This window comes from Littorina saxatilis, linkage group LG17 (genome assembly GCF_037325665.1).
Source record: "Littorina saxatilis isolate snail1 linkage group LG17, US_GU_Lsax_2.0, whole genome shotgun sequence".
NCBI lineage: Eukaryota > Metazoa > Mollusca > Gastropoda > Littorinimorpha > Littorinidae > Littorina > Littorina saxatilis.
The window spans coordinates 46267844-46339932 of record NC_090261.1 but is presented as its reverse complement, the minus strand read 5'-3'; the positions used below and the strand labels follow the sequence as shown (position 1 = coordinate 46339932).

Here is a 72089-nt window from a genome sequence, read left to right as displayed (position 1 = left end):
ACACACACACACACACACACACACACACACACAGTGACACAAACACACACACACAAACACACACACACACACACATACACACAGTGACACACACACACACACACGCCGCGATTCCCTTACCGTGTGGATCAATCTGCTAAGTGCGGATTTATCGTACCTAGCAGCAGTACTTGTGATCGGCATTCTGTAGTGTTGGCATGCCTTCCTGCTTGTCGACCTGTAAAAAATATAAATCCAAGGTTCGGAATAAAGTATTAGCATTTTCCGGCGCAGATCCTGGATAGCTTGTCGCATGTGCAATCAGGATTGCTTTGCTGCATACTCCCCTGTCACAATCCACAGGCAGTGTTGCAAAGGTGCGATGAATGCGAAAAGTATCAAGACCAGTTAGTGGAATCGCAGTTGTAAATCACTAAATGAAAACGCATGTGCAGTACGTGACCAGGAAGGGAGGGAAATCGTGATGCAAAGAAGCAAGACAAGGGAGAGTACCTATTTGTCAACCGTTGCCGAACTAATAATTATAGTCACTTTTAATTAGTTCCCCTGATAAATATGTGAATTAAATTACCGGTGTACCGATGGAATAACTGCCATTTAGATGGAAAAAATAATCTGGCTGTGTTACTTATACTTCCCCGATGATGCGAGGTGTTTGTCGAGTTGTCTGTACATCTGCTGCTGCATGAAACCAACATCAAATCAGAGACCATTTGTTTACTAGCATCTCTCTCTGTTCCTCTCCGCTGCCCTGCCCCCCCCCCCCCCCCCCCCCCTTCACCTCGCAGTAATGGACAACAAGTGTATTTAACAAATAAACCACTTTGAGTCTCAATTCTTGAGTGTGTGTGTGTGTGTGTGTGTGTGTGTGTGTGTGTGTGTGTGTGTGTGTGCGTGCGTGTGCGCGTACATGTGCATGTGCGTGTGTACGTGTGTGTGTGTGTGTGTGTCTGTGTGTGTGTGTGCGCTTCGATATAACTTTTGCAAATTAAAGATTTTATAGAGCATTTCAACTTTAATCGTATTTTGGAATGTTTTCTTCTAATTCTCCTTGTCTTGAGCACACTTCACGTCACTTGTGTCAACCTACAAAATTAATTCAGCAACAACAACAAAACAAAACAAAACAAACTACAACAAATCCCAGTATGCCGCACAGAAAGTAACCAAGTTGTTATTTATGGTGTGTGCCCGAATGAATGGACACTTATCGTAGGTCAGTGCCTGGACAAATCTGGTGTATTTGATCGTTTACAATAAAAAGAAAGTGGCTGTAACATGTCAACTCCCCCCCACCCTACCCCACCACCCCCAACCCCCCCCCCCTCACACACACACACACCCCACACACCCAACCCCACAATAAATTCTGTCAAACGAAGAGAAACAAGCATGCAACCATTCCACACAGTATGCACAAACTCAAGTTGTTTATTTTAATCAGCTCCGTCAGATTTTATCTCCGACAATTCCGAGAGGAATGGGTCACGTGAGATAGAACGCGGGAATACGTCACTGAACGAATGGTTTTCGTCCTGTGAAGACGTGTTGGTGCACTGTCTCTCTTTGCTTTGCTTTCATTTTTCTCTAACCTTTCTCTGTACAACTACAAGCTTTAGTTGTAGGTTAGTTGAAGTGTATTGACTATTTCATTGTTTATCATTGTGTCAACTTGCAAGGTAAGGAAACACTTTGGAGTTTTCGGTGTTTGTTTGTCTTTGAACCGGGAACGCGTCGTTTCGCGTGTGAATTTTATTCGTCGAAGCTAACACATGGAAATGTTACTGGCGTCAGTCGGCTCGTTACTTGTTTTTGCAGGTGTGACCTAAGGTCAGTCGGGATCGGTACTTGTTTTGGTACGATGACATATTATTTTGGCTACGGAAATGTAGGACACGGTTTGCTGACACAGTCAGTCACGATTTGCTGACAAAGTCAGTCACGATTTGCTGAAGCAGCCTTTTTGTTTTTTCAGCAGCTGTCTCGATTACAGCAATATTACTATCGCCTAAGGCGAACTATGGGCCACAGAAGGCCCGCTGTGCTAAGGCTGGGCACTAGTCCATTGAAGATTTGAAAATCTTTGGAGTGGATTTTGAAATGTTTCATACTGCAACGGGGGCGCTTGTTCGTCTGCAGGAATCAATATAACTTTTTCGTGTGGTTTTTGTTCGGTAATATGGCGGACTCGGGAGGTGGTGAATGTGCTGCTGGCGGGAAGAAAACCGGCAAGAAATCGGCGAAGGCACAACCTTCTGAAGTGATACTGTCAGAAAAGGCGGGAGTTGATAAGTCTCTTTCGATAGAGAAGAGCTCGTCTGGCCCACGTGATTGTGAAGTTGCTCTGAAAATGGACAACATTTTAGAGACAATGACTGCCTTGTCTGGCAGACTATCTGATTTGGAGAAAGTTGGTAAGCTTAATGCGACGCCTGTTGCTTCAACATCGCGTGCAACCGAGTCACATGGAACCGAAAGCAGTTCGGCGCAAGAGTCGCAAGCGGATGGAGAAGACGGTGCTTCGGTTAGATTTGCTCATGAGCAGTTCGAAAATGAAGACACGGATGTTGCTTCGGACAATGATTTTGACGCAGGCATAGTAGTGGATACAGTTTGCGAGGGGATTCATCCATCTCTGGCAGATCGTTTTGAGGAAGGACTTCTTCTTCCATCAGATCGGGCACGTGTGCGAGACACTCTTCAGAACTATCCGCGGCCCAAAAATGTCACGTCGCTTCGAACGCCGACTCTAAATCGTGAATTAGATGGCAAACTGTTAGACAAGTTTGCAAAGAAAAGAGACTCGAACCTGTCCTTTGTTCAGGAACAAGTAGCTGTTGTGCGCTGAAAATTATCGCTCAGCTTATGTCCGACCTCAAAGAAAAACCAGCAAGTCGGAAGATGAGTGAGCGTGACAGCTTTAGCAAACTGGCCGATGCGGCTCGCCTTCTTATGGCTTCACACAAGGACCTGTCACAAGTGCGGCGCGAAGCACTCAGGCCGACACTTAGCCAAGACTGCAGGGCTTTATGCAATGCGCAGCTAAATTTCAAACTGACGTCTAACGAGTTTTTGTTTGGGGAGGATCTAGCGAAAAGGGTCGACGATGCAGTGAAGAACAGAAAATTATCATCCACACTGTCACAGTCCCTTTCAAAAAAAAAAAAAAAAAAAAACGCCACCAGAACAGAGCGTGATTCCCTCCAAGAAAACAAAACGGGATTAGAATCTGATATTTGTGCGCCAGCTGTTTCTATTTTAAGGGAACAGGTTAGTTCAAAATTTGTGAATACTCCTGAGAACTTTCATAGTGGAAAAGTTGCTGATCATTTAAATACATGTAGTTGGAGACAGTTAACTTCTGATAGATGGATCCTTCAGCAAGTCGCAGGAATTGAAATTGAATTTATGATCACTGGTGAACACATTCCAGACAGGAAAGAAATTAGATTTTCTTCTTCCGAGGATGAGCTAGTGGCTAATGAAGTAGCGAAGCTAGTGGAGAAACAGATTGTTCAAGAGGTGGATCAACGGCCAGATCAACTTTTATAAAGTATTTTCTTGCGTCAGAAAAAAGATGGTAGTCAAAGGGTGATTTTAAACCTAAAAAATTTGAATCAGACAATTGAAAAAATTCACTTCAAGATGGATACATTAAAAAACGCAGTGTCATTAATGAAAAAAAGATTGCTTTTTTGCCTCAGTTGATCTAAAAGATGCATATTTCTCCATACGCATCGCTCACAAGTTCAGAAAATATTTCAGATTTCAGTTTCATGGCAAAACTTTTGAGTTCCTGGCTCTTCCACAGGGATATCGTGATTCTCCCCGCATTTTCACGAAACTACTGAAGCCTGTATTGGCCCACTTACGTTTATCTGGCCATACCCTTCTGATATACATTGATGATACCCTTTTGCAAGGAGACACTTTTGAAGAATGCCAGGCAGCAGTGTTTGATACATGTGCTTTGTTGGATCGTTTGGGCTTTACTGTGCATCCTGTGAAGTCAGTATTTACACCTACTCAATGCATTGAGTTTTTAGGGTTTCAGCTTGATTCTCAGAACATGTTAGTTTCTCTGACCCCCCGGACAGTTGATAAAATTCGCACTAAGTGCGCTGATTTAGCTGGAAGAACGAAGTGTACAATTAGGCAGTTGGCTGAAGTTATCGGATATTTAGTGGCTGCCCAACCGGGTGTTTGGGTTGCACCTCTCTTTTTTTTAAACGATTAGAGATCGCAAAAAATGAAGCCCTTGCTGTTAGGAAAGGTGACTTTGATGCAGAACTTGTGGTTTCAGAACAAGTTCGTTCAGACCTTCTCTGGTGGATTGATAATGTAAAGCAATATCCTTCCCCTGTTAGCAGAGGCATACCTACTGTAATAGTAAAATCAGATGCTTCGAAAATAGGGTGGGGGGCGGAGTGTCAGGGTAGCACCACAGGGGGAATGTGGACTAAGGAAGAAGCTTTTGAACATATTAACTGTTTGGAACTTAAAGCAGCCTATTTTGCCCTGAAATCCCTTTGCAGGGGATTATGTCACTCTTACATTCAGTTACTTACAGACAATAGCACCACTGTTGCTTGTATCAATAACATGGGCAGCACAAAAGTTTTGTGCAACGACATTGCCAGAGACATTTGGTTGTGGTGCTTATCACATAGTAATTGTGTAACAGCAACACACTTACCGGGTTGCCTAAATATAGAGGCAGATGCAGAATCCCGTGTGGATAGACACAACATTGAATGGCATTTGGACACACAAGTGTTTGCAGAAGTCATCAATCGGTTTGGTCTCTGTGATGTAGACTTATTTGCTTCTCGTGTTAACGCACAGTTAAGAAAGTATGTTTCATGGAAACCTGACCCAGATGCATTTGCCATTGATGCATTTTCCTTAGACTGGTCATTGTTCAAAGCGTTTTGTTTTCCGCCTTTCAGTCTCATTTCAAGAGTGCTCCAAAGGATAGAAGTCTTAGAGGCGGAGTGTGTGCTGGTGGTGCCATTATGGACAACGCAAGTGTGGTTCACGAAACTGTTGCGTCTACTAGTAGAACTGCCGGTCCTGTTGCCCCGAAAAGAAAACTTACTCATTCATCCACTGACAGGGGAGCACCACCCACTACTGAAGAAGATGAAACTAGTAGCATGTTCCTTGTCCGGAAAGCCCTTCAGAAACAGGGAATTCAGGATGAAGCAACAGACATTATCATGTCAGCCTGGAGAGAGGGTACGAAGCGTAACTACGAGTCATATTTCAAACGCTGGCTTCAGCATTGCCTTGAACGGGATAGAGATCCCTTTTGTGCCTCTCCACATGAGTTGATAAGGTTTTTAACGAAACTGTTCCAAGAAGGCAAAGGATACAGCAGTTTGAACATGGCACGAAGCGCTGTTTCCGCATTGTCCCTTCAGGATAATTGTTCAGTGGGTTGTCATCCATTGGTGAAGAAGTTTTTGAAAGGAGCTTTCAACAGACGGCCAGCTTTGCCTCGTAATTGTGTGACCTGGGACGCTAATCTAGTGCTAAAATTTTTAAAAGAATGGTCACTGGCAAAATTTTTATCGCTGGCGCAATTGACGCTTAAAACTGTGCTGTTGTGCTTGTTGGTCTCTAGTCAAAGGGGACAGGCGATTTGGTTGATGGACTTGCGTAACATGAGTTGGACAAAGGATGATGTACGATGTAGGTTTGGGGATTTGCTCAAAACTTCTGGCCCAAACAAACATCAAAATGAAGTGGTATTTTGTGCCTTTCCGTCTGATTTGGCACTTTGTGTTGTACATTATTTGAAACAATATGTCAAAAGAACTCGTGCATTTAGAGGAACGGAAACGAGACTCTTTATCAGTTGTACAGCCCCTCACAAAGCGGTGTCGAGAGATACTATCCGTCGATGGACAAAGATTGGATTACAAAAAGGGGGTATTGACATGACAATATTTACGCCGCATTCAACTCGTTCCGCTGCATCTAGTAAAGCTGCAAGTAAAATTCCTCTGGCAACCATTCTGAAGAATGTTGGTTGGCGTCGGGCTAACACCTTCACAACTTTTTACAAGAAACCAGTGGACAGTGGGAGGAGTTTTGGACAGGCTGTTCTGTCATGAAGAATTGGGGTAGGTTTATATGTATTTCAATTCATCGGCAGTGATAGGGTGTAAATGCTGCAGACTTTAAAGTCTCACGTGACCCATTCCTCTCGGAATTGTGGGAGATAAAATTACATAATTATGACGAGCTTACCTGAGTAAGTGAAGTCTAATTGTGGTTTTATCGACCACAATGTAGAGAGGAAAGGGATTACGTGCCTCGCCCTAAGTTGTCTTCAGAGTTATACCGATAACCGTTTTCCCTCCCTATCCCTTTCCTCTCTCTTTCTCTTTTTTCTGCACCATTTACACGTCGTTAAACAGTGACGTATTCCCGCGTTCTATCTCACGTAATCCCTTTCCTCTCTACATTGTGGTCGATAAAACCACAATTAGACTTCACTTACTCAGGTAAGCTCGTCATAATTATGTAATCATTGTGATGAACTTGTGCGTTCCCAGCTATGATAACAACACAACATTGACCAAAAACACCGAGACCTGGTCGCTGAAAATATAAACCTACACACACGCGCACAAAATTAACGTTGAGATCAATCACATGTTCCTGACCGGCACTTAATAACCGCTTTTTCTGTTTGAATGCACAAACTGATTGTAAACTCGGTTATAATAACATTTTGGTTACAGTGAATTGAGCAAACATCTGTCAACCACAAACATTCACAACTTTGTAATTTATATTGGCTTCTTTTTGTAGTCTGTTGACAGTGAACTTCAAACATTTTCCCCACATCATCATTATCATCGTCGTCGTCGTCATCGTCGTCGTTATTATGATCGAATTAAGTGTCAGAGGGACATGTACACAGTTCGACTCAATAAACTCTTCACTGCAAATATTTTATGAGATTCTTTGTAATTGAAAATCGTGCAGCTATCTATACATTCCTGTATGTATTCGTACTTTGCCGGGTTTTCCCATGTAAGATGCCCCTAATGGCTTTGCCGTGAGGGCGTAAAACCGGTAGTCCGGCCCTGACCGGTAAGTATCGACTGAGGGAGAAACCGAAAGTAGCATCTCCCAAACGATTAAGACCTGACACTGACGAGGGCCCCAAAGGGGGGGTATCATCACGATCACGGGAAGGGAAATTTTAGCTTTCACGATCACAGTTACCTTGATTTTTGTTTTCACGATCACGAACACCAGTGGCAAATCACGGTCACGGTAAAAGTTGCATGTACAAAAAGCACGTGTCAAAGTAAACACAACCACACAGTAATTCGCTCCTCTGGATCTATTGTTTATTCCACACAAAGTGAGAACTGTTGCACTTTTTTATTATTATTTTTTTAGTTCTCTTTCATACACACATAGAAATTCATATCATGGTTTGTAATCAGTAACAAGAATGTTGTTTTCATTGTTTTCTCTCTCTCTCTCTCTCTCTTTCTCTCTCTCTCTCTCTCTCTCTCTCTCTCTCTCTCTCTCTCTCTCTCTCTCTCTCTCTCTCTCTCTCTCTTTCTCTCTTTTTCTCTCTCTCTCTTTCTGTCTCTCTCTCTCTCTCTCTCTCTCTCTCTCTCTCTCTCTCTCTCTCTCTCTCTCTCTCGCTCTCTCTACACTCATGCACATTCAACTCCCACACCCTCACTCACACACATGAATATATACTAACACAATGTCACGTACATTTCCAGAGCTAAATCTTGTAAACCCATTTTCTCAAAAACTATTGGGTGGATTGAAATGAAAGTACATGTATGTGTGATGGGTTCTTTATTTTCAACTTTGCCATACAATTTGAGGTACACCATCGCCTGGTTTCATGGGCTTGAAAAACAAACAGGAATGCCACAGGCCAAAAATGGTTTTACCTGAAAGAAGCGCGCAGTGCCAGTGGCGAATCCACAAGCCTGAGCCTGCGAAGCAGGCGAGCCAACTAAGGGGGTCCGGGGGCATGCCCCCCCCCCCCCCCCCCGGAATTTTTTTCAAAAAACGGTAAAAATCTGTGCAATCTGGTGCATTCTGGGCATCATTTTCAGGGCTGTAATAGTGTTGTGATCTTGTTAAAAATCCCATTTTAGCCTCCCCCCACCACCATTCAACACACCTCCAAACTGGTGAAAACAACACTACTGTGCGCTGGCTTCATTGAGACCGGCGCCCGGTCGCGTTGCGCAATATTCACACTGATCGTTTTTGCGGAAATGTTTCAACTTCACCGGAATAAATTTGACTTTACCGGATTTTGGAAACGGCTTTATCGGATTTCCGGAAAAGTAGCATGCCTGACAAAATCCCCAACGAACATGACTTTGATCGTCTTTGACATGAGGATCAAGTGACCCAAACTGCCATTGTTTCTGAATTTAACCCATTGTTGATATTAAAGTTTACAGGCGCTAAAATAAATCCAAGCTTAATGCAAAGAAGCGACAATTAGAATCTATGCCAAGCGTGTCCACGTTGCTGGGATGAAAAACACATTTCTAGTTTCGGTTTTGGCTACACGCAGACTCGATCTCGAGCCAGTCGAGGTCACACTGAGCGAGTGACAGCCGGACGTGGCAATGTCGACAATGTCAATGATCTCACTCAAACTCAAAGATCTTGAACAAATTTCAAGATATTTGCCTACATTCAGAACAGTCATAGAGCAACATAGATCAACATATCTTGATATTTCGACTTCGGAAAGACCGACCCGTAGCCTGACTTTTCCACCAATGAAGGCATTCTCGCCGCCTGCTTTGGTCTGGCTTGAATCCACAAAATATAACAGAAGTTCGATGACAGTACTGCTGCACGCCATTTTTGATCTTCGAATTCGAATTTGACTGAATGCACTCAAAACTTTTGCACGAAGCCCTTCCATTGGATGAAGTTTGGCAGACTTTAGCAATTTGCCTTCTGATTGGATCTCTTTTTTTGTGTGATTGGTTCTCTTAAAGGGAAGCAATCGCTGTCAAAATCATATTTCTGAATGTGTTGTTGCTTCCCTTCAATCGGGATTGCCTCCTTGACGAATAGAGGATCATAGAGTGATACAGCTGTGAAAAATGTACGTTGAAAATAAAATGCTTTGCAATAATGCCCATCACGATCACGAAAGCAAATGACGATCACGATCACGAGACTTGATTTTGTTGTCATCACGGATCACGGGCAAAGTCCCATCACGATCACAGAAATGGAAATTTCGGCAATCACGGTCACAGAAAGGTCAAAAAACGCCAATCACGATCACGATTTTAAACCCTTTGGGGCCCTCACTGACACCTATGATGTCGCATGTTCTGGGAAAAACTCAAACGTGCCTTGAATCGTGTCCACTTTGAGAAGGATGAATAGACGTCTGAACCTACTGAATGAAAAAGGGAAAGTATAAGCATAGACCTATAAGCATTATACTTGTCTCATCTAAATATCGGGCCCTATTGCTACGCTGAAAACATAATAGCTGTTAATATAGCACATTTCGATGCATGTACTGAAGTACTGTATGCATTACACTAGATGTTGCATAGCAGGTACACTTTACATTTAAACTTTCATTTTCAAATCACTCATTTTAAAAACAATATCAATATGATGTATACACGTAGTACATGTAAAACTAAAACTGTACGAATTAATTATCATTCAATCATTGTCTATAGATCGAGTCCATCACAACGAGCCATGCAGTGACCGTGTGATAATATTTGCATCTGGGACCACATAACAGTGACAACATGGTATTGGTAATGTTCAAGAACAGTGTCCCAAATTAAAGGAACCTGTTGAAAGGTATCACCAGCTGAGGTGAGTGAAAAGCAACAATTTTGACTTCATAACTTGTTTAAACTTTATTCTGACGTTGATGGGACAAAACATAATGGCATACTATTTAAGGAGAGTTCATTTCGGCCACTATCCTTGAATTTTACCAGCAAATTCCTCATCATGCCTTGAAAAGGTAAACAATTTTTAATATTCTCATCACTGACGAAAACAAATGAACTGAGGCAGAACAGAAACGAAGAATGGAGAGGCAGGACTGGAAAAGAGCGTAGGAGGAGAATGCGATAAACAATACACAGGTCCCGTAAACTGAATATGTTCATGCACTATCAGACATGCAAAATAAGGACATAGGCCAAGCAAGGCTACATACCAACACCATTAGAAAGCACAGATCCCCCTTCCCCATCCATTTTGCAATCGCGAATGCGCACTTCGTCACAAAACATGTGCACACAAACCCAAGAACGACAACTCGTACTTTCACTTTCGAACAGCCTCATCTCAGTCGTATCGAGTACCACTCGACACGAGGTGGGCGGGGCTTATGTCTTGGATGTCACAAGAGTTTCTTGAGATTTTACTATTATTTGTTGTTTGCAGTAAAAACTCGGGGTCAACACTGCTAACACTGATGTAACAATACAGTCCAATATCAGCGGTAGGCCTATAGCCGAAATTGTGTGTAATAACAACTTTGGCTGTGGACAGAAATTAGTCCGTTTTAAGCGTCAAATTTAGAGTAAACGCTTCCAAAAGAAAAAGAAAAAGAAAGAGAGAAAAAGATTTGTGTTTCTGCAACTGTTTTGACATGTGCAAGTTATTCGGCAGAGATGGTAAATACAGCGAATCATCAAGTTGTTTTAAGCGCTCCAGCACCGCCGTTTGTTTGTCAGACTGACTTACGGGAGGTGGTCCATATTAGGAGCCGGTCCATATTAGGCAACCTTCTACTATTCAGATTCAACGCGAGTGAAACTCCAACAGAATACCGGTCGGGGTGGGTGGAGGGCTAAAATAAACTGAGGAGAATAAAAACACCATTCACGGTAGCAAGACTGTCTTCCTCTATTTTCCCAATTTTCAATTTAGTTGCTCAATACGATCATGTAGGTGAAGCTAGGTTGTCTCATTTATTTTCTCTCTGTTTTTGATAAATGTCTTTAGTTTCCTGTTGTGTTTCAAATAACGTTCTCGTCAAACCGAAACTGACAGACAAACATGATCTAAAGCATATTTGAATTAGTCTGACTTGCACATTTAGTTGTATCATGTTATTTTGAAGTATAGGGGTCTTTTTGCAGTGATTCGTGAAGGCCTCTTCACTGGTCCATATTAGGCGCCCAGGCTCCTAATATGGACCCGTTGTGCATTTTTGACTCACATGCGAAGCAAAAGTGAGTCTATGTACTCACCCGAGTCGTCCGTCCGTCCGTCCCCCCGTCCGTCCGGACGTCCGTCCGGAAAACTTTAACGTTGGATATTTCTTGGACACTATTCAGTCTATCAGTACCAAATTTGGCAAGATGGTGTATGATGACAAGGCCCCAAAAAACATACATAGCATCTTGACCTTGCTTCAAGGTCAAGGTCGCAGGGGCCATAAATGTTGTCTAAAAAACAGCTATTTTTCACATTTTTCCCATTTTCTCTGAAGTTTTTGAGATTCAATACCTCACCTATATATGATATATAGGGCAAAGTAAGCCTCATCTTTTGATACCAGTTTGGTTTACCTTGCTTCAAGGTCAAGGTCACAGGAGCTCTTCAAAGTTGGATTGTATACATATTTTGAAGTGACCTTGACCCTGAACTATGGAAGATAACTGTTTCAAACTTAAAAATTATGTGGGGCACATGTTATGCTTTCATCATGAGACACATTTGGTCACATATGATCAAGGTCAAGGTCACTTTGACCCTTATGAAATGTGACCAAAATAAGGTAGTGAACCACTAAAAGTGACCATATCTCATGGTAGAAAGAGCCAATAAGCACCATTGTACTTCCTATGTCTTGAATTAACAGCTTTGTGTTGCATGACCTTGGATGACCTTGACCTTGGGTCAAGGTCACATGTATTTTGGTAGGAAAAATGTGTAAAGCAGTTCTTAGTGTATGATGTCATTGCTAGGTTTAGTTATTTGACCTTGACCCTGAAGGTCAAGGTCATGTCAAGGTCAAGCATGTGAGTCGTATGGGCTTTGCCCTTCTTGTTTTGTATTTAATTTTTGCTGAATGTCTATCAAAGCTAATTCGCCCTAATAAGGTTAACTAAAGAGAGAAGGACTACCAAACACAAAATGACAATTTTTTGCAAGAAATCAAGCTAGTTATTCAGCATGAAACAAAAACTGGTCCCTGTACATTAGGCAACCTTCCCCTACTTTCAGTTCCTGTGCCAGTGTAAAGAGCGGCTGGTACCTAGCTGTTTGCATCTTCAAGAGTCAAGAAGATATCCACAATTTAAATTGAGTTACCCTACACCTGCTATTTTCAATTTATCTTGACAAAATGTCAGACCAACAAACTTTCATGACATGTTGTTCCTGACTTATAAGAATTTAGGAATTTCAGTCATTCACTAAAATTGAGTAGTTCTGTTTTCCTGCTGTTTCTGTGAGTCAGGCAGTCCGGGTACTGAGGCTATATCCCGCAGAACTTATTCTAATGAACTCAGTCGTAAGCAGTAATTAACTTGTCGATTCTCCTATGATGAGAAAGCTTGGGACACATTGATGTCACCTTTTTACAAGTGGTGAAACATTAAAAAGTTATAAGGTTGGTCACGCCGGAATCTCTGCATGGCGGCCCCAAATGTTGAAATGGTCTGAATTATTTTTATGTATTTAAATATTTGTTGAATTTATTGTGTGTGTGTGTGTGTGTGTGTGTGTGTGTGTGTGTGTGTGTGTGTGTGTGTGTGTGTGTGTGTGTGTGTGTGTGTGTGTGTGTGTGTGTGTGTGTGTGTGTGTGTGTGTGTGTGTGTGTGTGTGTGTGTGTGTGCCGTTGTGCGTGTGTGTGTGTGTGTGTGTGTAAGTGTGTATGTGTGCTTGTGTGAGATTGGGTGTGTGTCAAAATGTGTTGTGCAATATGGCATGAACATCTTATTAGATTTGTTGTCAAAAATTACAGCTTTGTATTCCATGTTTATTATCTTTTACGAAGTAATTATAGTTAAATAATCTTTTATGTTTTTTATTTGTTCGACCTTCTTAGGATTATGGAGTTTTATGCACTGCCTTTTATCGTTAACTAAATTTTTGTATTTGAAATAGTCCATTGTATTCGGTGTAGGCCTTAAAGCTTATTTTAATCGTTTGTCCAGTACTTAATTTAATTCTCTATTTTTGTATGAACTCAAATGTTTAGTGTTCTTGGTATGTCTTGTTGGGCTAAGTTCTATTTAATCAGAGTATGTTTGCGTGTGCTTATACCTAGTGATATTGTAAAGCGCATAGTGCTTTTAGTTATGCGCTATAGAAATCTCCTTAATAAATAAATAAATAAATAAATTCAGCCACGGTATTTTGATCATTTGCAAGATTTCAGAGATGTTGTTAAATGGCACATGCCACAACCGCCATGTATGACCTCGTTAAAACTTGTTGAATCAAATCGGTTTTTTTAAGAATCACCGAATGACTCGAGGCCTGTAATCTATGTTCTGATGAAGTATCTTGGTTTTGAATTAGAGGGAGTGGAAGTTATACAAATCTACTGTTAGCGGCCACTTTTTTGTTATTTGTCCTATTTTACCCTCGACCAAATGATAGCTAAATCCCTTAACAGGACACGGTATTTCTAGACGCGCGCGCACACGCACACACATAGACACACACACACACACACACACACGCACGCACGAACGCACGCTCGCTCGCTCGCACGCATGCACGTACGTACGCACACAAGCACGCACGCACACACACACACACACACACGCACGCACGCATACGCGCACGCGTGCACACACACACACACACACACATGCGTCACACACACACACACACACACACACACACACACACACACACATGCGTGACTAATCCTTTCTTTTAGAAAGCACCAGTACAAAGTCCACGAAAGGCAAGTTCTACTGCACTCTTATCGCTAAGTTCGACAAAATCATCAACATAACATAAAGTATCAAATAATGACAAGAAAGGAGTGCCTTGCAAGCTCAGAGGATTTGGTGAGAAACTGACAAGTAATCCTGTTTGTCAACTGCACTGCGCATACGCTTTGGAGTGCAGGGCCTACCAAGAATAACATCTTCCATGTACGGTACCGTAAACTACCTTGTGTACGCCCAGTATGGAGTAAACGCCCACCCCCTACTTTGGGCCGAAAGCTGTGCATAGGGCATACTACCTAGTAAACGCCCACCCCCCCATTTCTTGATTAATAATGTCACGAACAAAAAATTGGAACATTTGTTTATTAGTGTTTGTAAACTTCCGCATGCGGTACAGAGTATTCATCCAAGATGCTGTTATAAAGGCATACTGTTTATTGATACTCTCACGTGCAGCTTAGTAATAAAAGAGAGTTGAAGTTCTCAAAGCTCTTCTGAAGTTGGAAAGACCGGGTTTTGATCACGATATTTGTTTCAAGAGATTGTCCCGCAAGTTTGATGGCTTGAATCAGTGCAACTGCAGATCTAGATTAATCTTTTCCAGATAGCATTATCCGTGAAGTTATAAACTTGTTAACAGACAATCAAGCTAAACGTTTTCCTTCGTGGTTCGCTTGGAAGTTCCTTGTGTGTGTGTGTGTGTGTGTGTGTGTGTATGTGTGTGTGTGTGTGTGTGTGTGTGTGTGTGTGTGTGTGTGTGTGTGTGTGTATGTGTGTGTGTGTGAGTGTGCGTGTGTGCGTGTGTGTGAGTGTGAGAGAGAGAAAGAGAAACTGATAGAGAGAGAGAGACAGAGAGAGAGAGAGAGAGAGAGAGAGAGAGAGAGAGAGAGAGAGAGAGAGAGAGAGGAACGTTTTGTGCTATAACGCATTCTTTGAACACTTCCCTGCCAAGTGACCAAAATATCGTTATTCTAGCAAAGGAACCGCTTCTGCAAAGGGTATAGTATCTAGTAAACGCCCACCCCCAACACTTGGGCAAAATTGGTGCATAAGGGGGGTGGGCGTATACATGGTAGTTTACGGTACAGCTCAGCTTGTTCCGGGTAGCCAAATAAAAAAGGCACGCGGCAGTGTTTTGAAAATCATTGATTCATGGCTTGATGCAATCAGAGTCACACATTTGTATGTACTTTGGACTTTGGATCGGCAATAAGGACCAAAGAAAAGATCAAGAGAAACTGAACAGTACTTTTTTTCAGTGTACACAAAATCCACACAAAAAGAAATAGAAGGAAAATGCATTACAGTGATACGAAAGAAAAGCGCGCATGCACTGTGTAACAGGGAAGTGTCTTTAGTCTACTTGTTCAGCTCCCTGGAAACAGTAAGGTGCATAATTATATAAATAGCTGTGTCTGAACTGAACACACAACCGTGTGCACTTGAACAAGCTGAACAGATCTGCGGCTGCTGTGTCACTCTTTGATGATGCGAGCGACTGATTCTCAGGTATTTCGGTTTTTTTAATTTTGTTTTTGGATACATGTCGTAAAGTCAGGTGGTTTTTTTTGTGCATAGTAACTTGTGACTGGGCTTGACGGAAGCTTATTTCTTAATGTTTTTCTTAATTTATTTCTTTGTTTCTGTGTTTCTTTGTTTGTTTCTTTGTTTCTTTCTTTCTTTATTTATTCGTTCAGCCTCTGTGAATGAGCGTTTCACACGTTCGTGCATGCGTGCATGTGGGTGCGTGCGTGCATCGAGGTGTGTGTGAGTGTCAGTCCGTATGTCTGTTTGTCTTTCCCTCTGAGTCTTTGTTTGTTTATTGTTTTTCTGTCTCGAGGTTGGACACAGCGCTGTATCAATTAGCATGGTTTGTTGCAATTAGTTTTAATTTGTTACTGTCGCAATTTATTGCAAAATCCGCCTTTCGTTTGGCAAACGACGGGATAAATTGTGCACTCATTGACCACTTTATCTGGATGACATTAATTACTGTTAAGAAATGTTGTAGGCTAAGTCTCTTGTTCTATTATTCTAAAGTAAAGATTTGTGAATAAGAGATTAATTTCCATAGTAACTTATTTATTGATTATTGTGTTAGAATGTGCCAAGACGATATTGTTACAAAGTTCATGTTGTGCTGTCGTAAGTGTGGTGTTCTATAGGTTCTTATGTTATTGTTTATATGCATTCAAGGTAAAACTAGTGTGTTTTATTCATTGTTAATTTGTAAAGCGCGGAGAGCACGAGTCTTCGTGGTTCGCGCTATATAAGCTCTCATTATCATTATTATCATTATTATTAATACTATTATTATTATTTAATTTATTGAGACATCACATTGCGCCAAGAGATTTATAGAGCAAATCGAGAAAATGAATTATTGAACGAAGCGCATTTAGGGTCAAGCATCATTTGGTAATGTGGAGAAGATAAGCTACATGTCACTAACACGGAGGATGAGAAGAATCTTCTCAAATCAAAAGGAAGGGCAGAAGAATTCGCTCTCTGGAAAAGTTAGCGCACTCCAAGAGTGCGGTAACAGTTTTAAGCGCATTGCCATTAGCCAATCAACTGTTTTTCATCAGTCATGTGACACCAGTACTTATACTGACAATTATTATTATTATTATTATTTAAGTTATTGAGACATCCCAGTGCACTAAGGGATTTATAGAGCAAATCGAGAAAATTCATTATTGAACGAAGCGCATAGCGCTGAGTTCAATAATTATTTTCGAGATTTGCTCTATAAACCCCTTAGTGCACTGGGATTGTTTCAATAACGATATTGTCAGTACCGCCATAGAAAAAAGAAGATTCCAAACGCACATTTTGCAAGGCGCATTTGAATAGGCATAACTGTGTGGTCAGGTCGTGTACAGCAAAGATCTACTTTTGTGTGGGGTGTCTCAAGTGTGTCGTGCTTTCGTCACACGCATTTTAATTTCTGTTGGTAAATTCCAGTGTAGCGTAAATCTGAACAGTGATGATCTTTCAGAGAGACCTCATTTGAACTCGGAGAAAGGACTGTGCTCTTCATTATTTGCGATTCGAAACCTCCAGTCGAGCTTCGACGGATTGACTGTGCGGAGTGACTCCCCTTGAATTGACTCGAAGCGGGACTCGACGGTTCGCACATTTTCAAAACAAATGTGGCATATTTCTCGTGTTGTATCTTCACTCATCGGGGAGTCTGACACTAAATATGAACAGTAAGAATGCTCTGAACCCTACACGTATTATATCCCCATCGTTTTTTCGTTCACATTTGCCCAACATGTTAATTTGCTGAGCGGGGTTTAATGTCGTCTGCTAGGCTACCTAGCTGGGCAATCGAACCACTGCAGTCTGCACTGAGTCTGCACGCATGAGGCAGGCTGGTAATAAGTCTTATATATGGTAAGAACGTTCTGAACCTTACACGTTTTCGATTACGATTGTTCTTATCTTGAAATAATAATTCGGAAACCATTCATTTACTGAACTGATGTAGTCGTATTTCTGTGTAGTCTGCTACAGAGTCGATCGAGTCAGTCTTCCAAACTGGTACGTTATCGGAATAACACTTGTGTTTTTTGTTAGCCGCTGGGAATTGTATACTAACTCATCATTTGGTAATGTGGATGATAAGCTACATGCCACTAACACGGCATATGAGAAGAATCTATGCAAGTCGGCGAAAATTAGATGAAACACAGCGGCTTCTATTTTTAGATCACTGGCACTGGCACAGGCACATGCAATCTGTCAGAAAAAAACCCACTTCTGCTTTAATTGAGAAGCAGGGAATTTATGGTCATTTGGTATTGTGGAGAATATAAGCTACATGTCATTACTTAATTCTGAGGATGAGAGCACAGTCTCGCTTAGGCAAAGGGCGGAAGAATACGCTCTGTGGAAAAGTTAGCACACTCCAAGAGTGCGCTAACAGTTTTAGCGCATCGCCATTAGCCAATCAACTGGTTCACATCAGTCATGTGACACCAGTACTTACTGACAATTATTATTATTATTATTATTATTATTATTATTGGCTCACGTAAGTGTAGCCTATGCGATCGTAACTTTGTCTGTCTGTGCGTGTGTGTGTGTGTGTGTGTGTGCGTGTGTGCGTGTGTATGTCTGTGGTAGAAACTTTAACATTTGACTCGAGGTTTGCTCTATAAATCCCTTAGTGCACTGGGATTGTTTTAATAACGATATTGTCAGTACCGCCAGAGAAAAAAGAAGATTCAAAACGCACATTTTGCAACGCGCATTTGGATAGGCGTAACTGTGTGATCAGGTTTGTGTCAGATCTACTTTTGTGTGGGCTGTCTCAAGTGTGTCGTGCTTTCGTCACACGCAAACTCTTGTTTTAATTTCTGTTGGTAAATTCCAGTGTAGCGTTAAGCTAAAAAGTGATGATCTTTCAAAGGACTGTGCTCTTAGTTATTTGCGATTCGAAACCTTCATCGAGCTTCGACAGATTGACTGTGCAGAGTTTTGCCCCTTGCCAAGGTCGACGGTAAGCACATTTTCAAAATAAATGTGGCATGTTTCTCGTGTGGTATCTTCACTCATGGTACTAAATATGAACGGTAAGAATGCTCTGAACCCTACACGTATTATATCCCCATCGTTTTATCGTTCACATTTGCCCAACATGTTAATTTGCTGAGCGGGATTTATGTCGTCTGCTATAGGCTATGGCAGTATCGAACCACTGCACTGAGTCTCATTTCAAAAACAAAAATTGCTCGTCACGTTGCACTGAGTCTGCACGCATGAGGCAGGCTGGTAATAAGTCTTATATATGGTAAGAATGTTCTAAACCCTACACGTTTTCGATTCCGATTGTTCTTGCCTTGAAATAATAATTCGGAAAACATTCATTTACTGAACAGATGCAGTCGTATGTCAGTGTAGTCTGCTACGTGCTGATCTAGCTGCTACCGTTATCGGAATAACACTTGTGTTTTCTGTTAGCTGCTGGGAATTGTATACTAACTCATCATTTGGTAATGTGGATAATAAGCTACATGCCACTAACATGGCATAATTATGAGAGGAATCTTCGCAAGTCGAAACTGAAAAGACACAGCGGGTTCTATTTTTAGATCAGTGGCAACTGTGGCACAGGCACATGCAATCTGTCAGAAAAAACCCCACTTCTGCTTTAATTGAGAAGCAGGAAATTTATGGTCATAATCATTGGTATTGTGTAGAATATAAGCTACATGTCATTAAAGGCACAGTAAGCCTCCCGTAAACCATCACAGAGCTCCCCGAGCGTCTACATACAGTACAAGCATACTTCCATTTAAACGCTCACCGAACGGGAACATCCTGGCTGCTTTCTGTCGAGCGTGAGAAATTTTCAAAGAATTTATGTTCGTGGACTTGGCCCTTTACAACAATGGCGCCTCGTTTTGGTGCTGGACGGCTGTTATGAATATCCCGGAAATCACGCCCGGACAGAAAGCCTCCCGTAAACCATCACAGATACTGTCAGGCTTTTACACACAGTACAAACACCCTTCCATTTGAACGCTCACCAAACGGGAACATCCTAGGTGCCCTACGTAAAGAGCGAGCAATTTTTAAAGAATTAATTTTGCAGATTGTCTCGAACACTTTTTGGACCCATCCTGAACTCAGGTCAAAAATGAGTTACTTCCCTTAAACTGGCGATAGCCGTGGATCGATGATTATCAGAATGTTTTTGGACCGTGGTGCGTTTTTGCGCTAGACCTAACTTTTAAAATCTAAATAATAAATTGACAGCTTGTTACACAAACATTCTTTAATCATAAAAGAATTCTTTTTTCATCAAGACAAGATCAGTGCAATTCGAAGTTGTGAAAGTTTGAAAAAAGAAAAGCCCGGAAGCAGGGTCACGCAAGGGTCGTAGCAGACGACGGTTTATGCGGCATATCGCCGTTCCTCTCAACAGTCAAAAGCCATCGCTAGAGTTCTTGTGAACCACAGCCGTTTGTTTCGTGCATAAAAACGTGCTATTGTAGATAAGCTCACATCGAGTCGCATTCAAATGACTAACTGACGACTACATTGTGAAAAAGGGAAACTGGATCACACGGGTTCACGATGGCTCAGGGGTAAGATAAAAAACGCAAAAATAAATTCTTTGAAAATTGTTCGCTCTTTACTGAGGGCACCTAGGATGTTCTCAATCGGGGAGTGTTTAAATGAAAGGGTGTTTGTACTGTGTGTAAAAGCCTGACCGTATCTGTGATGGTTTACGGGAGGCTTACTGTGCCTTTAATTAATTCTGAGGATGAGAGTACAGTCTCGCTTTGGCAAAGGGCGTAAGAATACGCTCTGTGGAAAAGTTAGCGCATCGCCATTAGCCAATCAACTGGTTCACATCAGTCATGTGACACCAGTACTTACTGACAATTATTATTATTATTCTTATTATTATTATGAATGCAACATGTGTCGAACACTGTGTTTCTGTCTGTCTGTGTATGGGCCTCACTGCGGATTTATTTTTTCTCATTTTTATTTCTTTTAGATGTGTTAATACTTGTGAATATGCAGCAAGAATACTGTCCTAACCTAATTAACTGTACCCCTAGCCCTAAGCCCGGCGAGTGGAAGAAAAATAGCGGGGTTGTGTGCATGTTGCCACGCAAGGTAAACCCTTCTTGTTTACCTTTTTTCAAAGGAACGCCAGATTTTCCCCTAGAACTGAAGGAGTTTCTGTCGCCAAAACTCTGTAGAGAGAGAGAGAATTGAATTGAATTGAACTTTATTTAACAAGGATTAAGATTTAAGGCTACGCCTTTTCTTACAATCAGTCCTTGAGGGAGAGAGAGAGAGAGAGAGAGAGAGAGAGAGAGAGAGAGAGAGAGAGAGAGAGAGAGAGAGACACAGACACAGACACAGAGACACAGAGACAGAGACAGAGACAGAGTGATACAGAGACAGAGACAGACAGAAAGAGAGAGAAGGGAGAGATTGAGAGAGAGAGAGAGAGAGAGAGAGAGAGAGAGAGAGAATGACAATGACAATGAAAGAGAGAGAGAGAGAGACAGAGAGAGAGAAAGAGAAAGAGAGAGAGGAATTAGAAGGAGAAAGTAGAGAGAGAGAGACAGACAGACAGACAGACAGACAGACAGACAGACAGACAGAGACAGACAGACAGACAGAGACAGACACAAACACAGACACAGGCGCAGAGAGAGATTTATTTAACAAAGTATCAAGGGAAGTAGTTCGTGACTGGCGCGCGGCATTATGTGTTTATTTTCTGCAGGCCTGCAGCAAGAATGTTTGCTTAATCAATACAAGTACAATAGAAACAAGAAAATTTGCTGATTCAAATCAGCAGGTTCCCAGACGTTCCTTCATGTAATTTTTAGGTGAATGGTCAAAGTGGTTTCTTGCACACACTCAGTCATCTTGCACAACAATGCAACACAAAGGAACTTAGTCGATAAATATCGACAGGGGGCCGACAAATGGTTTAAATGTGAAATGTGTGTATATGGGTGTGGGTCTGAAACAAACAAACAAACAAACAAACCATGTGAACCCCAAAGTCATGCGCCCACACGAACACACACACACACACCCACGCGCGGGCGCTGTAGAACACACACATAATATAGTAAATACTTCAACACAGTGTGCGTATAATGTTGTATTAATTTTGTTTAGTTTCACTTTCAAAGAAACCACAAAAAAGAAACCAACATGAACAACTTCAGAGCTCTTACTTTGATTACAAACTGCATGATTTGGATAATAGTTGATCGGTTTGATCTAATGCTGATCTTTTGCAGGCTTTAGTTTTTTTTTCAGCGGCATAATTCAGTGCTTCGTCTCGTATCGAAAACAAAAGCAGACGACAAATTTAGTCAGATGGAGTTGTCTCCCGTACTCCTGAAGCATGCACTGATCTAAAAATAATCCACTATTCAGTTTAGATCAGTGCGCTGCACCCAAACGGTTCGGGAATTCCCAACAAAAGAAAAGATCCGCACGCGGCACTTGCTGAACACGAGAGCGTTCGGTCTTTTAGAAGATTTGTATCTTGAAATGAAAATTAACGAATATCGCGCTGTCCGAAGGAATGGAGTACATATCGGACAATGACCACGCTCAGGCCGGCTAAAACGATAGGACGTCTGACCGACATGCGGCAATGTGAATCGGACATTTGGGGAAGTTTTCATCGTTATATGTCCGATGTCCGACGCCTAACGACATCCCTGCCTACATTATTCTGATTGATCACAACCAAACCTACTATCATTGGACACATCCAAATGCAAGCGCCTGTTCTTGACAATTTCCCTGTGACCTAAAAATAAAACCAGTGCAATTTCCTCGGTCGGGCTTTGCCACAGAAACTCACGGTTTGGCCTGTAGGTAAAATGTACAATGTATTTTCTGATTTGTGCACAAAAGCTATTTTTCTTTTTTCTTTTTTTTAACATAACAATGTTTAATGTCACTGTTTGTTTAAAAGAACATGGTCACATATGTAAAAAAAAATGTTAAATTAGAAAATAAATAACATTTTGGTTCATGATTTTTCCTACACCTGTGCTGAAAATAAGAAATAAAAATGTCGGTATATAAGTCACTCAAATACAACTAAGTATGAATGGCTCGGTTTGAGTTTGTTATGGTTGACCCTGCACAATTCGTCCTCTGATGTTTTTGTTGAACAATTTTGCCTGTGGGAGGGGTGACGTATTTCACAACTTCCTGTGTTACACAAACTCAGTGATGACCAATTTTGCCTTCACCCCTCCCATAGGGTGACGGATTTCACAACTTTCTACAGATGAACAACAATGTTGCCTTCACGCCTCCCATAGGGTGACGGATGTCACAACTTTCTGTGTACACAAACTGATGACGTATTTCACAAAAAATGGCGCTGCCCATGGTCAACCTCGAAACTAGTTCCGGTTCCGGAATGTCACCGTTCACACAGGCAAATGCCTCCGCATAACCCAGACCTCCGGGTCTGGGAAAAAACGTATTTTGTGGATTCCTTTCAATTACACCCACACATGATAACGATTTCCTGCCGTTTTCATTCTTCAAACAGAATATTTAAATCCAAAACAGACAGACTGCTAACGTTCCGAGGGGGAAAACATAGGGTTACATCACTCTGTGGGTTACATTCAGTATTGGAATGTTTAATTTAGGACAAAACGAAAAAATCACAAAAACTTCGGCCTATGTGCCTTTAAAGGTGACAAACAAGACACACAACAGCCAAAAATCGATGATAACTGATGCTGTGACTTATCTTAGAATCTAAAAACCAAAATAATCTAGATAAACAATGAAAAACCTTCTTTTTTTTAAAGAGATCTTTGGTCACGTACAGTACAGAACTGGTGTCAAATGTTCACCTCTGGAGGCTTATTCAGAAAAAGTGTTTGCTCCCAAAATGGACGATGCAAAGGACGATAAGTCGACGTTCTTGTGAATATTTTGTTTCGTCCTAAATTAAATGTTCAAACAATTTATCCTTTTTTTGGTTTTTGATTCTCAGTTATAACTCGATTAAAAAGTACATCTATCTTAGTCCTTCCCGAGTGAACTATTGCGTAAACAACCACGTATTTAACGAGACTTTAATATTTTTCGAGCACCCGTCTATTTGAATACAAAACAACGACTCCATTATATGCCTAGCAATAATTAAAAAAACACGTGACAGCTTTTTGTGTTGTTTTTATTCAAATTAATTATATCAAACTTTGTAATAAGACATAAGACATACGATTTTATTTCAACCACGTGCATTACACAGGAATATATCTTGGTTTGAGTTCATTCAATACATAGTACATTCAAACACAACAACCAAAATCGATAATTCGTCAGCTTTGCATGAAGCGCCCAGGATCTTTTCTTTTCTTCTTGACGTGAACGAAATGTCGCACATGCGTATTTTCCTTCGGACAGTTTTTTTTTTATATATATTTAATGAAATAAATTGTTCCTCGAAAGAGAGCAGGACATTTTGCTCCGGGGCATGTCGCTCCTGGAGCAAAAGGTCATGCTGCCAAATGTTTGTTGGAGGACCTTGTCCTATCATGCTACACTTGGTACTACTATAGTGTGTGTGTGTGTGTGTGTGTGTGTGTGTGTGTGTGTGTGTGTGTGTGTGTGTGTGTGCGTGTGTGTGTGCGTGCGTGTGTGTGTATATATATCAGTGTGTGTGTGTGTGTGTGTGTACGTGCGTGAACGTGCGTGAGTGTGAGGAGGACGTGTGTGTGTGTGTATCCATCTGTCTGTCTGTCCATCTGTATCGGTTGGTGTGTCCGTGTGTCTGTCTGTCTGCCTTTATGTTAGTCTATCTGTGTGTTTTTCTGCTACTGGCAAACTGTTAATTTTAAAACGAGAACCAGCACGAAATATAATCATAGCATGTTATTTCCGCAAAGCAACGAACGTGAACCCGCATCGATTCATGAATATTTCATTCGCGTTTTGTTGAGCTTTCATCTGTAGTTACCATGGCGACGTGTGATAGGTGTTTTGAGTGCAAAGAAAGAATTGTGTTCTGATCGTGTACTTGTTTTATCCTATTAATGGCACAACATTGGGAGAGAGAGAGAGAGCAATGAAATCAGACATTTTAATGGCGGATCTCGACGACAATGAAGATGGCGATGATAACGAAAAACGTCAAGGTGATTTTTTTGTTTAAGGTCCCTTTAACCATTATGGCAATGCGAAACCGTGGACGACAAGGAAATCAGCTATGTTGCTAGCAGTTTCAATGGCTTTGATGCTGAGGGCACTAACGATGACGACTACGATGATGTTACTGAGACGACTTTGATGATGATGATGATGATGATGATGATGATGATGATGATGATGATGATGATGATGATGATGATGACGATGACGAAGACGACAACGATGATGATGATGATGATTATAAGGAGGAGGAGGAGGAAGAGGAGGAGGAGGAGGAGGAGGACGACGACGACGATGACGATGACGATGACGATGATGATGATGATGTCTATTGTGTCATGATTACTATCTCCATGAGCTATAGCCCACATAAAACTCATGCAAACTCCCGCCCGGCCTTCAACTAAACGATCGAACGAGCCTGATCAAACACAAGAGCTTGCTAATCACGACCGAACATAGCTGAGTAAATATCATGATCGCCAGACCCGTGTTATCACCAGGAAATTTGTCAACGAGAAAATAAACTTCTTTTTTTCAAGCATGCATACCCTTTCGATATGCAGCGAAGATGTTCAGTGCTCAACGGTTGCCATGCTACAGTGTGACTACCACCCTCTCCCCCCTCCCACCATTTCGTAACACAAAAATCTGAGAGTCTTACGCTAGAACTCCTAAAACTGATAGACTGCCAACGTTCCAAAGTCAAGAACCCAAAGCATTTCCGTTTTTAAGCCCTAATATCTCATTAAAAAAAAAAAAGCTGATTCCCAAAAAAGAAAAACAAGTCGCGTAAGGCGAAAATACAACATTTAGTCAAGTAGCTGTCGAACTCACAGAATGAAACTGAACGCAATGCAACGCAGCAAGACCGTATACTCGTAGCATCGTCAGTCCACCGCTCATGGCAAAGGCAGTGAAATTGACAAGAAGAGCGGGGTAGTAGTTGCGCTGAGAAGGATAACACGCTTTTCTGTACATCTCTTCGTTTTAACTTTCTGAGCGTGTTTTCAATCCAAACATATCATATCTATATGTATTTGGAATCAGGAACCGACAAGGAATAAATTTAAATTGATTTCGAAAATTTAATTTTGATCATAATTTTTATATTTTTAATTTTCAGAGCCTGTTTTTAATCCAAATATAACATATTTATATGTTTTTGGAATCAGAAAATGTTGGAGAATAAGATGAACGTAAATTTGGATCGTTTTATAATTTTTTTTTTTTTTTTTACAATTTTCAGATTTTTAATGACCAAAGTCATTAATTAATTTTTAAGCCACCAAGCTGAAATGCAATACCGAAGTCCGGGCTTTGTCGGAGATTACTTGACCAAAATTTCAACCAATTTGGTTCAAAATTGAGAGCGTGACAGTGCCGCCTCAACTTTCACGAAAAGCCGGATATGACGTCATCAAAGACATTTATCAAAAAAATGAAAAAAAGGTCTGAGGATATCATACCCAGGAACTCTCATGTCAAATTTCATAAAGATCGGTCCAGTAGTTTAGTCTGAATCGCTCTACACACACACACAGACAGACAGACACACACACATACACCACGACCCTCGTCTCGATTCCCCCCTCTATGTTAAAACATTTAGTCAAAACTTGACTAAATGTAAAAAAGAAAAAAACAACAACAACAACCCAAAACAAGAATGGCAAGATACTGGAACGTTTAATACAAAAAAACCACTTGGTTTTTTCCGTCACCAGAACTTGTGTCTATTTGGGACATGACGTGGTTATATGGTAGGGCAAGTACATCAACCGACAGGTCTTTTTATAGGACACGTGTAACATGGACAAATAAATGACGTGACAACTTCTATGGGAAAGCGTTGGTCGCAACCAGTCTATCTGCCAAGAGCCACAAAGAATGCTTGCAAACGGCTTATTCCTTACGGATCTGACCACCTTGCCAGAGACTGATTACAACCAACGCTTTCTGAGATTTTCGCTTCATTTATTTGTCTTACGCTAGAGGAGGTATACAATTTACAGAGTTTATGAAATGAGCATCTGTAAAAGTGAACTATAACAACGGGGAGGAGGGGTAATCTTAATTAATATGGGTTTTTTTTAAAGGAGAGGGGTACATGGATGAGGGGGGGGGGATGGGGGGGGGGGGGCAGTGTACCATGTGGCGGGTACAATGGCGATATTTGAATTCAAAAGCCACAAAGACTTCTCGTCAAGTAACTCCTCTTGCAGTGTGTATAGTAAGCTGATATGTCCTCATATTACATTATTTTGTCTATTGGGCTTGAACACTTTATGCCTCTGCGTGTGTGTCTGTGTGTGTGCGTGAGTGTGTGTGTGAGTGCGTGCGTGTGTGTGTGTGTGTGTGTGTGTGTGTGCGCGCTCGTGCGCGCGCGTCCGCGCGTTTGTATCTTTCTTCTTTTTAATCCGAATTTGTCGACTTCCTTTGAAAAAAGCAACCAACCACAAGTACTCCCTGACCCGTAGTCTCACAAAGTTTCAAAAGTTGTACACGTCAGGGTAAAAAAAAAAAACCACACAATTAAAAAGACCAAAGAGAACCGATCAACAGAAGGAGGAAATTGATGAAGTCACGCCAGGGTTGGACTTTGACACCGCCGGGATAGGCGTCTTATCAGAAGGCACATGTTAGGACAGTCACACCCCTGCACGTTCACTTCCCTATAGTGTGCAGCTAAAGGGGGGATTCGCTTTTAACACACCCTGGGTGATTTCACAATAAGAACAGATAAGAGAAGAGTGGATATGTATACACATGCACTTTGGCATGTACTGTAGGCAGGCAGGCACCAGATGAAAAGGTAGGCACGCACTAAGACTCAGATACACAAACACGTATAAGCTCATGGAAAATGACACATTCAGACACACGCAGACACAGCCATACAACCACCCACCTACACATCCACACACACATCCACCTACACACACACACACACACACACACACACACACACACACACACACACACACACACACACACACACACACACACACACACACACACACATACACACACACACATAGTCGTAACGAAATGACACTTTCAAATACTGCCAAAGGTTCAAGGTAAATTCAACCGATATCATATGCACCATTATGAATGGAAGATATCAACCACTCTTCCCTTATGTACTCACAATCAACCACCCACCCTATTGAGAATGACGAGTATGTCGTAGTTGCCATGTTAGAAAACAAACTCATAACGAAACGAGGCTTTTCCCCTGATAAGAGAGCTCGGAATTCTTAAATACTGCCAAATCACGAGCTACATGCAATCGATATCAGGCGACTCTATCGAACAGTAATATTATGTGCAGTTTAGGCTCCTGAGTTTTCGCATGGATTACCGGTTCAACTGGTTATGTTTTAGTGATTTTCCCTTGAGATTGTCCTCGCTGCTATGGCTGTGATTTAGTGATTTTTAGACTGTTGGGATTTTCCACATGGAAGCAGCGCGTGCACAGATCTGTTGTATAAGCACATCGGAGAGAAGATTTGCTTTGTGAGAGCATCAGAGAAAATATCTGTTTTGTGAGCACAACAGAAAAAGGATCAGTTTTGTGAGCAGATCATAGGAACGATCTGATTTGTGAGCACATCAGTGAAATGATCTGTTTAATAAGCACATCAGAAAAGCGATCTGATTTGTGAGAACATCAGAGACAACATTTCTTTTGTGAGCACATCAGAGACAACATCCGATTTGTGAGCGCAACGAAGGGAAGGAGGAAATTCAAAATGTCGGGAAAGGTAAAGCTGTTGATGACTGACGCACGCACGCACGCACTCACGCACGCACGAACACACACACACACACACACACACACACTCACACACAAACACACCCACACACAAACACACACACACACACACACACACACACGCACTCACACACACACACACACACACACACACACGCACACAGTGTTGGGGGATAGCAATGCGAACAATTACAGAGAAGACCATCTCGTCGCCTCGTTAGTTTTGAACAATGCGATGCGTCTCGTAAAACAACTGGCATTCCTTTTGCAGCAAACTCCGCGTTCTGATAATTATGATGAGGCTTCGTTCATATTTTATCTTCCCTCGTTGTACTTAATATCACCGTTGGCAACGTCCGAACTCCTTGCAATTTAATCAGTAATTTTCAATTACAAGGAAAAAAGTATTGTTGAAGTGTGTGTATTTTTGTTGTTTCTTTTTTTTTTTTTAAATACTGACCAGTAGTATTTAAAGATGCAGGGGTATTGCATTTCTTTCGTTTTCTTCTTCTTGTCCGGGATTTAATTATCAATTGTCTTTTTGTTGTTTGTCAAGAAGTTAAATTATAGTGTGATCTTGATATTTTGTGTGTAATGTAAACAGTAACTGTTTTCTGCGTGCCTCCATGGGACCCGAGATTGAACTAAAAACCTGAAAATCTGAAATCTGAAACCAAAAGGGCCAATCATATGACCCGTCACCTCCACCCTCCTTCCTCCCCCTTCCCCCATCCTTCTTCCCCCACCCCCCCCCCCCCCCCCCTCACCCCATCCCCCGCCGTAGCTTGTGAGACTAGAAACCAGGCTCACAACACAGTGTTTGTCTCATCTCCATCAGGTACACGCCCTCGAACAAGCGCCGACCTCCACAAGCCTCTTCACGGCCTCGGCACACAAAACCCACAACAACGGCATCATCCCGCTTGGCATGGACAACCACGACTACGTGAACAAACAGCATGACGTCATCTCCACGTCATCACAGAACGGGGGCGTATTACGCAAAGAAGGGGCCGCTACTCCTTCGAGTGTGTCACCCGTTGAAAGCAAGGATGCGCCCTGCGACGGCGAAACTGAAGACGACGAGACTAAGGAACCACTAGCACTGTGCAAGTTCTTCGTGCAGCGTTACAAGCTGGCCTTTGGTAAGCTAGATTTGTGTTGCTCTCAATTGGGCCTACAGTGGAACCCGCCTTTAAAGGCCTCCAACAAATCTGAAAAATTCAAGTCTTATGTGACAGGGGAGGCTACCGGTCCTTTCACAGCAGACTCTGCACCCGAGTTGTTGGCCTTTAAAAGTCAACACCAGTGGATTGTAGAATTCTGTTTGTGATGGGGTCTGGTGGTTTCCGATTGTCTGTATGTTCATGGAAACCTTCGGGTTTGCATAACAGTTTTTATAGGGCTAAGAAATTAGCCCTAACATTTTCAATCCTGTTTGATTGCACTTCGCTTCCCGAGGTGATCGTAGTGTTTCGGCACACGGTTACACTTAAAAAGAAGAGTCGTAAAATGGGGGTACATTTACAGAGGTTATGCACAGACAATCTGAACAAGTCGCGTAAGGCGAAATTACTACATCACATTTAGTCAAGCTGTGGAACTCACAGAATGAAACTGAACGCACTGCATTTTTTCACAATGACTGTAGTCCGCCGCTAGTGCAAAAGGCAGTGAAAGTGACGAGCCTGTTTAGCGCGGTAGCGGTTGCGCTGTGCTGCATAGTAGGGGAGACCGGGGCTAGTCCGCCCCCGGGGCACATCCGTCTTTGTCTGTTTATTCTTACGTTTGCCACCTTTTAGTCATTCACACCATGTGGGAGTGGTGTCCCTTCTTCCCGCCATATCCTGCAGAAGTTCAGAGGTTGCGCGCCCATATATCGTGAGTACAGATCACAAAAAGTGTTTTTCTTCATTTTTGTAACATGAATGCATAGGAGTTGACTTAGGTTTTGATGCATTACCTCTGAGAACAAATACTTAGTCTTGGTGTCGAGTGAAAGTGCGTTAATTAAGGTCGAGTTCTGACGAAAGTTTTGCTTCTTCCTTCCCATGTTGTGCTCGTTATCTGGCACTAGAGTTGCCTGCCCGTGCAGGGGCAAGTCCGCCTATTTGTCATGGGGCATGTTCGCCCTAAGCAGTATGTACAACAAATGTTCATGCGCACATAAAAACTGTCTGCACATTGATATCAGCTACACATTTGTCTTGATGTAAAATAAAAACATCAGTCTTCTAGTTCATCAAACTCGCCAGTTATGCTACCAAAAGCATAAAAGTAGCATAAAAGTAGGCGGACTAGCCCCGGTCTACCCTAACGTAATTTTGTGTTACATTTTTTTCGTATTTTGTCATTGGCATTTTTGAACCTAAATATTCAAGGGAATTAAAAAAGCGTTCCCACTAAAGCTTGCCCACTACTAGTCTTGTACCTACTATGGGATGAGAGCGGCGGACTTGCCCCACCCTGTAGACGGACTTACCCCGACTTGGGGCAAGTTCGCCTACGTTAGGGTAGGTCTACTTAAAGCAGTATGTACAACAAATGTTCATGCGCACATAAAAACTGTCTGCACATTGATATCAGCTACACATTTGTCTTGAAGTAAAATAAAAAATCAGTCTTCTAGTTCATCAAACTCGCCAGTTACCAAAAGCATAAAAGTAGGCGGACTAGCCCCGGTCTCCCCTACGCTTTACTTTACCTCTCTTCGTTTTAACTTTCTGAGCGTGTTTTTAATGCAAACATATCATATCTATATGTTTTTGGAATCAGGAACCGACAAGGAATAAGATGAAAGTGTTTATAAAACGATTTTGGAAATTTAATTTTAATCATAATTTTTATATTTTTAACTTTCAGAGCTTGTTTTTAATCCGAATATAACATATTTATATGTTTTTGGAACAGAACGTGATGAAGAATAAAATAAAAGTAATTTTGGATCGTTTTATAAAAAAAAATGTTAATTACAATTTTCCGATTTTTAATGACCAAAGTCATTAATTAATTTTTAAGCCTCCATGCTGAAATGCAATACCGAAGTCCGGCCTTCGTCGAAGATTGCTTGGCCAAACTTTCAATCAATTTGATTGAAAAATGAAGGTGTGACAGTGCCGCCTCAACTTTTACAAAAAGCCGGATATGACGTCATAAAAGACATTTATCGAAAAAAAGAAAAAAAGTCTGGGGATATCATACCCAGGAACTCTCATGTAAAATTTCATGAAGATCGGTCCAGTAGTTTACTCTGAATCGCTCTACATACACACACGCACAGACAAACACACACACACACACACACACACACACACACACACACACACACACACACACACACACACACACACACACACACACACACACACACACATACACCACGACCCTCGTCTCGATTCCCCCTCTATGTTAAAACATTTAGTCAAAACTTGACTAAATGTAAAAAGCAGGGTATTAAAAAGAGGAGCCTGGAGGTCTTAAAAGAGGGTTCCACTGTACTATGAACTGGGCTAAGTCGGGAAGAGGGTTCCACTGTACTGGGTGCGTCTCAGAATCTCGTCCTCTGTTTGTGACATTATCACCAAAAGTAAAATCTTCCCAGAAAACTTTGATAATACTATTTACACACTTCTCAGGGTGTACCTTTTCAGTTTAAACAAGAAAACATATAACATTGCCTTTAGTTTGCCATATATTGAGCATTATTTGGACCATGTGTGCAAAATCACCCGTGTAACATGGAAACAATAAAAGACAAAAAAACTGCATTTATAAGGCTGAAAACGACTTTTATTCAGTTATTATTGTTGAATCACAAGCCATTATAGAGTTCAATATGAAATGACTACATGCAAACAACAAAATAATGGTTTTTTTCAAAGTTCCATGCATTCGTCAAAATTTCAATACAAAAATGAAAATTAATTAATGATATCCTGATCAGAACATGTTGATACATGGCATTCATTCAGTCTTATAGCATATATACAAAGATTTGTTGCTCTAAGACAAAATGTTAGAAAGTTATCCCAAAAGAATGCAAAATGGTCACCGATGTAACATGGAAACATCACTTTTGTAACAAAGAAACGGTTATGCTTTTTCCCACAAACTTTACTAAATGAAGCTGATTTTGCAACCAGATTCTTCTTAGGTAAAATGCCAAACACTAAAACAGGAACAGAAAGAAAAAAAGCTGGACACAATCAAGCAAACTTTGCCCCAAAAAAGAGAAACATTAATGAAAAGTTCATCACCGACGTAACTCGGAAACGAACAACCAGACATGTATTATAAGGTTTGACATGAAGAATGCAAATGTTCAAAAGTGGTTCATTCAATTGTTAAGACAATAAACCAAAGGCATTGGTTACATATAGAACTGCCACTTGCAGTTAATTAATTTATTTTAAAAGAAATAATGCCCCCTGGCATTGAAGGTGGGGTCACGAATCATGGTTGCATCAGATGTAGGGACTAAGGAAATATCATCGATCCCTGGAAAGCAATAGTAGTTCCCCTCCGGTTTCCTTCGAAGGAACGTTACCACCAGTTCATCAGGTCGAATCTCTTGCACCTGAAACATGCAAGTACCTGCGATTTCAATTAAAGATTGATGCAATATGTGTACTAGTTTCACTAACATGAATTTGTTTAATGTCTATCAAGATTTTGATGCATCCACATTCACTGGCTAAAAACAAAATAAAGTAATTATTTTGTTCAGACTTACCAATGCCATTCCATTGAACATACAACTTTTACAATTAAAGAAAACATTGACACTTACCGTTCCTTTAAATGGATTTCGGAAATTTAATTTTGATCATAATTTTTTATATTTTTAATTTTCAGAGCTTGTTTTTAATCCAAATATAACATATTTATATGTTTTTGGAATCAGAAAATGATGAAGAATAAGATGAACGTAAATGTGGATCGTTTTATATATAAAAAAAAATTATTACAATTTTCAGATTTGTAATGGCCAAAGTCATCAATTAATTTTTAAGCCACCAAGCTGAAATGCAATACCGAAGTCCGGCCTTCGTCGAAGATTGCTTTACAAAACTTTCAATCAATTTGATTGAAAAATGAGGGTGTGACAGTGCCGCCTCAACTTTTACAAAAAGCCGGATATGACGTCATCAAAAGTATTTGTCGAAAAAAAGAAAAAAACGTCCGGGGATATCATACCCAGGAACTCTCATGTCAAATTTCATAAAGATCGGTCAAGTAGTTTAGTCTGAATCGCTCTACACACACACACGCACAGACAGACACACACACACACATACACCACGACCCTCGTTTCGATTCCCCCTCTATGTTAAAACATTTAGTCAAGTTTTGACTAGGTGAAATTGAAAGAAAAACTATTATTAACAAATGTTTAGCCTAATTTTTCACTTCATAGAATATCATAGCAGCAAAAACTCACCTTTTCTCAAGAACCTTGGGTGTTGATCACTGTCGTAACAAAATCACAGACTTCGGAAACATTCTCGAAATCTTTCTTCGCTGCTGGAAGCTGAACTATTTCTCTCTGTAACTGCGCATGCGTAGTCACCCGCACCTCTAAGTCACTACGCGCAAAATAGTTCTAATCTTTCTTCAAAACTCTGAACATTATTTGCAAAACCGTTCACCATCGTAACTGAATTTTGAAGAAGCATGTCATATTGCGCAACTTTCAACTTAGTTTGCAGATGCAATTTTGAGAAAATAATACTTAAATAACATTTAGCTTAGCGATTTTCTATGCCCTTTCATGTCAAGATCGTGTTGAAGATGAATATGCAAATTCTAAAGTTCAAATTTAGGACTTGTTGCTGTTGCACGCGTGTGGAAACCTATGTTACGACAGTGATGGCAAACTTTCAAGCGATTAATTTCGTTTAAAAAACAATTCTGTGGACAAAATAACATTTCAACTGTCAAGTACACTTAAACCAAACACACATAACAAGAATAGCAGTCCTTGGACATTCTAAATGATTCTTGTAGTGAGGTGCAAAACTAGTTGATGGTTCATGTCACAGATCAGACCTCCATTTTTCACGCATCCAATCATTTCTTTCACAAAACAACCTTCATAATAATCATGCAAAATACTCAGTTTTGTTTGTACTATTTCTTTATTCATTTTACTTCTCAAAAATACCAATATCATGATTTAAAATTCAGTATGTTTCAATTGTGGGCTAATTTGATTATGGCACACACAAAAGGTTCAGTTTCTGAGACGCACCCTACTATGAACTGGGCTAAGTCGGGAAGAGGGTTCCACTGTACTATGAACTGGGCTAAGTCGGGAAGAGGGTTCCACTGTACTATCAACTGGGCTAAGTCGGGAAGAGGGTTCCACTGTCCTATGAACTGGGCTAAGTCGGGAAGAGGGTTCCACTGTCCTATGAACTGGGCTAAGTCGGGAAGAGGGTTCCACTGTACTATGAACTGGGCTAAGTCGGGAAGAGGGTTCCACTATACTATGAACTGGGCTAAGTCGGGAAGAGGGTTCCACTGTCCTATCAACTGGGCTAAGTCGGGAAGAGGGTTCCACTGTCCTATGAACTGGGCTAAGTCGGGAAGAGGGTTCCACTGTACTATCAACTGGGCTAAGTCGGGAAGAGGGTTCCACTGTCCTATGAACTGGGCTAAGTCGGGAAGAGGGTTCCACTGTACTATCAACTGGGCTAAGTCGGGAAGAGGGTTCCACTGTCCTATGAACTGGGCTAAGTCGGGAAGAGGGTTCCACTGTCCTATGAACTGGGCTAAGTCGGGAAGAGGGTTCCACTGTCCTATGAACTGGGCTAAGTCGGGAAGAGGGTTCCACTGTACTATGAACTGGGCTAAGTCGGGAAGAGGGTTCCACTGTACTATGAACTGGGCTAAGTCGGGAAGAGGGTTCCACTGTACTATGAACTGGGCTAAGTCGGGAAGAGGGTTCCACTGTACTATCAACTGGGCTAAGTCGGGAAGAGGGTTCCACTGTACTATCAACTGGGCTAAGTCGGGAAGAGGGTTCCACTGTCCTATGAACTGGGCTAAGTCGGGAAGAGAGTTCCACTGTACTATGAACTGGGCTAAGTCGGGAAGAGGGTTCCACTGTACTATGAACTGGGCTAAGTCGGGAAGAGGGTTCCACTGTACTATCAACTGGGCTAAGTCGGGAAGAGGGTTCCACTGTACTATCAACTGGGCTAAGTCGGGAAGAGGGTTCCACTGTCCTATGAACTGGGCTAAGTCGGGAAGAGGGTTCCACTGTACTATCAACTGGGCTAAGTCGGGAAGAGGGTTCCACTGTCCTATGAACTGGGCTAAGTCGGGAAGAGGGTTCCACTGTACTATGAACTGGGCTAAGTCGGGAAGAGGGTTCCACTGTCCTATGAACTGGGCTAAGTCGGGAAGAGGGTTCCACTGTACTATCAACTGGGCTAAGTCGGGAAGAGGGTTCCACTGTCCTATCAACTGGGCTAAGTCGGGAAGAGGGTTCCACTGTACTATCAACTGGGCTAAGTCGGGAAGAGGGTTCCACTGTCCTATGAACTGGGCTAAGTCGGGAAGAGGGTTCCACTGTCCTATGAACTGGGCTAAGTCGGGAAGAGGGTTCCACTGTCCTATGAACTGGGCTAAGTCGGGAAGAGGGTTCCACTATACTATGAACTGGGCTAAGTCGGGAAGAGGGTTCCACTGTCCTATGAACTGGGCTAAGTCGGGAAGAGGGTTCCACTGTACTATCAACTGGGCTAAGTCGGGAAGAGGGTTCCACTGTACTATCAACTGGGCTAAGTCGGGAAGAGGGTTCCACTGTACTATGAACTGGGCTAAGTCGGGAAGAGGGTTCCACTGTACTATGAACTGGGCTAAGTCGGGAAGAGGGTTCCACTGTCCTATCAACTGGGCTAAGTCGGGAAGAGGGTTCCACTGTACTATGAACTGGGCTAAGTCGGGAAGAGGGTTCCACTGTCCTATGAACTGGGCTAAGTCGGGAAGAGGGTTCCACTGTCCTATGAACTGGGCTAAGTCGGGAAGAGGGTCCTCTGTTGGGCATGTTCTTTTTGAGTCACCTTCTTTTTACAGTCATCTATGATTATTTTTTTTAAATAATGAAAAAGTCATGTTTCTATTGAATTCATTGCCGAAATCAGACTAACAGTATGGACAAACTTTTAGACGCTTCTGGCCGCTAGATAACAAAAAGTAATCTCATTTTTATATTTAGTCAAGTTTTGACTAAATATTTTAACATCGAGGGGGAATCGAAACGAGGGTCGTGGTGTATGTGCGTGCGTGTGTGCGTGCGTGCGTGTGTGTGTGTGTGTGTGTGTGTGTGTGTAGAGCGATTCAGACTAAACTACTGGACCGATCTTTATGAAATTTGACATGAGAGTTCCTGGGTATGAAATCCCCGAACGTTTTTTTCATTTTTTTGATAAATGTCTTTGATGACGTCATATCCGGCTTTTCGTGAAAGTTGAGGCGGCACTGTCACGCCCTCATTTTTCGACCAAATTGGTTCAAATTTTGGTCAAGTAATCTTCGACGAAGCCCAGGGTTCGGTATTGCATTTCAGCTTGGTGGCTTAAAAATTAATTAATGACTTTGGTCATTAAAAATCGGAAAATTGTAAAAAAAAATAAAAATTTATAAAACGATCCAAATTTACGTTTATCTTATTCTCCATCATTTGCTGATTCCAAAAACATATAAATATGTTATATTCGGATTAAAAACAAGCTCTGAAAATTAAATATATAAAAATTATTATCAAAATTAAATTGTCCAAATCAATTTAAAAACACTTTCATCTTATTCCTTGTCGGTTCCTGATTCCAAAAACATAGAGATATGATATGTTTGGATTAAAAACACGCTCAGAAAGTTAAAACAAAGAGAGGTACAGAAAAGCGTGCTATCCTTTTTAGCGCAACTACTACCCCGCTCTTCTTGTCAATTTCACTGCCTTTGCCATGAGCGGTGGCCTGACGATGCTACGAGTAAAATGGCATTGCGTTCAGTTTCATTCTGTGAGTTCGACAGCTACTTGACTAAATATTGTATTTTCGCCTTACGCGACTTGTTTTTCTGTTGCCTCGAAATTCAGTATCAATGGGAGCACAAGCATACAGACTCTCGATTCAGGGACAGACAAAACTGGTATTCGATGGTGAACATGGTCGCATGCACCAGAAGGAATGTACCTCTTAACGACGAGAAACATTTCCGGAGGAGTAATAGACGATGTTCAGAAATAACTCTCTTGTGAAAGAGTGAACACTCTTGCTTTTATTGACGTGACTTAATAGGCCAGTCACTATAGCGACAGATGCGTCTGAAACACGTGGACAAGCAGCATTTGTGGAAGGTTCGCTCCAATAAAAGCTTGAGTATTCCCTCTTTCACAACCCATACAAACTCGAAAGAGTTCGTCTATTTATTTATTTATTTATTTATTTTATTTACGAAGATGTCGAAGATTTATATCGCGCACGTATCTCACCACACAAGGCGACTCAAGGCGCATGTTACCTATTGATGCAGTAGTCTTGCTTAGGTCGCCGCACTCTTTCTTTTTATATTTAGTCAAGTTTTGACTAAATATTTTAACATCGAGGGGGAATCGAAACGAGGGTCGTGGTGTATGTGTGTGTGTATGTGTTTGTGTGTGTGTGTGTGTGTGTGTGTGCGTGCGTGCGTGTAGAGCGATTCAGACCAAACTACTGGACCGATCTTTATGAAATTTGACATGAGAGTTCCTGGGATTGATATCCCCATACGTTTTTTTCATTTTTTTGATAAATGTCTTTGATGACGTCATATCCGGCTTTTCGTGAAAGTTGAGGCGGCACTGTCACGCTCTCATTTTTCAACCAAATTGGTTGAAATTTTGGTCAAGTAATCTTCGACGAAGCCCGGACTTCGGTATTGCATTTCAGCTTGGTGGCTTAAAAATTAATTAATGACTTTGGTCATTAAAAATCGGAAAATTGTAAAAAAAATATTTCTTTTATAAAACGATCCAAATTTACGTTTATCTTATTCTCCATCATTTGCTGATTCCAAAAACATATAAACATGTTATATTCGGATTAAAAACAAGCTCTAAAAATTAAATATATAAAAATTATTATCAAAATTAAATTGTCGAAATCAATTTAAAAACACTTTCATCTTATTCCTTGTCGGTTCCTGATTCCAAAAACATATAGATATGATATGTTTGGATTAAAAACACGCTCAGAAAGTTAAAACGAAGAGAGGTACAGAAAAGCGTGCTATCCTTCTTAGCGCAACTACTACCCCGCTCTTCTTGTCAATTTCACTGCCTTTGCCATGAGCGATGGACTGACGATGCTACGAGTATACGGTCTTGCTGAAAAATGGCATTGCGTTCAGTTTCATTCTGTGAGTTCGACAGCTACTTGACTAAATATTGTATTTTCGCCTTACGCGACTTGTTTTAATTTTTTTTGTGTCCCAGCTGCATCTCAGTAAAGAAAGATTTTCCATAATTAGGCTACGTAATTAGCTCCACGGAAACCAGATGAACCGCTATTTCTAACGTAGTATTCCTGCATTTCTTTTAAAATCAATAAAATCTTCTGAGCTGTCCGGTCCTTCAGATTATGGGGCATTGAGGAACTAAGTGTACGCGCCAAGAAGGACAAGAAAAAGAGGAGGCCTCAGGAATGGAAAAAAGGCTTTTATTTAAATTAATTTCCAAGATTTGGTTTTCAACGGAACAGAATAGCAAATTTTTTTTTTATTCCATGTGATAACTAAAAACTACAGCTTAGCAGTATCCTTAGAAGTAGTTTTTCACTGCTCATGATGATAAAGTCGCCGAGAGAAACTTCATTCTCTAAACACTTTGTTGTTTCTTCTGCAAGAATTTTGAAAACTTACTCGTGACGCCAAAACTTCTGTTGTGGCGTCTTGTTTGCGCTCCATTTCGCTGTTGACGTCAGAGATTTTACTTTGGAAGAGAGGTTCAAAAAAATAAGTCTTTAATTTTTACACTCCTACCTCAATGACACATGCTTGAGGTAGAAGGCACGCAAGTACAGAATGTAGGATAAACAGATTAAAAAGATTCGAATACTTTTTTTTAAATCGTGTAAACCTGGTATCACACAGCAAGCCATATAGTTTTCTGTATTTAAACAATTGTTTCCCCAACTGTAATAGCACGACGACAACGACAGCACACAAAAACAACAACCCGACTACAAAAAAACAAAACAAACAAACAACAACAGCAACATCTTCAACAACAACATCAACAACAACATCAACAACAACATCAACAACAACAACATCAACAACATCAACAACAACAACATCATCATCAACAACAACAACAACAACAACAACATCATCAACAACATCATCAACAACAACAACATCAACAACAACAACAACAACAACAACAACAACAACAACAACAACATCACCGCAAGCGACAAAACAACGCCACAACACCTGGATTTCCTTTTTTTGTACTGGACAATACCGTAAATTTCCCCACGATGACCGCACGTGATTTTTCAGCTTCTTAACCCCATAAGAATAACAACTTACAAAATCAGCATCTCACACACCCTCGGCGACAGTGACATATTTTGTCTGTACCTAGCAGAACCCCCAAGGGTGCTCATTAAGCTCTCGAACAGTAGGCTACACTTGCCGCGTTGTCCGTGAAAGTTTTTTTTTATTTTATAATTCTGTTGCAAGAATACAATTAAGGGAATGAATAACTCAGTGGAGTACGGCAGGTTCAGTGACTATTTCATGCATCTATGTTATATAAAAATTTAAAAAAAGAAAAATCCCTGCGCTTAGAACTGTATCCACGGAAAACGCGCGATATTACCCAATATTGCTATTTCTTATGTTACGTGGATTTCCATTGGTCAATTGGGCAAAACTGAGCTCATTGTAAAAGTGATATCGACGACATTTCCGTCGATATCAGTTTTGATATCGACGACCTCTTTATTGCTTCCCCACTTCAAAAACAAAAACACCTAAATTTAAAAACAAGCAAATATATATGAAAATGTAATGATCCCAGAATTTAGTTGAGCAAGTGACTAAAGACTTTTTGAAAGGAAAGACATTTTTAAATACTGAAATGTACAAGAAAAGAGTGAACAAAAAGAAATAATAATCAGAGGGAGGGATATGGAACAGCCAAAACTGAGACAAATACTTTTGTAATTTCTTTACAGTAAATACAAAATGTCCAGAGAATTAGCAATATATCTAACATTGACTGACTGTGTGATGATATCTTCTGCTATTGGTCTGTTTCGACAGTGATATCAAAATCTCGACCTCCGGTCTCGATTTTGATATTACTGTCTCAACAGACCATAGCAGAAGATATCATCACACAGTCCATCAATATTGGGTAATATTGACGGACCGTAGGTCGAGATTTTGATATCAATGTCGAAACAGACCAATAGCAGAAGATATCATCACACAGTCAGTCAATGTTAGATATATTGCTAATTCTCTGGACATTTTGTATTTACTGTAAAGAAATTACAAAAGTATTTGTCTCAGTTTTGGCTGTTCCATACCCCTCCCTCTGATTATTATTTCTTTTTGTTCACTCTTTTCTTGTACTTTTCAGTATTTTAAAATGTTTTTCCTTTCAAAAAGTCTTTTGTCACTTGCTCAACTAAATTCTGGGATAATTACATTTTCATATATATTTGTTTGTTTTTAAATTTAGGTGTTTTTGTTTTTGAAGTGGGGAAGCAATAAAGAGGTCGTCGATATCAAAACTGATATCGACGGAAATGTCGTCGATATCACTTTTGCACTGAGCTCAGTTTTGCCCAATTGACCAATGGAAATCCACGTAACATATGAAATAGCAATATAAGCCTCATATTGATTGATTGATATAAAACACTCTTTTAAATGTGCTGTCCTGGTTCGTCAACCCTGGTCTATATACACACACAAGAATGTATGCAAAACTAAGACAAAAAGAAGGAAAGATGTGTGTATCATTCGTGCGTGCGATAACGTTTCCTTCTGTCGTTTATTCATCTTATTGTTCTATCACTCGACTTTACAAGTACACATTTTTGTGTGTGATAAAGCTCTTCATATGAATCCGTAAATGTTCAAGTTTTGGAATTATAACTGGACGAGACGGTGTTCATTCCTGCTCGTGTCAAAACGATCATGTACATCTTTTTAGAATACGAGCATCTCACAACTTCAAAACACGCCAAAAGCCACATCCTGGCTGCATAGAGATGGCATATTTCGTTGAATTCATTCCGTAAAAGTGTAACCTACGGCAATCTTCTGAACAAAATCAGCAAAACATTTCCACCTCTCAACATGATGCAGCTATACGCTATAGATTTGTTCACATACTTTACTTGCACAGGGTCCTTGCGCAATTTCCTCAAGGACATTCGGGCTGCCATTACTTGGGTGTGTGTGGGTTTTTTTGTTTTTTTGTTTTTGTCACCCAGTAAGTGCAAGTAAAGTATTGCTCAGGGTCCTTGCGCAATTTCCTCAAAGACATTCGGGTTGCCATTACTTGGGTGTGTGTGTGTGTTTTTTGTGTGTTTTTATTTGTCACCCAGTAAGTGCAAGTAAAGTATTGCTCAGGGTCCTTGCACAATTTCCTCAAAGACATTCGGGTTGCCATCACTTGGGTGTGTGTGTGTGTGTGTGTTTTTATTTGTCACCCAGTAAGTGCAAGTAAAGTATTGCTCAGGGTCCTTGCGCAATTTCCTCAAGGACATTCGGGTTGCCATTACTTGGGTGTGTGTGTGTGGTGGTTTCTTTTTTTTTTCCTTTTTTTTTGTGGGTGTGTGTGTGTTGGTTTCGTTTTTGTGTTTTTTTGTCACCCAGTAACTGCAAGTAAAGTGTTGCTTAGGGTCCTTGCGAAATTTCCCCAAGGACAATCGGGCTGCCATTACTGGTGTGTGTGTGTGTGGTGGTTTCTTTTTTTTTCTTTTTCTTTTTGGTCAGCAAGTATTACTAATTAAGAATGTAAAATAGAATCTTGAAAGGCACGCCAAGTAGCGGGTAAAGTGTCGTCTTTCACAGAAGAATGTTTGAGCAAGCTCAACAAAGGGAGTCTGAATAAAAGAGTGTTTATATGCACGGTGCATTTAGAACGTTCAAATAAATCGCAAACTAACATAATGCATGCAAATCTGTTTCAGGTGCAGATTAACTTTAACAATCGTGGCCCGGTCTGAGTTCTCAAACTAACAATCAAACAACAACAAAAAAACCAAAAAAACATTGAGGGCCAGTCATTTGGTGTTTTTCCAATCACCGTCCAGACAAAAGTCGACTTTATTTATGTAGTAAAAAATGCATGTGACTTGCTTTTAAACTCGATGGAAATAATGCATGTAATTTATTTTAAACTCGATGGTGGGAACATGTTTCATTGTTGGACACCGCCGCCGCCACCACCCTTACACACTCACTCACACACACACACACACACACACACACACACACACACACACACACACACACACACACACACACACACGCACGCGCGCACGTACACACACACACACACTCACACACACACACATACACACACACGCACGCACACACGCACACACACACACACACACACACACACACACATACACACACGCACGCGCGCACACACAAACACACACACATATATATACACACACACACACACACACACACACACACACACACACACACACACACACACACACACACACACACACACACACACACAACTGTAGTCTTTCTGTGTACCGTATTTCCCCAGGAGTAACACTGGGCCTCCACCTCTTTCTCCTGCTTCTCACGACCGTCCTCATCGCACACACACACACACACATACACACACACATGGGTCCTTCCACAAAGCTGTGTACCACAAGACGGTTATCAATCAATCAATCAATCAATGAGGCTTATATCGCGCATATTCCGTGGGTACAGTTCTAGGCGCTCTGCAGTGATGCCGTGTGAGATGAAATTTTATACGGCCAGTAGATTGCAGCCATTTCGGCGCATATTTACCTTTCGCGGCCTATTATTCCAAGTCACACGGGTATAGGTAGACAATTATTAACTGTGCCTAAGCAATTTTGCCAGGAAAGACCCTTTTGTCAATCGTGGGATCTTTAACGTGCACACCCAATGTAGTGTACACGGGGGGAGGGTTCGGACACCGAAGAGAGTCTGCACACAAAGTTGACTCTGAAATAAATTTCCGCCGAACCTGGGATCGAACTCACGCTGACAGCGGCCAACTGAATACAAATCCAGCGCGCTACCAACTGAGCTATATCCCCGCCCCGACTTTAGAGTAAGATTTCGGAATGTTTTTCTTGCTTCTCGAATAATATAAGGATATCAACAGACTGCAAATTGACCAAAGAGATAACGATAAGAAAATCAAGAAGATCGCTATGTTGGTTAGTGTTTTATATGAAAGCAAACACAGAAAATGACGTCAAAATGGCGTTTTTTGTGTGACATTGCTTACATCTTGTTTTTAAATATTCGTGTGGCTGCCAATAAAATGCGACCATGAACCCCCCGATATACATCTTCGTTGTCTTTTGTGCTAGTGTTACATATGCACTTAGCTGTTTTCCTCTACATATGTTTACAGTGTGCATTTGGATCGTTAAGAAATAACGGTTGCCTACGTAACATTTGGTTTCCAAAACCAACCGCGAACTACGAACATGTCTATAACTTCTGCACGCACGAATATGCGACTGTTTGTATTATCAGGCACAACTGATGTGTAGTGAACGTGTTAAAATGTGCGCCGTGTCAATTTGATCCGATTTGAATGTGATTTTGCCTTTCGCGTGTCGCCACTAAGCTTCGTTTCTATTTGTTCCGGTGAAGCTGGATCGTTAAAAATGATATTTGTCACTTATCAACGCATCAAACTTGGTGTTTCTTTCGCATGTAATGTTCTTCAACATCGCCGAAAGGTTTTTCCATAAAAAAAAAATCCATTCATTTTTGGAACGCAGCAGACGTGGAGCGTTTTATGAGTCGTTTCCAACGAGGGACGAATGTTACGTAGGCAACCTTTTGCGACTCTTCGCTCTTAATGTAATTTTTTTTTTAAAGTTCGACATTTCAATGTTTTATTTTGTGATAGACGTGCTCGGTGTGTCTTTGTCAAGTCTTAGGCTATTCTTTATAGTCTAGTCCTGTTCAAGTTGTAAGAGTTTAGGTAAAAAAAAACGTTGAATTTTCATCAAAATTGGAACAAACTCGACTATATTTTCTTTCGAAAAACGATAAATCGAAGAAAATCAGATTAAATGCTGTTGCGAAATAGAGAGAAAGAAATTCTGCGTTTGTGAAGCTGATTTCCTTGTTAGTGGGGATACAAAAAAGAGCAGTTCCTTCAAACTGCCTGGTGATACTTAGCTTATATATCCAGAAAGACTTGACTGGTCGAACCAAGCAGCCAAATTTAGCATCGGATATCAAATTAATTTCACTAGCTTACAGCATTTACCCTCCCCAACTCCTTAAAGAGCATTCTTTGTTAGAAATTGTGCGATTGTTCTTGCCAATCACACTTAGATTTATGGTATAGGATGAATAATGTCTCTGACAGGACCACTAAGAACGGATTGAATTATCGATCAAATATACTCACGGAATAGAATAACTTAACATTGTTTAAAATTTAATATCTCAAAATCGGAAAAAGTTACAGGAGTGATTTTTGTACCAACGTAAAGCTGGGTCAATTGCTCATTATGGGCAAAAAACCGGAATAGTCTGGCTTGTTCCGTTTTTTTTGCAATTTGAGCTCAAAGACGCATGGTGTCATTTTGGAGTTTACAAACTTAGCACTGTGTGTTTGACAGCGCTGTGCGTGCACTGGTTGATCGCAGCCGCAATTAAATTACACAGGAGCAGTGAAGGTTAGCCTCAATACGTTTATTAACAAAACAAATTTCATTTCACAGTAGCCGGGTGGAATCGATTACGCAGATGCTGCACCCTAATGAAAGCGGTCTTGCTGAGGATTGGTGACACGGGGCCGTCCTTGGCGAGGCAGGTCTCGAACGTTACCGTTGTTTTGCTGGTACCTTCTTCGCCACAAGGCAACTGATTGCCTGGTCACTCCGAATCTCCTAGCAACATCAGTATAAGTCATCCCTCCTCTCAACATCCCTATTGCGACGAGTCTATCGTTCACACACGTTCGTGGCATGGTGAAAGAGAAAGACAGAGTGGACAGTTTTGGGCAAAGAGAAAGAAACATTTTAGTGAGTTGTTCTCACTCACAAACAAACGGACAAACCAAAGGCAGTACTTTCATGCAATATTCGTGGATCAGCAGCAGACCTTTTGCAGGTTTCAAGTACGGGTAGACGTGCCCCGAGAGTCAAAGAGTGCAGGCCTACCTGTTTACAGCACACACAGCGTGCACTGGCTGTCGGCAGCGTCGGCAAGCTTAGGCGTCAGTCTAGTAAACTCCAAAATGACACCATGCGTCTTTGAGGACCAATTGTGAGAAAACTAAGCAACCGAGAACATTCCGGTTTTTTTCCTCTTCTCAGGAATTGATGGTTCTATGATCGTACCACCCCGCTCTCCTGCAACTTTTTTCCGATTTTGAGATATTAGATTTTAAAACATGTTAAGTTATTTTATTCCGTGAGTATAACAAGAAGGCGCAATTGGTCAACTAGCTCTAAACAGTTGCCCATGTTGTTTATAATCTTTGCCATGTAGCTTTAAAATTAGCAGTTCATTGTTTGGGGCATATACGCTGTGAAAACCCATACATTACATGGACTTTTTCGAAGCATGATCACAAAAATATGGTGGCAAAAATGAAGCGAATTAGCAGAAAAATAAAGTTTTTGAGGTAAAAATAATTGTGTCTGTTGGGTGGATAGTTTGTGTATTGTTCTGTTTCTGAGTTATTCCATTATTCAGATATAACACAATACAATACCAACGTGTTTAAGAAAGGAACACTGTGTGTCCGACGTATCTCGAAGACACAGCAAATCATTAATAATTAAAATCGTTTAGTGTCTTGATCTGCCTTGTGTTAAAACAACGCACCTAAATCTAACCGAATTTCGAGTCGCATCAATGACGACGTCACCAAAACCAAAAGAATTCCATTCATAACACAGTCATTCACAAGCCGGTTGATGACGCCAAGTCACGGACCAATCGAATCGTCACAGCACATGCTGACGTCAAGTGCGACGCGGCGCGAAAATTTGCGATTTGTCGGCTGCTCCGTCATCCTGCTCAAGAGGAGAAACCGCAACAGTGTACATCTTGTTGCTACATGTTGACTCAATGTTATTTATTGACTCACACGAATGGATTTGTTTGTTACTTCACACAGACGATGTTTGTTTGTTGGTTGACACAACCAAAAAATACGTTTTTGTTACCTATAACTAGTTCAATTTGTTTTTCCTGACTGCATTTTGTTCGGAATAAGCTCCAAATGTGAAGCAAATAAAACTTGTTACTATATACTATGTTTTTTTGTTATCTGTTTTGTGTGTTTGGATCCCATGTTACGTTAAACATGTGTGATGTTACACAACTTTCTGACCACCCCTCGTATCCAAAAAGCATAAACTTATCTTTTGTTTGGCATGGCAACGTGACATATGTCTATATCTTTTACATAAACCGTAAAAACAACCTATTCAGACACTTTCAATTTTCACGAAGCATGTCACGCTTTTGGTACACAGCTTTGTGGAAGGACCCATCACTGTGGTGAATTGTGAATATGATCACACACACACACACACACACACACACACACACACACACACACACACACACACACACACATACACACACACACACACACCCTACCCCTATCCCCACCACCACACAGACAAACAACTGCAGTCTTTCTGTGAATTTCCCCAGGTGTGACACTCGGCCTCCACGTCTTTCTACTGCTACTCACAGGCGTTCTCATCGCAGCCAGCATCGACGTCATCGTCCTCAAGTTCGACGGCGTGCCCCTGCAACTGTTAGACCACCCCACGTATCTCAGAGCCCTGGCCTGGCAGTACAAGGACGAGGATAGCCTGGCAATGGGAAAAGACACAGATGTCCAAACTATAGGAGAACGATCTAGTGTGGCGGACAACCTCCTGTTGTACTACCAGTACCAGGGCAATGTCTTCACTAAGGAGCGACTGAAGGAGATGCAGAAGGTATAAGGCGTGATCTGACTTATGTTGTTGTTGTTTTTGTTGTTGAGCGTACCTGGCTTAATTAAACACTCGCAGGACGGCTTCATATAGCTAACAATGTGACTCTAAAACTGACATTTGGGGTCGGGATGTAAACATTTAGGAATAGTAGTTGTTTGAAATAATTATTGTCCTTTTGGAATCGTCCATTTTGATCACACGTTGACGCTTGCACACCACATTCACACACACAAACGCCGTACACATAGTCACATATCTACACACACACAACACACAACACACACACACACGCACACACACACACACGCACACACGCACGCACACACACACGCACGCTCGCACACACATACGTACACACACATACAGACATACACACACACACACACACACACACACACACACACACACACACACACACACACACATTCCTTTTGTTATATATGCACCAGCCCCTTTCTGCTGCAGGTGGAAAAGAAGTTACTGGCAGTGCCAGAGTACCAGAAGTTCTGCCAGCTGCCTCCCAAAAGCAGCGGGGGGAGGTCAAACTGCGTGAAACCCTTGTCCATCCTCCGCTTCTTTGATGGGTCCTACAACTCCTCGTTAAACGATTCCTCCTTCAGTGACGTCGCAGGAACGCTTTACAGTGCGTCACAAAACCCACTGCTGAACCAGGTAAGTTGATCTGAGAGCCTACCATGGGGAAAAAAGTGGATTTTTTTTTTAAATGAGTTTTTTAAAGTCGTAAACTAGAGGAAATGATGCAAAGTAAAACGCAAACAAAATCATTCTTGGTTCGGGCATTTCAATCTTGTGAATGCACAGGTGAACCCAGGTTTGTAGGAATTCAATTAATTAAAGAGATTTTGTTTTCATATTCATACATGTATATAAATTCTATGTGAAGTAAATGGAAATAAAACATTGTTTAAACAAAAGAGGAACGGAAGTTGCAGAAACTGCACAGGAATACAATGGTGTCGGCAAAATAATCTGTTCAGTTATTGTAATTGTGCCAAAGCATTTGGTATACATGTACTAATGCAGATTTGAGCATGTTCCAAAAGATCAAAAAGTACATTTTCTTTTGCCAATGCTTTCAGCACGTAAACGGAAAGTGTGTCGTTTGACGGTTGATGAACACGGAGTTATTTTCTCTGTTGTTTGATGTATCTTTTTGTATTGGTGTAAAACGTATTTGTTATTCTTTTTACATTTAGTCAAGTTTTGACTAAATGTTTTAACGTAGAGGGGGAATCGAGACGAGGGTCGTGGTGTATGTGCGTGTGTGTGTGTGTGTGTGTCTGTGTGTGTGTGTAGAGCGATTCAGACTAAACTACTGGACCGATCTTTATGAAATTTGACATGAGAGTTCCTGGGTATGATATCCTCAGACGTTTTTTACATTTAGTCAAGTTTTGACTAAATGTTTTAACGTAGAGGGGGGAATCGAGACGAGGGTCGTGGTGTATGTGCGTGTGTGTGTGTGTCTGTGTGTGTGTGTAGAGCGATTCAGACTAAACTACTGGACCGATCTTTATGAAATTTGACATGAGAGTTCCTGGGTATGAAATTCCCGAACGTTTTTTTCATTTTTTTGATATATGTCTTTGATGACGTCATATCCGGCTTTTCGTGAAAGTTGAGGCGGCACTGTCACGCTCTCATTTTTCAACCAAATTGGTTGAAATTTTGGTCAAGTAATCTTCGACGAAGCCCGGACTTCGGTATTGCATTTCAGCTTGGTGGCTTAAAAATTAATTAATGACTTTGGTCATTAAAAATCGGAAAATTGTATAAAAAAAAAATAAAAATTTATAAAACGATCCAAATTTACCTTCATCTTATTCTCCATCATGGTCTGATTCCAAAAACATATAAATATGTTATATTTGGATTAAAAACAAACTCTGAAAATTAAATATATAAAAATTATTATCAAAATTAAATTGTCCAAATCAATTTAAAAACACTTTCATCTTATTCCTTGTCGGTTCCTGATTCCAAAAACATATAGATATGATATGTTTGGATTAAAAACACGCTCAGAAAGTTAAAACAAAGAGAGGTACAGAAAAGCGTGCTATCCTTCTTAGCGCAACTACTACCCCGCTCTTCTTGTCAATTTCACTGTCTTTGCCATGAGCGGTGGACTGACGATGCTACGAGTATACGGTCTTGCTGAAAAATGGCATTGCGTTCAGTTTCATTCTGTGAGTTCGACAGCTACTTGACTAAATGTTGTATTTTCGCCTTACGCGACTTGTTATTCAATTTTCTTGACAATTTTGCCAAACAATCGTTGACCCGGTCCGGACTATGGGTTTTATTTCAGCTCGGTACCTTCTTTTTACATTTAGTCAAGTTTTGACTAAATGTTTTAACGTAGAGGGGGGAATCGAGACGAGGGTCGTGGTGTAGTGTGTGTGTGTGTGTGTGTCTTTGAGTGTGTGTGTGTCTGTCCGTGTGTGTGTGTAGAGCGATTCAGACTAAACTACTGGACCGATCTTTATGAAATTTTACATGAGAGTTCCTGGGTATGATATCCCCAGACATGTTTTTCATTTTTTCGATAAATGTCTTTGATGACGTCATATCCGGCTTTTCGTGAAAGTTGAGGCGGCACTGTCACGCTCTCATTTATCAACCAAATTGGTTGAAATTTTGGTCAAGTAGTCTTCGACAAAGCCCGGACTTCGGTATTGCATTTCAGCGTGGTGGCTTAAAAATTAATTAATGACTTTGGTCATTAAAAATCTGAACATTGTAAAAAATTATTTTTTTATAAAACAATTCAAATTTACGTTTATCTTATTCTCCATCATTTGCTGATTCCAAAAACATATAAATATGTTATATTTGGATTAAAAACAAGCTCTAAAAAATAGAAATATAAAAATTATTATCAAACTTAAATATTCCAAATCAATTTAAAAACACTTTCATCTTATTCCTTGTCGGTTCCTGATTCCAAAAACATATAGATATGCTATGTTTGGATTAAAAACACGCTCAGAAAGTTAAAACGAAGAGAGGTACAGTAAAGCGTGCTATCCTTCTCAGCGCAACTACTAAACCGCTCTTCTTGTCAATTTCACTGCCTTTGCCTTGAGCATGAGCGATGGACTGACGATGCTTCGAGTATACGGTCTTGCTGAAACATTGCATTGCGTTCAGTTTCATTCTGTGAGTTCGACAGCTACTTGACTAAATGTTGTATTTTCGCCTTGCGCGTTTTTTTCATTTTTTTGATAAATGTCTTTGATGACGTCATATCCGGCTTTTCGTGAAAGTTGAGGCGGCACTGTCACGCCCTCATTTTTCAACCAAACTGGTTGAAATTTTGGTCGGGTAATGTTCGACGAAACCCGGACTTCGGTATTGCATTTCAGCGTGGTGGCTTAAAAATTAATTAATGACTTTGGTCATTACAAATCTGAAAATTGTAAAAAAAAACTTTTTTATAAAACGATCCAAATTTACGTTTATCTTATTCTCCATCATTTGCTGATTCCAAAAACATATAAATATGTTATATTCGGATTAAAAACAAGCTCTGAAAATTAAATATATAAAAATTATTATCAAAATTAAATTTTCCAAATCAATTTAAAAACACTTTCATCTTATTCCTTGTCGGTTCCTGATTCCAAAAACATATAGATATGATATGTTTGGATTAAAAACACGCTCAGAAAGTTAAAACGAAGAGAGGTACAGAAAAGCGTGCTATCCTTCCCAGCGCAACTACTACCCCGCTCTTCTTGTCAATTTCACTGCCTATGCCGTGAGCGGTGGACTACGAGTATACGGTCTTGCTGCGTTGCATTGCGTTCAGTTTCATTCTGTGAGTTCGACAGCTACTTGACTAAATGTTGTATTTTCGCCTTACGCGACTTGTTTTTAAACTTGGAATTATCTTTTTTTGCACTGGCTGTTAAAATTACCTTTATGTACTAGCTGTCACGTTGATATTTTTGCATTGGGTGTCAAGTTTATCTCTGTATTTGAAAATGTGTTTGCCGCCGTGGTACTACAGTTTTATCTCAGTGATGAGTTAATACAGACTGAATCAAAAATGTCAGCTGCAACCCAAACTTTCCTGTTGATTTACTTTCGTTTCGTGCTACTTTGTTTGGGTTAGCGTATGTTCGCGATCTTCCTTTTCTCTCTCCGATTTATTTCATGTGTCTTTTCCTCCTTTGAATTAATACTTACACAGAGAAGAGCGTCAATGATCAAAACATCTATTTGACGTATTCACGTTGAGCTGGTCTCAAAGGTTTAAAGATTTGAAGAAACAACTAATTTTAAAAAAGGTCTTGAAAGGTGGATAATATCACGGAATTGGGGTGTGTCTGTGTTTGTACGTCTCAGGTTAGAATACAACTAGTCAGTCTACTCCTTTACCTTTAAAAAAAACCACCATCTTCTTGTTCAGGCCCTACAGTTTCACCTGGGAAAGGACGCAGTGGTCAGCCAAGGTGAAGTCAGATCCTCAGTCACAAGAACTCTTTTCTACCTCGGGTACCCGCTGGTGGGGTATGACCTGAGGTCGGAGAACAAGAGTACCCAGCTGGAGAAGATCAGGACGTTCGAGGAGGATCATTTCCTGCCCATTCTGAAGGACGCAATGGACGACGGTGCAGGGGACATGGCTTTCCTCTTCACCAGTGTTCAGCTCATGACTGCTGCCTTGCTCAAACAGGTGTGCATGTGTGTGTGTGTGTGTGTGTGTGTATGTGTGTGTGTGTATGTGTGCATGTGTGTGTGTGTGTGCATGTGTGTGTGTGTGTGTGTGTGTGTTTGTCTGTGCGTGTGTGTGTGTGTGTCTATGTGGTGTGTGTGATTGTGTGTGTGTGGCGGGGGGGGGGGGGGGGCTCCTCGATAGATAGCTGGATTTTGTTTAGCCTTTTTGTTCGCTCCAGGCCCTTCTTGATTATTATATGATTGTAGTTCTGCATGAACACTGACTTCCTCACCCTACTGCCATTGACCATTTACGGATTATTTGACCTGTGAATATGTTGCACACACGGCTTCTTTTTGAGTTCAGGGTCACTGTGTTTTTTGTCCTTTGATAACAGTTACTGCTACCCTTCACGATTCATTTTGCCTAAGTCAGAGCTAGTTAGTTACCGTGATAATTTTATTTTCATGCCGTTAAGGAGACGCTCTTTGCCATTTGATCCTTCTTGTGCTCTTCGTCACAGAGGCCGGGATCAGCAGCTACAGAACAATCAGGTAAAGTTCACTCAAAAGCAGAATTGTGGGCTTTTTGGAAATTCATGTATATATTATAGGAGTTCGGTTATATTACGGCAAAAAGTTAACCGACAACGTTGCTACTTCTGGCCAGATGCCATTACATCTTAACTCCACTTTTTGTGGGTTGTTTCCAATGTTGATGTAAAAAAGTCAGTGACAGCTTTTTACCCTCAGGTAATTTTCGACATGCTGCTGGCCGCTGGTTCTCTCTGCTTCATATTCCTCTTCATGCTGCTGATGACACGATCTCTCTTCATCACGGGCTTCGGCATCTTCAGCATCCTCAGCAGCTTCTTCATCGCCAATCTCATCTACCGCTTCGTCTGCCAGTACCGCTACTTCGGCATTTTTCACGTGCTGTCCATCTTCATCATTCTTGGCATCGGGGCGGACAACGTGTTCGTCTTCATCGACACGTGGCGAGCCACGGAGCATTCCAACTTCCCCACTCTGGAGCACCGTCTGACGGCGTGTTATCGGTAGATATTATACGTCGTTTGTATTTTTGACCAAAATATGACATTCTACACGGATCGAGACAGTCGGTGTTCCTCCGAGAACGCACCAGCGGTCGAGGTGAACAATGACTGTCTCGATCTGTGTAAATTGTCATATTTTGGGTTAACTATAAAAGGAAGGAAAATCCCATTTTCAAGCGATATATTCACTAATGTCCAGTGCAGGAAATACCATCAAGCAAATTGTTGACCCCACTCTGGTGTCAATTAATCCTCCTATACGTGAGAACTAACTGTTGTACAACCGGAGGGGTGGGGTGCGGATCGTCTATTAGCTCAGTTGCTAGTGCACTTGATGATTCAGCCGGTCTACTTTAAGGTGACTAAAAAGCGATATCCATGTCCCGACCCGGTGCCACCGCCGTGTCACGTAAAATACCTCGGTACTTCTGTCAGAAGTGCAGTTGTCTGATCACACGTAAGCGTGCACTCACCCGTCCTGGGTAATGTGATTCTAATTGCTGCAAGCTAAATTTCCACTTGGAGGAAGCGACCTGAATTCCCCAGCAATGGACCAATAAAGTAGTTAATAAAATTAAATAAAATTAAATAAATGCACGGTTTTGTTGGTTGCAGGCGAGCAGCAAGCGCCACCCTCTACACGTCACTGACAACAATGGCGGCTTTCCTCAGTAACGCGTTGTCTCCCCTGATCGCAATTCAGTCTTTCGGACTGTTCTCCGGGATCCTCGTGTTCGTCAACTACATGTCTGTCGTCATCTTCTTCCCAACCGTCATCGTCATGAACCACAACCACTTCGAACACTGGACGTGGCCTTGTTTCAGGTGACTAGAAAATACTCAGTGTGGGGTAAAGTTCAAGTTTTTGCATGCCACATAAACTCTCCGTCAACAATACACCATATGAAGTTGTGTCCCTTGAACAGGGGAATAAGGTATAGGGAGTAAATCGAGAGTCAAAACAATCGCTTTTTTCGGCGTGTTTTTTTTTCAAACGCAGCTGTGAGCGTCCTTTGCACAGATTGAAGTATTGAGTAGAACATATGAACACTGCTGACAATGGGCATCGGATTTCTCTATATTGGAACATCCATACTGTGAAGCCTTTTTACGGTAGTGCAAGCTGTTTTAAACAGGAGTTCAACAGTGCAGCAAGTACATTAAAGCTGTCGGTGGTTCCAAGTAGATTACTCTTTCTATGCAGATGTCGTGACAAAAACAGTCAGGAAATCCCAGCAAAAATGGAGAACGAGCATCCGATTGTCAGATTCTTCCGCGGGCCTTTTTACAAACTGCTGACCCACAGAATCATCCGCTTTGCACTACTTGCTGTCTGCGCAGCCCTCATTGTCATGTTCAGCGTTTTTGCTGCCAGGATCGAACCAGACGAACAATCTGTGAGTAAATGTTGAGGAGTTCTCGCCCTCTCCAGTTCATCTATGTCCCCCCTCCCCCCCCCCCGGGCCCCTCACTCTCTCCTCCTCCACCCCTCCCTTTATACCTTTACAATTAGTTCTTTTTTTATGACCGTCTAGGCTTTTATGCGTGTGTGTTTTTCAACAATACTGTCTTTTTCACTTAGCGATTTGGTTGTGTGTGTTTTGTTTAAACATCTTTGCACGAGTGTTTGTTTCTTACCGTATTAATGTGTGCTAATACATAATGTGTGTGTTTACAACGGTTTGTGTAGGCTTACTGACGCATTTATTCGTTTATAACCGCCTCAGCACTTATATTGATGCAATCATTCGTGTTATCGCTTGCTAGTCGACTCCTCCGTGTACAAACAGCTTACGATTTCAAACGCCGACATTTTGTCCAGATACAATATTACCAAGACAACCATCACTACTCCAAGGCCGGAGACCTCCAAAAGTACGGCTTCAAGCCCAGCGCTCAGGACGACGTGATCGAGGTGTACATCGTGTATGGTCTGAAGAACCAGGATTTGCAGGAATGCAGCAACACAGACTTCGCCTGCACGGGACGTACCGTCTGGGACGATGGGTTTGACCTCAACCCCAAGCGCGCGCAGTCTGCGCTCGTGGTAAGAATAGCAGGAAAGATCATGCATTGAGAGATTCGATAGTGTTTAGATTTGAAGTACTTCTTTTCTCAACCCGCGCAAGACTGTGTAGTAGAAAGAGCACATAATATTAATTATCATTATTATAAGAATATTTATATGGCGCAAATCCTAAAACAGTTCCCCGGCCGGGTCAAACCTAAGACTTTAAAATTGGCAATCTAGTGGCTGCTCCGCCTGGCGTCTGGCATTATGGGGTTAGTGCTAGGACTGGTTGGTCCGGTGTCAGAATAATGTGACTGGGTGAGACATGAAGCCTGTGCTGCGACTTCTGTCTTGTGTGTGGCGCACGTTAAATGTCAAAGCAGCACCGTCCTGATATGGCCCTTCGTGGTCGGCTGGGCGTTAAGCAAACAAACCAACCAAACTAAAACAGTTCTAAGCGCCTCACAAAAACATACATAAATATATCATTCTGTACACAATTCCAAATCAAATTAAAGAGGAATGTCAACAAATAACAGAACTAGACTGTTTTTTGCGTTTTTAATTTATTTCTCCACTTACTAGTTAAACGCATGTTGAATTGTTTTGAATGTACATTACAGGACAAAGGAACTGCAGTATTGTTTCTACGTGTTGGCGGCAGCAATATCACGCTTTATTACATGTTTTTCAATTTTAAAAAAAATCTAAACAACGAAGTGACTGTGGTAAGATGAACAAAGTTAAAAAAATAAAAAAAATGATTACTGTACTCACCGATACAAAGACGACACAAGACGATTACGAATTTTCGCTTCTGGAAGCTTCATCAGGAAAAGAACACAAAAGACAACGAAAAGCAGACGCAACACTGAACGAACAAGGTTTGAAAGAAAATGGAGGGGAAACACGCAAAAAGGGGAAGGAACTCTAGGAACGGAAATGAATGCCAATGCTTTTCAATTCCTTCTGTGTGCCAAAACAATGTTCAACCATCTGATGTACGTCTTAGGCATATTGCTTCACGTGAAAACTGTTCGGCTCACCATCTCAGATCGGGCCATGGTTTTACATGGGACAAGATCATCCCTCCACTTGGTCACATATCAAAAATGAACTGTCTGGTTGCTCTCTAGATGCACAGTGGATATTTGTAGTTGAATTCTTTTTGTAAAATCCACTTGTGGCTTTTTCATAAATTAATTCATGAGAAGAAAATTCAACTCACCAAAGCAAGCAGGCAGTGTGTTAATTTTGGTATGTGACCAATTGGAGAGATGGTCTTATCCCATGTAAAAGCCTGGCAAGATTTGGATGGTGACCCGAACTGTTTCGGGAAGGAATGTGCCTTAAACTGCAACTGTATTTCGACCTTCCTCAGGATTTCTGCGCCAGACTACAGAACTTATCTGATGCCGACGTAGAAAGGTTAAAGATTCGACGCAACGCAGTGACAAACAGACTGGAAACTCAATGTTTCGTTGAAAGGATCAACGAATATATGGAGGTACGTACAATTCTCACCTTCAGAGGGGTCGTCGTACCCTGCTCATGTATTTTTGTCTCTATCACTGGCTGAATTAATTTTTTAATATATATACACTCCTTCCCTGGAAACTTCTCACTTGCACCACGAAAGTTGATTGGTTAGATGGTTAAACGAAATCTATGTTCAAAATAATCATTGATTACTTGAGGGAACTCAATGGACTGTAGCCATACTACAAAACCTCTTTTCTTCTCCGAAGAATTTTCCGTTGGAAATGGACCCACGATAGCATGTGATTTTATTTATAATGCTTGATTTCGAGTGCTTGATTGAAGAAAGATTGATTGAATCTGAGATTTTTTGTTTAACTCTAAAGCCCATTTTGTGTGATATAAAATGTTTATGTCTAACAGACAGAGAGCAAAAATACTACAAAGTATCCAATGAGCCCATCGGACCTGACCTTACCCACTACTGAGGTCAAGGTCAACGCACTAGTCCATGGCAACATCGACACATACAACCTGACAGCGGTGTCTCCGCTCTTCTACAGGTACTTCGAGGTCAGTGCACGTGCATCCAACGTCAAGCGATTACAAGCATACCCCCATATTATCTCCAAACAGATTTGATGTCTGAACATCTACTAATACAAGTGTTGTTGTTTGTATGCATTACGGACATGTCAAACATGACACTAGGATGCTTTGCAATTTTATAATGGTAGCTGATTGAGCAGAGACGTGGGGAGCCTTGGGGTTTCTTTTGTTTTTTGTGTGCTTTGTCTCGTAAATTTGGCAAAATCTTACGCTTTAAGAGATAATTTGGGCGGGGATGGGATTTGTATCCAGTTGGCCGCTGTCAGCGTGAGTTCGTCCCCACGTTCGGCGAGAGATTTATTTCTCAGAGTCAACTTTGTGTGCAGACTCTCCTCGGTGTCCGAACACCCCCGTGTGTACACGCACGCACAAGACCAAGTGCGCACGAAAAAGATCCTGTAATCCATGTCAGAGTTCGGTGGGTTATAGAAACACGAAAATACCCAGCATGCTTCCTCCGAAAACGGCGTATGGCTGCCTAAATGGCGGGGTAAAAAAACGGTCATACACGTAAAATTCCACTCGTGCACAAAAAAAAACCACGAGTGTACGTGGGAGTTTCAGCCCACGAACGCAGAAGAAGAAGAAGACGAGATAATTTAACAAATACAATACAGTAATTAAACGGCGATAATTGTTTCAACAGGCAGTGATGGGATACAGGTCACATACGAAGAATCTTGCCGTCAAAGAGAATGAAAACGAATGCTTTAGATAAAGGACGATAATTATTTCAACAGACAATGTTCGTATACTGATCACATACATGGAATTTTACCATCAAAGAGAATTGCAAATAATGTTTTAAATTAAGTCCGATGGTTGTTTCAACAGACAGTGTTGGGATACTGGTTGCACGACGGGTATAAGCAAGAGACCGGGTACAACGACTTCAGGGTGTACTCTGACTTGCTGGGCGAAGGCACAGACAAGTTCGACACCCGTCCCGTTGCCTCCAGGCCAGGTAGGCCGCTATTGAACATAGACTCGAGACTCCAAATCGTCACGCTCATAAGATAATTGCCTATGTCAGTTTTTGATGTTTTGAGAAAAACACAAAAAACTTTCTTTGCTTTCTGAACAATCTGCCTATCTCAATTTAGTTATAAGTTGCAAACTGCCTATCTCGAGCGATGACAGCTGGATAAACGTGAGATAAAGAGCTGACAGCAACATTTTCAATCAGCAAAACTGTATAACAACCAACACAGAGCTTTTGCATACTTTCACATTCTAAAAACAAGTCTTCCTGCATCATAAAGAAAAAGTGCCTAACTCAAGAAACGAGATCGGCAGTTTTGCTTACGTTACCGTGGCATTGGTTTCCGATGGTCTGAGAGTTTGTAATCTGTAACACATGAGAGATACCTTTCCAGTAGCTTCCCCTGTAGTTTCACTACAAAAAGGCCTAACACTGAGATAGGTATTGTTCTTATGAGCGTGACAAAATGTTACTGTCCTTATAAAAACAAGGACAATTGCCATGCATACATGCATATGTACACTCCGTCTCGTGTGAACGATGAAGCAGACCATCATCGATCTGTCCAGGCTTTTACGCGGATGTAGAGCATTCTTCCACTTGAACACATACAGGAAATCAACGGCCTGGCTGCGTTTTTTGCAGAGTGGAGTTTTCTGCTGAATTAATTTCCTATGTGGCACACTGGTGTCAGTTAATAATTCTGTTTCGCTTTGATAATATAGTTCATCTCACATCTCCCAAGAAATCGACGAAACAGCTTTTTGTTCTCATTCAAAGTCATTGGACCTTTGGATTGCTGTAAGACTAATCGGGTTTAAAAACACCTTTCCACAGTTTATGGAACTACAACAGTATTTATCAAATAGGATAAGATAAGCAAACTTTAATTTTCAATTTTCATATTTGCAAAAAGATGCAAACGTGACTATTAGCACTACATGGAATCACTCAGTGGGTGGGGGGGGGGGACAAACATTAATGTGACGAATAAATAATAATTCATAGCATAATTGCATTTATTGTCTTGTGCAGACATTCTGTGGGGTACCAAACTCCTGTACGCTGCAGTAGTGGTGAAAACCACTCTCAAGTTCGGCACCTTTAGCTTCGATGATGGATTGCCCATCGTCAAAGCATGGGATGACTTCATCCAGGAAGAGGTAGGTTACATCCATAGTCCTTTCAAGTGTAAACGATTCCGATCGCCATCTTCAATCTTGCCAGACTTGTATGTAAGATTACGCCTTCCCTCGGCTTGGACACTCACCAACAAGGAACAGCCTGGATCCTTTGTGGTCAGAGTGGGGATTTTGTGATGACCTGTTTCCTTATCAACCTTCTCGGCAATCTGAAAAATTCATTCATCTAAAAATTCTAACTCTGGACACGAAGCATTATAGGTGGTGTATTTCAGTATGTGTCTAAGTGGAGGGATGGTCTTGCCCCAAGTAAAAGCTTGGGCGGATCTTTGATATCAAGCAGAACTGTTTTCACGAGAAGGACGGCGTTTTTACGGACACAAGCAGATAACGCTGGGGTGGAGGAGAGGGAGGGGGCGAAGGCCAGACGACCATGCAGCTCCTATGGCTAGTCCAGGAATGTTACATGCATATTGTAGGATTTATTTTATTTTCTTCGGTCAATTTGCAGAAGTGGCCATGAACTCTCAAACAATAGGTAAGTTTAATGTCAATTAAGCCCTTCACTGAAGTGAGGCAGAGGTCTAATGATAATATCTAAGAATCAAAGGAAAGTAAGGGCTCGAAATAACGACAACCACATCAAGTTAGAGTTATGTGGAAAGTCTGAGTCAGATTCAAAAGAAGCTGCACATATTTTTTCCTTGGTTTCCCATTGTTTCTGTCACGTACGTTCCATTGATTATTTCAGAGTAAATTGATGTCTAACAGGCTGTCATAAATTAAATGCTCGTATCAACTTTTTGAGGGTAAACTTTAACAGTTTCTTAGTCTGTGGCTAAAGAAACTGCATCTTTGTGTTCGAGGTTCTTCACTTTTCAGACACATTTGATGGAATATTTCAGAGTAACTCGATGCCCAGCACGCTGTCGGGGATGTCTCAGTGCACACCCACGGGAGGTAACCCTTGGCACTTCCTCAATGTGCAGAAGGTAATCGGAAGTATGATGACTTCGTTTCCCGCAATACGGGGTTTATCGACTTTTCTTGAACATTTTCAGATTGATCTTGTTTCGTCCCTGTTTTTTTTTTTAGCTGGTTAGTTGGTTAGTTAGTTTTTGAGTTTGTCAGTAAGCTAGTTATTAAGTTAGTTAGCTAGCCAGTCGTGATTTGGTTGATACTGTAGGGGAGTTCGTTCGTAACTTACTTACTGACACACTGATTTTCTGACTCACTCACTTACTCACTCACTTTCTGACTGACTGACTTTCTGAATGATTGAATGCTTGACTGACTGACTGACTGATTTACTTCATCGATCGGTTTGTTGGACACAAGTGGATGAGGGGATGCTTATTTTTGCAGACTTTGTTTGTTTTTTGCATCCTTGACAAAACGAATATCTTCAGACGTTAGTGAATCTACTGTTTTCAATCGCTTGTTAGCAGTGGGGTGTAAATGAAGTAAAAAAAAAAGCTTAATTTCTAAACGTCCAGTTCATCTTTTTTTGTCAAGCCAATAAAGGCGAGGCCAGTTTTTGTTGAAATTCTGGTATAAACAGCGTTGCGTCGTTTTCAAAGAAGCTTCCTTCATAACACATGTTTCAGGAACTTGTGGACACAGCAACTCAAGGCATCTCCGTGGGAATCGTATTGGCCTTTGTGGTCATCACCTTGGCAACAAAGAACGTCATCACCGGTCTCCTGGCAACGCTAAACATAGGGGTCGTGACCTTGTCTGTGGTCGGTCTCATCCCCATGGCTGGGTGGAAACTTGGGGTGCGTTATGTGACTGTCTGTGATCATTCGTTTCAAGATCTGTACATGTTTATCCAGTCTTTGATGATTTTTCTGTTGGCAATATCTGTTAACAGCCCGTGTAAGTGACGACACATACTGAAAGAAGAGTAACATTTTGAGATGTGTTCTTTGTGAAGACGAACCTAACACGGTACTCTATAGAGAGGCTGTTATGTTTGGTTTCAAGTCTGTATTTCTGTCCCTCTGTATATACTCAGATCTCTTGGTGCTATCTAGTGTTTTGGAGCCGATTGATCATTTTTGTTTTTGTTATCATATAGGTTCTGGAGTCGCTCAACTTGTCCCTGGTGGTGGGACTGGCGGTGGACTACGTTGTGCACCTGGCGGAAGGATACCACGCCTCCGCGGCCCAGGACCGCCTCACGCGCACACATGACATGTTGGAGCACGTGGGGGTTTCCGTTCTGTCGGGCGCCTTGACAACGCTAGGCGCATCAGTCTTCATGTGTGCTGCTGTCATTCTCTTCTTTCTGCAGGTAAGGGATAGATGTTTTCCGGGGGGAAAAAGCTGTAGGCTCCAAAAGCTGGGGCAAACTACTGTGGTGGCGCGATGAATTGTACGCTCTGATGTGCATATTTTCGGAAGACGAAAAAAAAGCATAATAATTTGGCAGTGCCCGCTTGAGACTATGCCTGTGTCTTTGGCAAACATGCAATTGCATTGAGTGAATTTATAAGGGGGGTTGGGTGGGGGGACGAAAACTGTTGAACCAACTGAGCACGCCGAATCCACACGGGCAAAACCTGTTGAGCAAAACAAACACACACCTCCTCCTCCACCCCTCGTCCCACACCCAACAAAAACATATAGATTCCATGAATATTCTAAGAATGCATGCATACCTCGTAAAACCAGCACTTTATTCGTAGCTATTTGAAGACCAACAAAATATTGTTCATTATTGTTTCAGTTCGGCATCTTCATGTTCGCGACCATCGGCTTCTCCCTATTCTACTCTCTGTTTGGATTCAGCGTGTTGATGGGTCTACTGGGCCCACAGGGGCAAACGGGGTCCCTGGTCCCAGTCTTCAGGTGGCTGCGATTCCGCCTGAGGGGCAAGAAATCTCACCACGAGCATTGTGAAAAGTGCGAGGGAAGAGGTTTCCACGATGCTGAATCTTTACCACAAGACGTCGGAAGAAGTTTTGAAAAGCTAGTGGTTTGAAGCATATCGCCTTCACTGTCCCTAGAAGAAGAAAATCTGACTGTATATGAGGTGTCGACTGAGGTTTCAGAGCGAATCGTGATGACATACTTCTAGCTCTTATTTGCAGACTGAACAGTTTCCATTCTGAGCTTGAAGCTTGAAATTGTGTTCTTTGACCAGGCTAATCAAAGGATTGAACTGCGATACCTACGTATCTTTTTAAAGACCAAAAAATCTTATTAATTGTTGTTCCAGTTCTGTTACTTTACTCATATTTAAGCCGCCACACCCGTCAAAATACGTTGTTGTCGTTGCAACTAAGCCTATATTTATAGAAGGATCCTGTTTTTTGTTCGGAACACTTGTGTTTATCTTCAAGACTCTTGCGTTTTGAAGCTTCGTATTGGCAGTGCTTTCCAAAGGATGGAACTGTAAGACCTAAAGCATCCACACCCATATTGGCGGTGCATCTTCTGTTATGATCAAGCAGGACCTTGTCTTTACTTTTGTGATTTGATTCATGATTCTTGCATTTGCAACATCTTTCAAAGGGCGGAATCTACCATCAAGGTCTCTACGTCCGACAAAAAGGATCTCGTTACTGGACGGGTAACGTATTCTTATGTATACCTATAGAGAAAAAAAGTGTGCAATCAAAACTAAAACTATAGATGTATTATATTGACTTTCGCGTTGTTTGGCACATGCGCCCGGAATATTCATGTAATAATGACTGATAGAATCATTTTCGCAAACCGAGGAAAATGTGTGAAATTATTTTCAAGTCGAAACGCTGGTTTCTTGAATCTCTTCGACGGTTGGGTGTATTTACTTCAATTCGACGGTTGATGCATTGAATGATGCATTTTTGACATTTCTAATTTATTAATTGATTGTTTGTTTATCTGTTTGATTGTTTGTTTGTATGTTTGCTTGGTTTTTTTCTTGCGTTTATTCATCTATTTAATAGGTTATTCCAACGTGTGGTATACCTTGTGAAAGTGGTACATGTTCTGCAATCAGCTCTGAACAAAGAATATATGATCATGAAACACGCAAGTTCTGGAGGGTAAAACTGTGATATGTCTTTATAGCCCGGGATTTTTTTCATTCCTTTTGGAAACTTTGTTTTGTATGTGTGTGAATCTCGAAAAAGTTGAGCCTAAGGGTACAGATTGCTGTATTTTGACTTCGCTTCTCTGTATTCTTTCTTATTTGTAAAAACATTGTCCATGTATATCGGAATGTAAAAGCTTATGTGTAGACGAAGGAGATTTGATAAACCGAATCTCTCTGGCCGGCTACCCCATCTGGTTCCCGTCCCCGTGATATTTTAAAAAGCCTTTGTCCTAAATTGATTTGCACTCAAATTAAACGCACATTTTTGGGTATGTATGTTCCGGTGAAGGGATGGACGCACACTCGCACACACACATACCGTGACACACACACACACACACACACACACACACACACACACACACATACACACACACACACGTACGTACACACAAACACACACACATACACAAACACACACACACAGTGACACACACACACGGCACACACACACGGCACACACACACACACACACATCGCGATTCCCTTACCGTGTGGATCAATCTGCTAAGTGCGGATTTATCGAACCTAGCAGCAGTACTTGTGATCGGCATTCTGTAGTGTTGGCATGCCTTCCTGCTTGTCGACCTGTAAAAAATATAGATCCAAGGTTCGGAATAAAGTATTAGCATTTTCCGGCGCAGATCCTGGATAGCTTGTCGCATGTGCAATCGGGATTGCTTTGCTGCATACTCCCCTGTCACAATCCACAGGCAGTGTTGCAAAGGTGCGATGAATGCGAAAAGTGTCAAGACCAGTTAGTGGAATCACAGTTGTAAATCACTAAATGTAAACGCATGTGGAGTACGTGACCAGGAAGGGAGGGAAATCGTGATGCGAAGAAGCAAGACAAGGGAGAGTACCTATTTGTCAACCGTTGCCAAACTAATAATTATAGTCACTTTTAATTAGTTCCCCTGATAAATATGTGAATTAAATTACCGGTGTACCGACGGAATAACTGCCATTTAGATGGAACAAATAATCTGGCTGTGTTACTTATACTTCCCCGATGATGCGAGGTGTTTGTCGAGTTGTTTGTACATCTGCTGCTGCATGAAACCAACATCAAATCAGAGACCATTTGTTTACTAGCATCTCTCTCTGTTCCTCTCCGCTGCCCCGCCCCCCCCCCCCCCCCCCTTCACCTCGCAATTATGGACAACAAGTGTATTTAACAAATAAACCACTTTGAGTCTCAATTCTTAAGTGTACATGTGTGTGTGTGTGTGTGCGTGCGTGCGTGTGCGCGTACATGTGCGTGTGCGCGTGCATGTACGTGTATGTGTGTGAGTGTGTGTGTGCGCTTCGATTTAACTTTTGCAAATTAAAGATTTTATAGAGCATTTCAACTTTAATCGTATTTTGGAATGTTTTCTTCTAATTCTCCTTGTCTTGAGCACACTTGTGTCAACCTACGAAGATAATTCAGCAACAACAACAAAACAAAACAAACTACAACAAATCCCAGTATGCCGCACAGAAAGTAACCAAGTTGTAATGTATGGTGTGTGCCCGAATGAATGGACACTCTTATCGCCTGGACAAATCTGGTGTATTTCATCGTTTACAATAAAAAGAAAGTGGCTGTAACATGTCAACACCCCCCCCCCACCCCACCCCACCACCCCCCAACCCCCCCCCCTCCGCCCCGCCCCTCACACACACACACACACACACACACCACACACACACCCAACCCCACAATAAATTCTGACAAACGAGGAGAAACAAGCATGCAACCATTCCACACAGTATGCACAAACTCAAGTTGTTTATTTTAATCAGCTCCGTCAGATTATTGTGATGAACTTGTGCGTTCCCAGCTATGATAACAACACAACATTGACCAAAAACACCGAGACCTGGTCGCTGAAAATATAAACCTACACACACGCGCACAAAATTAACGTTGAGATCAATCACATGTTCCTGACCGGCACTTAATAACCGCTTTTTCTGTTTTAATGCACAAACTGATTGTAAACTCGGTTATAATAACATTTTGGTTACAGTGAATTGAACAAACATCTGTCAACCACAAACATTCACAACTTTGTAATTTATATTGGCTTCTTTTTGTAGTCTGTTGACAGTGAACTTCAAACATTTTTCCCACATCATCATCATTATCATCGTCGTCGTCGTCGTCATCGTCGTCGTTATTATGATCGAAATAAGTGTCAGAGGGACATGTACACAGTTCGCCTCAATAAACTCTTCACTGCAAATATTTTATGAGATTCTTTGTAATTGAAAATCGTGCAGCTATTTATACATCCCTGTATGTATTCGTACTTTGCCGGGCGTTTTCCCGTGTAAGATGCCCCTAATGGCTTTGCCGTGAGGGCGTAAAACTTAATTTTCTCTCTCTTTCTTTCGTGCTTTGCGTGCATGCGTGCACGGGCACGATCGTGTTTAATGTAGCACGTGCCGTTATATATTGTCGTTACGCTTGATTTGACAGGCACTCTTAGTTGTGACAGTTGCTACTCTTCAGTTTATTAGGAATTCACAACTCAATATTGGCCACTTTTGTTCAAATACAAAGGGTTAGCAACATTAAAGTTATATGTCTTTTCTTTTTTATGAGTATAGCCACATTTCCTGTCTCTCTCATTGCGAACAAAGCTAGAAATGTCAAGACCCTGAAAATGAAGAAGCTTTCTCTGACCACAAACCAAAATCTTTGAACAAGCGAAAGACTTGAATGAAAATCCCGACACCACGCTTCACAAGGAAAGAGAATTTGAAAACAGAAATGATCGCGGGAAACAAAATGTAAAACCATTTCAAAGCTTCGAAAGACAAAACCGATAGACCCTTCTGTCATTTTTTTTTCTTTCTCATACGAACATTTGCTACCACATTTTTGGAGTGACCAGCAAAAGTCGTTGCGAATCATCATTGTAGTGACAACAACTAACACAGCAGTACAAAACTCCATCTCAATCTCCATCTGAATTGGTGTGCAGCATTAACAAAGTCGCCTTACAACAGTAGCTGTATAATTATTAATGTACATTAATGCGCTTGTCCATCCGAAAATGAATAACAAACGTTACTTTGTTGTGGGTTGAACACAAACAAAGACATCTTTGTTTAAATGACGAACTGTGGGTGGTTTTTTAACACAGCTCTCTACATGTTATGTTCATGTCGACAGTCCCGATTTGTAACAAAAGGCACATTTGATAAACAAAAACTGTACATATTATTCGAAACATGGCCAGCCAACGCACTAGCTCAAGTTTGATTCGGCAAAAATCACCGGGGATTCTGGTTATTTAATTTTTGTGTCATCGTTTATGTTTTTGCAATCAAACAACAAATGTAACAAAAATTCTTACAAATCGAATCGTAGCTGTTGTTATCAGACTAACAGTGTCATCTGAATGACTCCATACGTAAACACGCATTTCATTTGGCAACAGTTTAGAAGAAAGTGCGAAATGCAGTTTACACCCAATTAATGTCTACACACACACACACACACACACACACACACACACACACACACACGCATGCACGCCCGCCCGCACATTATACTTCGTCATTATACTTCATCACTTCGTAGAATAACAGGCTCAACCAGACCCATATCACAACACCAATTGCAAATAGCTTTAAACACTGCCTAGCCACAAACATGACACGATATGTTTCTATTTTTATCACATTCAGCAGACAAAACGTATGCATTACAGCCTGACCTTGATGACCACAGATGTGCATACCAACCTACACACTTTTTTGTTTGTTTTGTTTTTTGTTTGTTTGTTTGTTTGTTTGTTTCGCAAGTATCAGATTTAAAAAAAAGGGAAGTAATTGCTCCATAATTATAACATTGAGCTATCACAACAACAACAATATTTACTGTAGTGTCTGTGTATTATAGTACATTTTAGTAGAATATTGATTGTAAGCATTGATTCATGTAAATAGACGTTTTGATGTAAACGAGAGAGAGGCAATACAATATGGCAGCAAGAGACAGTGTTAACGAAGTGTCTGCGTGAATGAATGTGTTCTGCCATGCCTGCTCCACTACACTCAGTCACCCACACAACCCACTATTACAATTTGGCGACGAGGAAAACTTTTCAACCAGTGGATTGACCAAAAGACTGTGAGTTCAATAGTTTTGAATGCATTTTGGTGATCGCACATGAAAGATGAGTTCGTTACGTCATCAGCCACGCGTGAGGACGATAGTTTCGGTCAACACGTAGAAGCAGGTAGAAGTTTCCAGACAGTCTCGGAAGTCTCAGAAGCAAGTGGGTAGACTATTATGTCAGTGTAGACGTCATGTGTTCTAGAAGAGGAACAGATTGTGTCATCAGTGACAGATGAGTTTTGACACCTCATTGTTTAACTTTGATCCGTCATTCTTTGAAGAAAAGGAAGGGAGTGCACAGAATACAGCGAATTCTGGACAGAACATGGCTCAACCACAACCTTATGTTCCAGCTATTGCATCTTTTGACCCTAATGGAGATAGTTCCAAGGTAGGACAGGAATGGAAGAGATGGAAAAGAGGTTTTCAAGTTTATTTGGGAGCAAGAGGGGAGACTCCAGATGAACAGAAGAAAGCGTTGTTGCTACACACAGCAGGTATGGAAGTACAAGATGTCTTTGAGACAGTTCCTGATTCTGAAAACAAGAACTATACTCAGACACTTGAAGCTCTAGATGAGAAGTTTGCACCGCAAATGAATGAATCATACGAAAGACATGTGTTCAGATCTATGAGCCAAGAAGAAAGTGAAACAGTAGATCAGTTTATCACACGTCTAAGACAGCAAGCAAAGAACTGTGGATTTGATGATAAGCTAGACGAGAACGTGAGAGATCAAGTTATTCATGGATGTAAAAGTTCAAAGCTACGAGTGAAGTTACTCGAAAAGAAAGAACTAACTTTGAAAACGCTAGCAGACACAGCAAGAGCTCATGAAGCAGCACAGAAGCAGGCTAGACAGATGACAGGAGATGTAAAGTCAGAGTCGGCGCATGCAGTCCATCGCCACAGCCCTGGTCATCAAGGTCAGAGATACAGAGGTCAGCAGTCAACCTTTCAGAAGAAGCCTACACAGTCTGATCGTCCAAGACAGTCAGATAAGCAAGAAGAGAGAGCTTGTTTCAATTGTGGTCTGACTACACACTTAGCACGTGACCCAAAGTGTCCTGCAAGAGGGAAGGAATGTAAACTTTGTCACAAGAAAAACCATTATGCACGTTGCTGCAGATCAAAGAAACAGAAGGCAAGAGGAAATGTGAAGAGTCTAGAAGAAGACTATGAAGATGATAGTGAAGAAGTTTTCATTGTCGGAAGAAACAAGTCGTCAACCAGAGTTACAGTGAACGTCGGAGGCATCGATCTCAACTTCATGGTAGATTCTGGCGCAAGCTGCAACATCATTTCATTCAACACGTGGAAGTGGCTGAAACAGAAGAACGTTTTATTCTTTAATAAAGAACAGTCACACAAGAAGCTGTACGTTTACGCTTCGAAGGAACCGTTGAAGCTGAAGGGCAAGTTTACAGCAGAATTGAGAGTCGGAGACAACAAGGTCGTTGCAGAAGTAGAAGTACTTGATGGAGATGGAGAGTCGCTGTTAGGGGTGAAAACAGCGAAAGCACTGAACATTCTGCACATAGGTTTGCCGCCGGAGAAGCCCATCACAGTGAACAGTGTGAACATTGATCATTGTGAGAAGAGACATCCCAAGCTGTACGAGGGTCTAGGCAAACTGAAAGATCACCAAGTACACGTGTACGTCAAGAAAGATGTCAAACCAGTCGCACAGTCGCCACGCCGTATTCCTTTCAGTCTTCGTTCTAAGGTAGAGGAGAAGATTGCTGAGCTAGAAGCGGCAGAGATCATTGAGAAGGTGGATGGACCAACACCCTGGGTCAGTCCCATTGTTGTAGTCCCAAAGCCCAACGGAGAGATTCGTCTATGCGTAGATATGAGACGAGCAAATGAAGCAGTAGAACGACAACGCTATCCCATGCCGACAGTAGAAGAGACGCTCATTGAGATGAACGGTAGCACAGTGTTCACAAAGTTAGACCTGAAGTGGGGATTCCATCAGCTGGAACTAGACGAAGAATCCAGAGGAATCACAACTTTCGCATCGCACAACGGACTGTATAGATACAGACGTTTGAATTTTGGCATCTGCTCAGCTCCAGAATTGTATCAGTTTACGATTCAGCAAGTTCTGCAAGATTGTGAAGGAGCTAGGAACATGACAGACGATATCATCGTTCACGGCAAGAACATGGAAGAGCATGACCAAAGACTTGAGAAAGTCCTCGACAAGTTGGAGAAGAGTGGACTGACTTTGAACGCACAGAAATGCGTCTTCAGGATGAAGGAGATTGAGTACATGGGTTTCGTCCTGAATGAGAAAGGAGTCAGCCCAGCACCGTCCAAGGTGGAAGACGTCAAGAACGCAAGAAGACCAGAAACCGCAGCAGAAGTGAGAAGTTTTCTGGGCCTGGTGAATTTCAATGCAAAGTTCATCAGAAATCTTGCAGCCAAAGCAGAAACTTTGAGAAAACTGACAAGACAAGAAGTTACTTTCAGATGGGGAAAAGACGAAGAAGAAGCGTTCTGTACTCTGAAAGCAGATCTCGCTGAAGCAGTCACGTTAGGGTACTTTGACACGCAAGCAGAAACTCGCATTGTAGCTGATGCAGGACCAGTAGCCCTGGGCGCAGTTCTCATTCAACATCAGAATGGAGAAGACCGCGTGATCAGCTATGCAAGCAGAAGCCTGTCGGATGTTGAAAGAAGATATTCGCAGACAGAGAAAGAAGCTCTGGGCCTAGTCTGGGCATGTGAGAAGTTCCATCAGTACGTGTACGGAGTCAAGTTTGAACTGATCACTGACCATCGACCCCTGGAATTCATATATTCCAAGAGATCCAAGCCATCAGCAAGGATTGAACGATGGGTACTTAGACTACAGAGCTACAACTTCACAGTGAAGTACAGACCGGGAAAGACCAACATCGCAGACCCGCTCTCGAGATTAGTAGACAAAGAGAAAAGACCAACAGATACAGTCGCAGATCTAGAAGATTACATCTACCTCGTTACAAAAGAAGCCGTTCCCAAAGCAATGTCGATGTCAGAGATTGACAAAGAGTCAGAGAAGGATGAAGAACTCAAAACACTGAGAGAAGCGATCCAAACAGAGAAGTGGGAAAAGATGAGTCCTTCCTATAGAGCAGTGAAGAACGAGCTGACTTGTTTAGGAAACATAGTCATCAGAGGCACGAGAATACAAATACGAATACGAATACGAATACTTTATTATCTCATACAGAGAAATTTCAGTGTGGTGCACATTAAAAGACAAAACAAATAATAAGACAACAGATAAAAATACCATACGAAGCATACTACACTCGCGCACGCATATGTACACTAACAGGAATAGTAACATGATTCCAAATAGGTAAATTGCCGTCAGCTTTAGCTAAAAGTTTACCGCTAAAAACTATCATTATCACAGGACTAGATATGTCATTGAACAATATTTATCACAGGACTAGTCATTCGAGGGTTATCACACTCAGCATAAGGGTGCACATCAAAGAATATAAAAAATATTCATCACAGAAATCAGTGCATATGTTCACCGGCACACATACTAGTTTTAATTAACTTAGGTATTTAAAAAGCCAATTGACTTTGGAATAAAACTGTTCTTAGTTCTGAGCGTGCGGAATCTGGGAGTGCGGAGGCGACGTCCTGAGGGCAGGACCTCAAAGTGGTGAGCGAGCACATGACTACTATCCTGGGTGATGCAGCGGGCCTTTCGCACCACACGTCGTTCATACAGCACAGTCAGTCCTTCCTGTCTCACCCCCACAATCTTACCACATGTGTTCACCACCCGCCCAAGCACATTCTTACTCTTCACACATAGTCATTCCAAAGAGCCTACGGCATCAAGTGATTGAGATTGCACACGAAGGGCACCAGGGAATCGTGAAAACGAAACAGAGACTACGCACGAAAGTTTGGTGGCCTGGAATCGACTCAGAAGCAGAGAAGAAGTGCAAGACTTGTCATGATTGTCAGATAGTCAGTCAACCGTCAGTGCCAGAACCAATGGTGAGAACCAAGTTTCCAGATGCACCATGGCAAGATCTAGCTATTGACTTATTAGGACCACTACCAACAGGAGAGAACATACTCGTCGTTGTAGACTATTTTAGTCGCTACTTTGAAGTTGCCATCATGAAATCAGTCACAACAGAGAGAGTGGTCAAAGGATTAGATCCTATCTTCGCAAGATATGGGTATCCAGTCAGTATCACATCAGATAATGGACCTCAATTCATTTCAGAAGAGTTTGAAAACTACCTGTCAGAGAATGGAA

General features: G+C 41.3%; 1 protein-coding gene across 2 annotated transcripts; it reads left to right on the top strand.

Annotated features, from left to right (window-relative positions):
- The first annotated feature begins 15090 nt into the window (after positions 1-15090).
- Positions 15091-64882, top strand: LOC138953443 (protein dispatched homolog 1-like). 2 transcript variants are annotated; one of them, XM_070325251.1, is made up of 17 exons: positions 15091-15437; positions 29237-29543; positions 47344-47636; positions 48102-48308; positions 52075-52341; positions 53076-53380; positions 53996-54205; positions 54585-54777; positions 55203-55427; positions 56773-56898; positions 57294-57443; positions 58314-58443; positions 59497-59624; positions 60509-60595; positions 61211-61381; positions 61684-61899; positions 62335-64882. In XM_070325251.1, the coding sequence occupies exons 1-17, from the start codon at positions 15414-15416 to the stop codon at positions 62587-62589; spliced, it is 3294 nt and encodes a 1097-aa protein (XP_070181352.1). In that variant the 5' UTR covers positions 15091-15413; the 3' UTR covers positions 62590-64882. The 2 variants fall into 2 exon arrangements, with proteins under 2 accessions (XP_070181352.1, XP_070181353.1); XM_070325252.1 differs by lacking the exon at positions 15091-15437 and adding an exon at positions 27806-28387.
- Positions 64883-72089: the final 7207 nt, after the last annotated feature.

What these genes read in the sequence shown, in the direction of transcription:
- LOC138953443 (XM_070325251.1), top strand. Translation starts at nt 15,414, where the DNA reads ATGATGCGAGCGACTGATTCTCAG. An exon ending in GACTGAAGGAGATGCAGAAG is followed by an intron (nt 47,637 to 48,101) that starts GTATAAGGCGTG and finishes TTTCTGCTGCAG; the next exon opens with GTGGAAAAGAAGTTACTGGC. An exon ending in GGATCAACGAATATATGGAG is followed by an intron (nt 56,899 to 57,293) that starts GTACGTACAATT and finishes TATGTCTAACAG; the next exon opens with ACAGAGAGCAAAAATACTAC.